The 71,700-nt window shown below is 47.4% G+C and overlaps 3 protein-coding genes across 3 annotated transcripts; 2 read left to right on the top strand and 1 right to left on the bottom strand.

Annotated features, from left to right (window-relative positions):
- Nucleotides 1–4,833: 4,833 nt before the first annotated feature.
- Nucleotides 4,834–8,261, top strand: LOC109744694 (F-box/FBD/LRR-repeat protein At1g13570). The gene is made up of 3 exons (XM_020303845.4): nucleotides 4,834–5,900; nucleotides 6,013–6,156; nucleotides 7,542–8,261. Exons 1-3 carry the CDS (start codon nucleotides 4,926–4,928, stop codon nucleotides 7,929–7,931), a joined length of 1,509 nt encoding a protein of 502 aa, XP_020159434.1. The 5' UTR covers nucleotides 4,834–4,925; the 3' UTR covers nucleotides 7,932–8,261.
- A 5,716-nt stretch (nucleotides 8,262–13,977) lies between these two features.
- On the top strand, nucleotides 13,978–15,892 carry LOC109744692 (uncharacterized). Its single transcript, XM_020303842.3, has one exon. It carries the CDS (start codon nucleotides 13,978–13,980, stop codon nucleotides 15,421–15,423), a length of 1,446 nt encoding a protein of 481 aa, XP_020159431.1. The 3' UTR covers nucleotides 15,424–15,892.
- A 10,743-nt stretch (nucleotides 15,893–26,635) lies between these two features.
- LOC141023117 (uncharacterized) lies at nucleotides 26,636–29,157 on the bottom strand. The gene is made up of 4 exons (XM_073499444.1): nucleotides 29,028–29,157; nucleotides 28,698–28,951; nucleotides 28,415–28,613; nucleotides 26,636–28,302 (listed from the first exon to the last, which is right to left on the bottom strand). Exons 1-4 carry the CDS (start codon nucleotides 29,155–29,157, stop codon nucleotides 26,636–26,638), a joined length of 2,250 nt encoding a protein of 749 aa, XP_073355545.1.
- Nucleotides 29,158–71,700: the final 42,543 nt, after the last annotated feature.

Here is a 71,700-nt window from a genome sequence, read left to right on the forward strand (position 1 = left end):
GTCCAATGCACGTGCATTATTATTATCCACACTATTCGGTTGTGCAAGTGAAAGGTAATAATGACGATAGTTGATGAAATGATTGAGATGAGGAAAAGCTGGTATGAAATCGACCTATTTTGTTTTTGTAAATATGATTAGTTCATCGTTCTTGATTCATCCCATTATGAATGAAATATGTTTGCAATGAAAATTAGAGATTATAGTTACTCATGTCATGCTTAATTAGCTAGGAGTTTATAATGGTTTACCTTGCATGCCAACATGCTTTTAAAATGGTTGTGATGTAGTATGATAAGATGGTATCCTCCTTTGAAGGATTCGAGTGGCTTGACTTGGCACATGTTCACACATGTAGTTGAAACAAAATCAACATAGCCTTCCGATATTTATGTTCATGATGATTTATATCCTACTCATGCTTGCACTCAATGTTGGTTAATCTCAATGCAGGTTTATGACTGTTGTTGCTCTCTAGTTGGTCGCTCCTCAATCTTTTGCTAGCCTTCTCTTGTTCTAAGCGGGAATACTTCTTGTGCATCCACTTCCATAAACCCAAAGTTGTTCCACATGAGTCCAGCATACCTACCTATATGCGGTATTTACCTGCCGTTGCATGTGCCAAACTCTAAACCTTCAAATAATAATCTATTTTGTATGCCCGAATCGCTCATGTAGCAACTGGGGGCTGTCGATATCTTCCATGCTAGGTGGGTTATTCTCGCGATGAGTGTTGATTCACTTGTCATTCACGAGAAAGTGGCTGGTGTTCGGGATGCCCGGTTCCATGCTCAAATCAAATCAAAATATAATTTCAAACAAAACTCCCCCAGGACTGTTGTTGGTATGGACGGTACCCGTTGTTTCGGACTAGCCGTGGAATGTGCTTGTTGGCGGAGGGGGGTAAAATTTTTACCATTCTGTTTGGGAACCGCCTATAATGTATGTACCATGGAAGATACCGAGATCTCTTGATTGTTATGTTGACAATGAAAGCATACCGCTCAAAATTATATTCATCTCTGTTTCAAAAAGCTCGAGCTCTGGCACCTCTACAAATCTCTGTTTCCCTCTGAGAAGGGCCTATCTATTTACTTTTATTGTTGAGTCATCATCCTCTTATAAAAAGCACTAGTTAGAGAGCACCGCTGTCACTTGCATGTGTTGCTATTAATTGATATTAAGTACGACTGTGACTGGATCTCTTTTACCATGAATTACAATGTCTAGTCAGTCATTGATCTTCAAGGGTGCTCTGCATTTATGTTTTGCGGTCTCGGAAAGGGCTAGCGAGATACCATTTTGTTATATCATATCATGATTGTTTTGAAAAGGTGTTGTCACCCGAGATTTATTATTATTGCTCGCTAGTTGATTATGCCATTGATATGAGTAAATGTGAGACCAAAATGTCATTGTGAATATGGTTAGTTTATAATCTTTGCTGAAAACCTGAATACTGGCTATACATATTTGCAACAATAAGATCAAACAGAGTTTGTAAAAGTTTTTCTTTATCACTTTCAGTTTGTCAACTGAATTGCTTGAGGACAAGCAATAGGTTAAGCTTGGGAAAGTTGGTACGTCTCCATCGTATCTACTTTTCCAAAATCTTTTGCCCTTGTTTTGGACTCTAATTTGCATGATTTGAACGGAACTAACCCGGACTGACGCTGTTTTCAGCAGAATTGCCATGGTGTTATTTTTGTGCAGAAATAAAAGTTCTCGGATTGACCTAAAAATTTACGGAGAATATTTTTGGAATAAATAAAAAATATTTGCGAAAGAATCAACCAGAGGGGACCCACCAGCTGACCACAAGGGTGGAGGGCGCGCCCCCTGCCTTGTGGGTCCCCTGGACCTCCTCCGACCCTAACTCCAACTCTATATATTCACGTTCGGGGAGAAAAAAATTCAGGAAAAAGGATTCATCACATTTTACGATAAGGAGCCGCCGCCACCTCCTCGTCTTCATCGGGGGGCAGATCTGGAGTCCGTTCGGGGCTCCGGAGAGGGGGATTCGTCGCCATCATCATCACCAACCTTCCCCCATCACCAATTTCATGATGCTCACCGCCGTGCGTGAGTAATTCCATCATAGCTTGCTGGACGGTGATGGGTTGGATGAGATTTATCATGTAACCGAGTTAGTTTTGTTAGGGTTTGATCCCTAGTATCCACTATGTTCTGAGATTGATGTTGCTATGACTTTGCCATGCTTAATGCTTGTCACTAGGGCCCGAGTGCCATGATTTCAGATCTGAACCTATTATGTTTTCATGAATATATTTGTGTTCTTGATCCTATCTTGCAAGCTGTAGACATCTGTTACGAGTTATGATCCGCATACCCCAAGGTGACAATAATTGGGATTCTTTCCGGTGATTACCGTAGTTTGAGGAGTTCATGTATTCACTAAGTGCTAATGCTTTGGTCCGGTTCTCTATTAAAAGGAGGCCTTAATATCCCTTAGTTTCCATTAGGACCCCGCTGCCACGGGAGGGTAGGACAAAAGATGTCATGCAAGTTCTTTTCCATAAGCACGTATGACTATATTTGGAATACATGCCTACATTATATTGATGAATTTGAGCTAGTTATGTGTCACCCTATGTTATAACTGTTGCATGATGAATGCCATCCGACATAATTATCCATCATTGATCCATTGCCTACGAGCTCGTTTCATATTGATCTTTGCTAAGTTACTTCTCCGTTGCCACTGTTACAATTGCTACAAAACTGCTACTGTTACTTTTGCCACCGTTATCGTTACTTTCATACTACTTTGCTACTAAATACTTTGTTGCAGATATTAAGTCTTTCAAGTGTGGTTGAATTGACAACTCAGCTGCTAATACTTGAGAATATTCTTTGGCTCCCCTTGTGTTAAATCAATAAATTTGGGTTGAATACTCTACCCTCGAAAACTGTTGCTATCCCGTATACTTGTTGGTTATCAGATAGCACCACCTATCGGAACCACGCCAAAAATCTCTGTGTCATCATTGCGTTTGCACTCTCCAAACCCTTCCTTTTACCTCTATATGCAATGGTTTACTTTCCGCCGCTACACTCTTAGAATTGCATGTGTACCGTGGGTATGTGCGGTAGTACCGCATATCACGGGCTGAGTAAGTGGATAACGGTTGGATCTTTTCTCCCACTATAAAAGGGGGGTCTTCTTTCCCAAGTTGACTACCTCTTCCTTCCCTAAGCTCCATTGTTGCTCAAAGCTCCATTTTTGCCCGATCTCTCTCCCTAGCCGATCAAACTTGTTGATTTTTTAGGGATTGGTTGAGAAGGCCCCGATCTACACTTCCACCAAGAGTTGATTCCCCCACTAATCCCTTGCGGATCTTGTTACTCTTGGGTATTTGAGCACCCTAGACGGTTGAGGTCACCGCGGAGCCATATTCCATTGTGGTGAAGTTTCGTGGTGTCGTTGGGAGCCTCCAATTAAGTTGTGGAGATTGCCCCAACCTTGTTTGTAAAGGTTCGGTCACCGCCTCCAAGGGCACCAATAGTGGAATCATGGCATCTCGCATTGTGTGAGGGCGTGAGAAGAATACGGTGGCCCTAGTGGCTTCTTGGGGAGCATTGTGCCTCCACACCGCTCCAACGGAGACGTACTTCCTCTCAAAGGGAAGGAACTTCGGTTACACATCCTCGTCTCCACTTTTGGTTATCTCTTTCCTTTACTTGTGCAAACTTATATTGTGTTGTATCCTTTGCTTGCTTGTGTGCTTGTTGTTGTTGCATCATATAGGTTGGTCACCTAGTTGCATATTTAGACAACCTACTTTGATGCAAAGTTTAATTTGATAAAGAAAAGCTAAAAATTGTTATTTGCCTATTCACCCCCCCCCCCTCTAGCAACTATATCGATCCTTTCAAGTGCTCTTTTATACTATTCATTTTTTATTTTTGATGAAAGCTATTGTCTCCACTCTTACGACGGAGGAGTGTGAAACAAGGCAACCTAGTAAATTTGGCATGTGCACTACTCCCCCTGTCCATGAAAGACTGTACATATAGAGATTTACATATTGACCAAAAGGAACCGGACCTCTATGACATAATTAACGAGCATTGAGAGAAGAAGATTAAAAAAGGTTGTTGCATGCTGTAATTAAGGATAAAGATGCAACATATACTACCTCTGACTTGGTTTATTGGTCCCCTTTGTATTTGATGCCAAATTTTAACCATAGATTTAACTAACAAAATGTTAATGCATGTCTAAAAAATTATATCGTTGGATTCTTATTTGAACATAGTTTTCAATGATATTATTTTTTGGGACATGCATTAACGTTTTATTAGTTAAATTTAAAGTCAAAGTTTGACACAAAATATAAAAAGGACCAATAAACCAGGACGAATGTAGTAGCTAGAGCACAAGTTGCTGCATCAGTCAATCAATACTGATTAGATTAAAGGCTAGGTGCATTTAAAGTATAGATGCACACTCTTTGTTAGAAAAATTTCTAATGCTAACCCTCCTGGAAGCGGAGCGCGCGGAGCGTGGTTCTACCCACTCCCTAAATCGTAACTGCACGCCGCTCCGCTCCGAAGGGGAGTTGCAAAGCGGAGGGATGCCGAACGCTCCCATAGTTTTTCACGCAGGGGTGTGCGTCTTGTACCGTTAACACTATTGAAGCCGCTGCAGAGCATCAACCTACTGTACTGCACAATTGGGCCGGTCCAATTAGGCTACAGGCGCCCATTATGAGCTCCCCTTGTTGTTAGCCCGTCAAGAATGACTCATGGGCCAGTGGGAAGGCAATCAGTGTCGAAACCCTAAGGGCCCCACGCACCATCATCCGCCGCTTCCACACAGTACACACCCCACCCCACTCTCACTGTCGCCATCCAAATCCCCAAAACACTCTCCGACGCATCTGCCGCCGCCGTCGTCGACCATGGCCGGGCGGACACCACTCACCAACGCGGGGGCCGCGACGGAGGCCGACGCGTACGAGCCGTACGTGGCCATGAAGCAGCTGCGCGCTTACATCTGCACCGAGCTCCTCCCCGCCTTCCCCGCCCTCGACACCAGGCGGCTCACCGCCCTCCCCTCCTCCTCCGGCATCGACCGCATCAGCCTCCTCCCCGACGCGCTCCTGCGCAACATCGTCTCCCGCCTCCCCGTCACGGACGCCGCGCGCACCTCCGTTCTCGCCTCGCGCTGGCGCCGGGTCTGGCTATCCGTCCCCCTCGCGCTAATCGACGAATACCTCCGCCCCAGCGGCAACCCGCCGACCGTCACCGCCGCCGTGTCGCAAATCCTTGATGCGCACCCGGGACCCTTCCGCTGCGTCCACCTCGTCCGCAGCCACATGGACGCGTGCCAGCCCCAGCTCGCGAGCTGGCTCGAGCTCTTCGCCACCAAGGGCGTCCAAGAGCTCGTCCTTGTGAATCGCCCGTGGCCACTCGAGGTACCCCTCCCCGCCACGCTCTTCAGCGTCACCACCCTCACCCGCCTCTACATCGGCATCTGGAAATTTCCGGACGTGGCCAGGTTACCGCGTGGCACCTCCTTCCCATGTCTTCGTGAGCTCGGGGTCTGCACCATCCTCACGAAGGACGGAGACATCGAGGCCCTCGTCGCTAGGAGCCCCGTCCTGGAGATTCTGAACATCCAAGGAAGCAACAAAGGGCTGCGCCTTCGCCTCGTCAGCCAGAGCCTCTGGTGCGTGCAAATCTGTGGCTCTGTTGTAGAGGACATTGCCGTGGTGAAGGCTCCATGCCTTGACCGGCTCATCGTGGAACATCCTAGGGACAGTGCCCGTGGTCTGTGTACCAGGGTCAGGATTGGTGACTGCCCCAAGTTGCACGCATTAGGAATTTTGAAGGCAGGAAATCATATCCTAGAGATCCAAGGCACCGTCATCGTGGTACATTTTCTATCTGAAGTCTGTCCATTTGTTCAGTTAGCAAAATGTTCAGTTGATAGAGGTTCATGAATCATGACTAAATGTGCGATCTTTCTTTGTGGGTGCATTCTAGGCTGGGATAAAGCCAAGACCAAGCACCATGGTGATGAACGTCAAGATCCTGAGTTTGAATGTGTGTTTCGGAGACCACGATGACATTAAGATGCTGACTGCCTTTCTCAGATGCTTTCCCAATCTGGAGACGCTGCATATCATGGTATCCCCCCTCCCTCTCTAATTAATGTTTTTGCTTACTTTGCACTCTATACATTACTAAATCATGAGTGGACACGGTGCCAGCTAGTGCAAGTAGTTTTTCTATGTGGTAAGGTGATGGTAGCATCAGCTAGTACATAGTTACGAATGTTTGACCTTGCCATGGGTGATCAATTGTAGCTTAAGTGTTAGCCCTTGTAATTTGTTCTCAGCCATCGTGTCTTGTCTTCGCACATAAACAAGAGTACACTATTAGGGTCTGTGTTGTGTGGCCATCTGTTTTTATGTTATGATGTTCCGTAAAAAAAAAAAACTTGTAGCAGCAGATTTCATCATATCAGGCAGTTATAATTGTGTGTTACATGAATGATAATACTATATTGATGTTACAGAACTAACTGCATATCAGACACTCCTCTGTGGTTAGTGATTACAAGGTAGTTTTCATGGTTTACAACTGGAACTTTGTCCTGAAGGACATACCTCGCAAATGTGCACATGGTTAAGACCTCCATTTTGGATTGTGTGTGTGATTTCGTAAAACCGTGGACCATCTTTTAGTCTCAATCAACGGCAGTAGTAGACTAAGATCTTCAGCCATACTGCGTAACTGGGTGTTTTTTTTCTGCACTGCTAGGTTACTTTGTACTCCCTCCGTCCCATAATATAAGAGCATTTTTTACACTAGTGTAGTGTGAAAAACGCTCTTATATTATGGGACGGAGTAGTGTAAAAAACGCTCTTATATTATGCATAGTTAAAAAAGGTGCGCCTAGGCTCTAGGCGTTAGCAAAACGCCTAGCGCATAACTGCGCTTAATCTGAGCATAAGCATGCGCTTTGATCAGAAAAGCGCAAGGCGGTGGCAAAACGCACAATTAACGCCTAGCACTTTTTTGAACTATGATATTATGGGACGGAGGGAGTAGTTTGTAAAACATACAATGTTTAATGTTGTTTTCTACACATGTAATGTTTAGTTTTTAGTGGTGCTCAAATAGCAATGCTTGTAGTTTCTGAATCTCAACTGTCAAAAAAATCACTCAAAATAATGTACTTACTAATATTGTTCCCATTTATAAACTTTAATTTTCAAGTAGCTAATGGCAAGTACTGATAATTTATCTGAGCCAATTTATGTTTTGCTTGCGTCCGTACCAAGTTCCTCTACACATAGCTGCATGCCTGCATGTATTGTTTAATCCATCTCGCAGCAGATTTATTGCTCGCAGATTGTTTCCCGTTGATTTGCATAGATCTATCAACTCAATTACCGTCATAGCTCTTTATGCTCTTTCTAATTTTTTGTATTGTCAGTTGTTAATCTTGTATGTAAGCTAGCATTACTGCCTACTTTTGTGCTCATTATTGAACTTGATCTTTGCAGTCCGCAAAAGGTGTCTATCAAGCTGGCAATGTCAGGCTCAATCTCAGGTTTTGGGAGTCGGCCAAGCCCACCAAAAGTGTCGAGTTCTCCATCAAGGTGATATCTTTCTGTGAATTTCGAGGGGAGCTAGGTGAGGCGGCTTTCCTGAAGTTCTTCTTTCGTAGTGCGAGGGCTCTTGAGAGTGCAATGATTACAATGCGCTCTGGATCATTTTCTACGGATGAGCTATCTTCTAGAGTGAAACAAGTGTATCAAAAGATGGTGAGTAAATCATGCAAAATGATTGTTCTTGGGAGTGATGGCCCTGAAGGAGGCAGGCCTTGGAGCTTCAAAAGAGGAACCGATTACTGCTTCAAGGACCCTTTCTCAGCTGTGGAATGGGTCGGTTAAGCTTAATATTCATATTTGCCACTGCTTGCAGGGAAAGAAGGAAGAGCAGCTCAAGTCTTGTTGCTTTCACCAGTGTAGCTCTTTGTACGATTGTTGTGTTTAATTACCTTCAGCCCTGGGGGATCTTTATCGATCTTGACTTAGCATTTATCTATGTTATAAGCAGTTAATTAGCTGATAATCTTCTGTGCTTTCTAGTATTAGAGTCGGAGTGTGGTGGTTTAAATATGGCAGAGTTGGAAGCTTGGTTGAACTTGTAATGGTCGTAAGCTGTGGTCTGTTGCTACCTTCACTATATATGTTGTAATGGCTTCGACGTTTTCTGGCTGAGATGAAGGACTGAATCCTCTTGTTTTGTTTACCATTTTTGCTGCTGAATGAAGCCTGAGATGTTTTACAGAGCTTGTGTGCTTGTATTTTTTAGAGAGCTCTGGAAACCATTGCTGCTTTTGTCATTTCCTTTTTCTTTTTGAAAGTTCAGATTAAATCTTGAAATCAAGATGTGCGTTTGGATCAAATGTTGCCGCTGAAGATTTTTGTTCTCTGGCTTTCAGTGCTCTTTTCTTCATCCTTTGATGATGCACACTTCGGAGGTCTCATGACTTATGTTTTGGTCAATTTACACAAATGTGGATCAAAGTTGTAGGGAAGCTGAAACAATAAGTTATAATACTTGCTCTGCGTTGTACTGAACGATGAGTTTTTTTTATGTAGTTTGATGTTTAAATGCAGTACAAAATCTGATTGGCAAGATGGTTATGCTTCACCTGGTACGGGAACTTAAGCACCTGGTACCCAATTCAGTATTTTTTAGATCATCCGGATAATTTAGTCAATAGCACTATGTAGACTGGTTTATTTTGTGTGTGTGGCCCCTTTCTCATCTCTGAAACATGCAATGTTTCTGGGATTTATTTGCCTTTCTGCATCGAGTTCAAAACTTGAACATTTAGCAGGCATTGAGCAAAGTAACACGAGTACCATTTCCTCGCGGTACTTCATAAACCCTCAGAAGGTACTCACCGTCTTTTTCTTTGAGGGGAGAAGGTACTCACTGTTAAAAGCACATACTCCTAATAACTAAATTAGGACCTAGATCGATGAGGTTCAAACGTGAATTCGAAAACATATCTTGGTACCATGCAGGTGCTCTATGATTAGAGATAAAAGTGACCAAATACTACTCCCTCCGTTCCCAAATATTTGTCTTTATAGGCATTTCAAATGGACACAACATACGGATGTATGTAGATTTATTTTAGAGTGTAGATTCACTCATTTTGCTCCGTATGTAATCACTTGTTGAAATTTTTAAAAAGACAAATATTTGGGAATGGAGGGAGTACATGCTTTTAAAATGGAACTGTTGACCGCACCTAATGAATACTGAGATTGATTTTTCCTTGCTGGTTATCAGTTATAAGATGCCCATTGACTGTATTTTCTCGAATAAAATAAAATGAAATAATAGTAAGGCATTTGCACCACAAGAATATGTAGACATGTTATTTTAGGACTAGCGAGACATTATGTGAAGATGCAAATTAAGTTGGTGTATGTGTATGAGAGTGGCTTGATCAGAATATGTAGACATCTTTTTGTTGCTCTATGTGTACAGTATTTTAAATAAAATTATACTAAGACTTTCGTATCACAAGAATTATGAGACCTGTTTTTTGAGGAATAGTGAGGCATTATGTGAAAATGCACACTGTTTTTATGGAGTGGTGAGATGGTGTGTACGTGAATTATGTGAAAATGCGCAACAGACGGCGTGTACTCCAGCATCCTTTATAGAAGTAACACCCTAGGTGGCCGCACACGGCACACCAATCTGAGAGTCTTTCAATACTTGGCATGGAAAATCTGCCTTTTGTTGTCATGTATTATAGCTTTGACATTCTTAAGAAGCTCTCTCACACTGATCTACCTTTGCCCTGAAAATTTCCCCTCGAAGTCATTAGACGCGGCTCTGCATACACGAACTCACCCCACCTTTCTTGTAAGGGACTTCAACAATGGGGCATATCCATCTGGCATGTCATGGATTTGGATTCAAATTTCTTAAGTGTCTAGATCAATCTTTGACAGTTTGGAGAAGCCATCATAAGGGATTAAGGGGCAATGATCACTGCGCCCCCTCTAAAATTCCATGGACCATACTCCATGACTCTTTTCCAATCCCCTAGGCATGAAAAGTGGAGAGTGTAAAGTTTATCCTCATGCAGACGGATTTTAACATCTTGCTCAAGATACCAAGCTGCTCGTATGTATTTGAAGAACCAAAATTGATTGAATGTCTTTCCAACATGAACTCTTGCTATTGCGGTCGAATGAAAAGAATCGACCAGCGGCATCTCCTCTTGCTCATAGACCACACCATCCAGGTCCTCGTCTCGTAGTCCTAGGTCCCGCATCATGGCATCAACACCATCTTGTTATTGATCCTGAACCCAACACACCATTATCCATTTTGCACTGGCCCAAATCAGATTTCCAGGCAAGAGAGACCCTAGGTTCTCGGACTCCACACGAGCTACGTCGAAGACTAGGCGGTGATCCAAGGATCACACCTTGTACAGTCCAAACTAGCAGCCTCAAGGAGGAATGGAGGGCAGGGAAGGCAAACCTCAACGTCGGGAACAAAACAGAGGGTCAAGAATAACGGGGTCTGCTCCTCCTAGGCGACCACCGCCGGTGGCCACTCCGGCCCCGGCGGCCACCTCACCTCCCGTCGGTTGCCACTCCAGCGCCGGCGGCCACAACCTCTCTGCCACTTGTCACCCTGCGGGTGGCTTCCACCACCTTTTTCGTTTCTTTGCTGGAGGAGAAGGGCCACGGGAGTTGGCTATGGAGCCCCCTACTCTCAACTTTGCTCGAGCTTGTTTACAGGACTTGTTCCCCCACCTCTTCTCCTTTGTAAAGAACAAGAATACTACAGTGCACACTATTATTCATACTGAATTCTTGGAGGATCTGTTCCACCTTCCACTGACCGTGCAAGCTTTCCAGGAATTTGAAAAGATGGAAGATATTTGTATAGCCTTAAGGGCTTCTGACTCCCTGGATTGCACTGACACCTGGAGTTACATTTGGGGAAATGATCAATTTTCAGTTGCTAAGGCATATAAAGTGATGATGGGAGTTAAAATAGTGCCCCAACAATTCAACTGGATTTGGAATAGCTCCTGTCAGCCAAAGCACAAGGTGTTCTTTTGGAGATTACTTCATGACAGGCTCAATACTAGGAATCTTCTTCGCAGGAAAACTTTTCATCTGGACAACTACAACTATGCTGTCAATAATTGTCCTCAGGAGGAAACCCTGCAGCATCTCTTTTGGACCTGCCCTTTTGCAACCCAGTGTTGGGATCTGATATGCCCCTCAAGACAAGCTAATGTCTCAGTGCTTGAAGCTTTTGCTGATCTCAGGCAGAAACTTCATGTACAATTCTTCATGGAAATCATCATACTAGCTTCTTGGGCTATCTGGATCTCAAGAAATAATCTGATCTTTCAAGCAATTCAACCTAGCATTCAGAGGTGGAAAGTCATTCTCCTTGAGGAGCTTAACTTGCTCAGATTTAGAATAAAAAAGAGCTATGCTAGGGCCTTCTGTACTTGGCTTGACAACCTTGTTCTGTAATTTTTGTTTTCTTGTAGATAGTTTTGTTTAGTTTTTTCTTCTGGCTTATCTCAAGCCTTTGTACTGTTGGACCTTTGCTTTTATAATAAAAAAAAATTGCAGTGGGGTTTTGCCCTACTGTGTACAGTAAAAAAATAATATCATCGTTGAGAGGAGAAGATAGGAACCCTAACGTGAGGGAAGAATATAACCCCAGTCTATATTCCGCGGCTAGCGTGGTTTGCTTCCCTCAGCCACCACATGATACCGAGAATGTATACATATTAACAACTACATCATGTGGTACAATAATCCAAAGATGATACAAGCCCATAAAGTAAAGGCATAGCGAGCAAATAGAATGTTCCCTCGTGTTTGCGAGTTCTCAGCCGAGCAAACCGACAAGAGCATGGCGTGTACTGAATTTCTAAAAAAATCATGAGTATTAAGAAATACTACTTGTGTATTTTTTCTTTAAAAGAATCACAAATGTCTTAAATGTTTATGTATTTTAAAAAACAGTCAGGAATAATAATGATCTGAAATTAAGAAAAAAATATGAATGTTAAAATTTTCCATGTATTTTAAAAATCTTCACGACTATGGAAAATATACATGCATTTTAGAAAATGCCATAGTAGAATTTTAAATGTTGTGGAATTTATAAGATGCTCACGAAAAATAAATTCATTTTTGTAAATTTTAAAAATCACACATTTAGATAATTCACTTATATTAATAATATTTATGAATTTCAAAAAGTATTAATGAACCCATCCATGAATTTAAAGGGTAAAAGAAATGAAAATAAAAAAGGAAATTGAATAGAAAAATGGAAACTAAAAAGAAAAAAGGAAACCAGGAAACAAAATGAAAACAAGAAGAAAGCCGCAGAAATATTTTTTTTAGAAAGATTGCCACTTTATTTAAACCCCCAACAACATCTGGTACATGAATAAAATCAGGAGTGGCAACTAGCCAAACATGTCTACCAAGACCTAACAAGACCGCGGCCTTTGCTAAATTATTCGCATCAATGTTTGATTTCCTGCCTTCGCGCACTATGTCTGCCAATTCAAAATTCCTTTGCCCCGCCTAGATATCTCGTATAATCATTGAAGAAGGTCCCATGTAACCCCCCCCCCCCCCCCCCCCCCCCCCCCTCAGGTAGCTAACTCTCGAGCTGCAGTCAGAAGCTATTCTGAGCCTTTAAATGTAAAGATCCGCCGCAAGGAAGAGAGCTTCACAGCAGCATGCATGAGCTTCTAAAATCTCTGGGTCTACCAACCCCTGAAAACAAGTGACTGAAGCACCCATGTATCTTCCATCAGAAAAGATCGCGTGGGGGGCGAAAGGAAAACAGGCCGACACCGTGTCGCGCCCTTTCCATTATTTAGTAGGCCAGCCCAATTCGTTCGTCGCTCTGTGCGTTAGGTTGACAGACAAGATTGGGTTGCCTGGAGATTCCTTCACACCCCTCACGCGCTTGGCGTTCGTATGGGCCAGCCCATTTTCCGTCTTTTTCGTTTTATTTTTCTTCTTTTAAAATTTTGTTTTTCTTTTTTCTTTTTTCTTCTTTACTTTGTCACTTTTTTTAGTTTTTTTCTTTTCAAATTAACAAACATTTTTTTCATTGAATTCAAAAAATGCTCATCGAATCCATTTTTTGGTTCATCGGATTTGAAAGATATTCATCAAAATTCAAAATTTCTTCATCGAATTAAAAAATTGTTCATCAAATTCTAAATTTGTTCATCTATTTCATAAAATGTTCATCAAAGTCTTGTTCATTAATTTCAGAATTTATTCATCATTTTTTTAATTTTTCCTGAATAATTCATCATGTTCAAAATATGTTCATTGAATTCAATTTTTTTTTCATCACATACAAAAAGATGTTCATCATTTTAAGAAAAATGGTCATAAAATATTTTATTAAAATATAAAAATTTCTTCAAAACCATTTTAATTTATGTTTCCAACAACACTTTACTCAGTATAAGCCAGAATACGAATTTGTTTATTCTTTCAAACTTATCATCAAAAAATACATCAGCAAAAAAAATTCTTGGGAAAATGAAACATCCATTTTTAACATACGTGATTGAGACGTACGGACACCCACTCAAAAAAAAAACTTACAAACCAGAGTCACGAGCGGACGAGTGGGAAAAAAACCCAGCGAATCAGCGGGAGTTGGGCCAGCCCAACTAACGGCGCCAGGCTCCCGAGTCCCGACCCAACTCGGTGTTTCCATGTTTCCAGGCGCGTAGGTCTTATAGGACTTCCCGGGTTGCCTCATCATCAAACAGCCTAAAATCTAGGGGTTTCGAATTGGAGATCGAGAATTCGAGACTCGGGAGGCCGCCGCAGCCTCTCGATCCACATCAATCCCGAGCCACATCTCCGGCGATCTTCCGCCATGAGCTTCCCAGGGAGGCTTTCCTGGGTCGTGCTAAGGAAGCAAGTCCCGATCTTCTACGCCGAGGAGAAAGATCAGGAAGACGAGATCATGGCCAAGGCGAGCAAAGATTGGGGTGACATCGAGGACGGGTCCTGGATGCTCGACCAGTTCTCCCTCGACTTCCACCTCGTTCAGCCCCCGGAGCTCTCCACCTTGTCCCTGCGCGCCAAGGCCGAGTCGCGCGAGTACGGCGGCATCACGTGCCTCCTCGAGTCCGTCATGGAGAACTTCCTCGTCATGGCTCTGCTGTTCGGCAACAGCTTGTACTGGCTCGTCTATGACGCCGCCAAGAACTCGCTCTCGCTGCTCCCCGCCACCATGGATTCCGTCCTCGCGTTGGAAGATGACAAGTCCTTGCTCCCCCTCAGGCAACCTGCTGTCCTGCCACGCGACGACGGCTCCTGCGATCTGCTTGATGTAGGACTCTGCTTTGATGGACCCGGCGAAGTGTTGCCGCGGTCGTGCATTCTCTTCCGGTGGTCGAACCGTGGCCCTGGCAAGACGTGGACGAAGCAGCAGGCGCGCGTTATCCCGCATGCCCCGCTGACACTGACGGCCCAATGCCCTGTTTCGCATATTTACCAAGCAGACGTGGTCTTCACTTTCAACGGGAAGGTTTTCTGGGTCGACCTCGAGATTGGCGCCATTGTCTCCACCGGTACCACCACCGAAGACGGCGAACTGGACTTCATCCAGCTTCCCCACGAGTGCCAAGGCAGTGACTTCTCCCGCAGTTACCCCAACGAGCGCCGGACCATGGGTCCAGTTGGGAACTCCATAAAGCTCATCTCCATTGTCACCACCAACGGCGACAACCCCGGCAACAACACAGACCCTGCCGACGTCATGCTGCGGAGCTGGACTTTGTCGCCAGACCTCCGCTCATGGACTAGAGACGACGACATGGAGCTTCCCTTGCCGCTACTATGGGCCTCGGAGGCCTACAAGCGCGAGAGGCTGCCACAGGCCATGCCGCGGAACCCAGTCCTCAAGGCCGATGAGGACGGCGTCCTCTACCTCTTGCTGGGAGATTACTACGTGGATTTGGATACAATGGTCCGGCTATGCAGGGAGATTGAGTGCGTGATCAGCATCAACATGCACACCAAGTCTCTCCTATCCCGCAGCCATCGTCCAATCAAAGATGGCTTGCCACCCATGTGGCGCCAAGACAGAGACCAGCCTTCCAAAGGTTTCCGTCCTAATATGCCTTCCCTGTTTGCCGCCAAGTTCTGCCCGAGCCACACTGGATGGTCTGAATCTGATGGTCTTCTGCCCAAGAAAAAAAGGAATCATCTAATAGATGGTAATTTGAATCTGAATCTACTATTGCCACTCCTCCTCCTACTCCTACTTGGTGTTATTTGTGCACATTATGCTAGATTGATGACTAGCGTTGGTTGATCAACCGTGATTTATGCTTGACTGCATTGTTAGGGGCTGTTCTTCTTTTTGAAGAATTTAGATGATGTCCTTGATACTTCTTGGTGACTAGTCTAACAATGCTATATTTGCTACTGCTTGCAGCCGTGTAGCTCTTGCTTCTACTGTTGTGGTTAAACTTGTAATTGCTGTAAACTTGTATATGTCGTAATGGTCTCGATGAGGGGTTGAATCCTCTTGTCTTGTTATCATGTTCTGCTGCTGAATCAAGCCCGAGACGTTTTGCAGAGCTCGTTGTGCCTACATGATGCTGCGAACAAAGAGCAGAGTGAAACAAAACAGCTTATAAATTTGTAGTAAAAAGAAAAAAAATATCATTTCCTACGTACAAGAAAAAAGTGGAAGTAAACATAAGCGGTGTAAACTCTTTATCCCAAGGTTGATATTTTTTAATTTGTCATCGTATCTTGAAGCGTCCAAGAATAAAGGATTCACGATATGGAATTCCATTACTAGAATACTCCTAGTTATTATATTACTACAACTTAATAATCCATAAGAAGAATCCACCAAAAGTTAGTGAAGGGTTAGGAACACTAAAGTACATAAAGGATTAGTAATGGAAAATCTAAAACATTAGAGATTTTTGCACTTGCAATTTGTAGAAATTATCAAGTAGTACTTTCTTCGGATTTCGATCCAGAGTATGTTCACATTCACTTGTTAAGGAAATGGCTATCAAGAATGAATTAACCCTTTATCCATTTTTTCTTTTTAAGTACCCCCTCCCTGGGGAAAGAAGAATAGTAAAAAAGATATGGAGTGCACTAGAAAAAGTGTGCTTGTATTATTTGAAAGCTCTAGAGACCATTGCTTCTTTTAACTTTGTCTTTTTCTTTTCTGTTCAGATTAAATCTCGAAATCAGTGCATTATTGTGTTTGTGTTCCTACTCTTGCATTCGTTGTTTTTCATTTATGCATTGCGGGTCTACACGTTCTTGTGTTTCGACTTTTTGGCTGTTGAGATGTGCGTTTGGATCAAACATTGCTGCTGAAGATTTTTGTTCCCTGGCTTAAAATGCTCTTTTCCTTGGCATAAATGTGGATCAAACGTCTCATGAACTTTCTTTGGTCAATTTGCACAATGTTGATCAAATTTTTACGGAAGCTGAAACCACAAGTAACGAAGTCTTAACTTGGCGTTCTACTCCTTCCGTTCAGAAATATAATAAGATGTTTAGTGGATATTCGATTTGGTGCCCGGGTTCATCTGCACCCTGTGAACAGTAAATTCAAAAAATACTAAATTGTTTAAAAAATTCTGAATTTTTTTAGGTGGAAGTTGTTATTTTTGAATAGTTTGGATTGCTTACCACACGTGTCACATGATAGGTGAAGTTGTTCTAGTGCATGATGCTCGTGCCGAATTTCAGCTTGTTCGGATATCTGAAGAGCTCATGGAAAAAAGACAAAAATCGGTCAAAATGGCACATGAGCATCTAGCATCACAAAAGATTTTTTTTGAATTTTTTTCGCATCACAAAAGATGTTCGTGCCAAAACGCCGAGTCCGATATTTAATAGATTTCTTTTGAGCAAACACAGTAGGGTAAAAACCCTACCGTAACTCTGTTATTCATTAATAAGGTGATGAGTATTTACAGTGAGATGTACAACATCATGTGGACAAAGCCTAGAATAGTTTACAATGTATCTAACCAGTGTTGCATGCCCTCCTTTAGGCTTGTCTTGCTCTTTTGTATGATCATACCAAAATGCTCTTTGAAGCATGTGATACAGTAAAGGATGCCCTTTTGTTTATGATAAAAAGTGATACCATTCCTGTGCTTCCAAAGAGTCTAGAACCCTGCCATCATTAGTTCCTTATAGAATGGTGTTCCATGTCTTTTTCTGCCGTCCAGTAGCATATCATTGATATTCATGTATGTATTCCATTCCATTACTAGTATTATCCAAAAAATTTGGCCGAAGTCACAAGAGAAGAATTGGTGGATGTATTCCTCCATTGGTTCTTTTTGAATTTACTGTTCATGCGGGAGCAAATGCACCTAGAGCCAAAACGCCCTTTCTGTGGTTATTAAACAAATGAAACAATGTTGCTGAAGCAAATACATCTATGCTATCCCATACATATCTGTTATCTCATACAGTAAAACCAGAGTGCTTATTACATCTCTACTATTAGAGCATATCCAACAAGTCCTATTTTAGGGCACACAAAGTCTTTTCTTTGCACGAAAAAGTGGCATCTTCAACGTCTGCCCTACAATAGGTCATCAAACTGAACCTATTGTCGAACTATCGAAATTGAATCACATGTTGGGCTGTTGTACAACCCTGCTCGTCGTCCCCAAATTCCACCGCCCCGAGCCACCATGGTCATTCCCGACCTTGCTTTCGCCCCCATGGTTCCCTCCTTTCCGGCCTCAATCACGGCATGCATCCAGCAAATCCCAAGCTCCGCTGCTCGCCGCAGCCGCCCTCGCTGACCTGCCACGGCCTAGACCAGTTACCCTTGGATGCGGCATGCCCCATGCACATGCACGACCACTCGGCCGGCCCAGAGACGCACGGCTCCAACGGTCGAGTTTGCCCGACGGCACGTTGTCGGCGCAGCAGGAGGCCCGAGGTCGCGAGGGAAGAAGGGAATCGGGTCACTGGAGGAGAGCCTATAAATTTCAGCTCAGAAGTTGGCCTCCGCGCGTCACGGTTTTGCGTTTTGGGCAGCAACCTTCATGCCTCGCTACCCCTACTTTGTCACTGGGTGAGGACACCGCAAGATTGAACCCAAAACTAAGCACCTATCCCACTGCAAGAAAACCAATCTAGTTGGCCAAACCAAACCGATAATTCGAAGAGAAATACAAAAATATCAAATCATACATATAAGAATTCAGAGAAGATTCAAATAATATTAATAGATAAACTGATCATAAATCCATAATTCGTCGGATCTCGAGAAACACACCGCAAAAGAATATTACATCGGATAGAACTCCAAGAACATCAAGGAGAACATGGTATTGAGGATCAAAGAGAGAGAAGAAGCCATCTAGCTACTAGCTATGGACCCGTAGGTCTGTGGTAAACTACTCATGCTTCATCGGAAGGGCAATAGAGTTGATTTAGAAGCCCTTCGTGATCGAATCCCTCTTCGGCAGAGTACGGGAAAAGGCCTCCAGATGGGATTTCATGAGGTCAGAGACCTGCGGCGGCGGAAAAATATTTTGGTGGACGCTTCTGGTCGTTTGGGAATATTTCTGAATTTATAGGCCAAGAATTAGGGTTGGAGGAGCTCTGATGTCACACCCTGGTTTTTGGCCCTTTCTTTTTCTTTTAATTTTCTGAGGTTTTTGCTTGAGTTTTTTTTCCGTAGCTATGTGGTCTGGAAATTAAAGAAGATGACCTCTTCTTCCTTTTCAGAGTGGCTTGTCATCCTCCAATCCTTTCCAAGACCTTGCCAGTTTCATCCTAGCCCAAATCCTAATATTATTTTTATTGGGAATATTCCTTTTTCTATTAAAGGAATAATCCTTTTTGCCCTAGGTTGTGAAGCAACCTATATTTCTATCACTCCAAAAATTCCCAAATAATTATCATATTTTTTTGGGTCATATCTTGCTCAAATATGGCAAAACTTTTCCTTGCCATGATAAAAAATATTCCACCAATAATCCTTTTCCTATTCTGCCCTAAATGGCACTTTGTGAAGGAAGTGTCATTTATATCCCTCTGATTGACCTCAAAATTTTTGGACATCTTTTCCTGTCCAAATAACTGCCTCATGCCAGAATTCAACTTTATTTGCCTAGCCAATACTCCTCACTGATTTTTCAAAGTTCCTGTCTGAGGGAAACCTTTGTGAAGGAAGTACTAGCTAGGGTTATCCAAATGAGTTGAAATTTTTCACATTCCTTAATGTGGTCATATCTTGACCCTCCTACAAGTTTCATCTCATTCCATTGATCTATGTGAGCCTAGGATCAATTCTTTGTTTCTGTCCAAATTTTCAGTTAGTGAAGCAAGTATATTTTATCTTGCTCCATTATGGCTGAAAATTTTCCTGAGACTTGTCCTACCCATATAACCTATATCCACAAGATTTGGGCTCATTTCATCTAGCCATTTTTCGTCAGGAATTTTTCCCAAGTTTTTGGACAGAGAGGATAACTGTGAAGGAAGTACCATTTTGGCAAGTCCATTTGGTATTAATTTTTTACAGCTTCATTATATGTCCAAATCATCTAGCCTTGACAAATTTCAGCTCAAGTGGATAAATTATGTGAGTGCCCCTTCTTGATCTTGATTCTGGACCAGATTTGGCAGTTGCAAAGCAACTATGTTAAATACTTGTCCAAATAATCTCAAACGTAACAGGACTGTAGTTCTTCTTACCCTAAACCTCCCAGACATCATCCTTGTCCCTTATCACTTCTATGTTGATCACAGTTTCCTGCAACAGTTTGCAACAACAAACTTCAGAGGACACTTCCCATTTAACCACAGCGTTTTTCATCGAGATTCCAACTCATTTGTGACCTAGCCTGGAGAGGAAACACTTGGGACATTTTTGACCGATCATAGCACGGGTAGTCGTCGCGTTCACGCGGTGACCACCGACTTGGCATGCAGTGAGGGCGCTCTGCTGCCGTTGGCCGCGTCCAGGGCGACTTCTAGCTCGGGCCCCTCCTCTGCTCGGCATCTCAGCGAGCACGAGCGTGTCCATCGGCTCTGCCTCGTCGTCCCCTTCTCCCTGGACCTCTCTCCCCCTCATTTATTTCGCTCGTCGGAGCTCGCCGCCGCGCGCCCATGGGCGCACAGTGGCCGGTTGGCTCTGTGCGTGCCCTGGCCGCTTCCTCCCCGTGCTCCTCGACCTCGTCCGCCCCGTGAGACCTCCCCTGTTGCTCCCCGTCGCCTTCCGGCGACCGAGCTCGACCGCACACGCGTCCACGGCTACGGCCACGCGTCCGCGGCGACGGCCAGCTCGACCCCGCGTCCCCAGCTATTTATAGCCAGCCCCGAGCCACTCCGAGCACTCCATGGCCTCCACCTCACTCCCAGGACCCCTCCCAGCCTCTTGCCCGAGCTCCAGAGCCCCTCTTCGCTGCCCTATGCCGCCATGGCCGCCGCCCCTGACCTCGCCAATTCGCTTCGGGTGTAGCTCCTTCTCTCCTCCTCGCATCTCCAGAGCTCCCCCTAGACCTCCACGAACCGCCCAAATCACCTCCTACCTCCATCTCCATGGCCGTAGCCCCGCTTCCAACTCCGGCCGACGCTGTCTTCCGCCGCGGCCATGGCCCTGCCCTCTCCAGCACCCTCCGGCGAAAGGGAATGGTCCAGGCGGGAGCGGCTCCTCGTCCCGGTCTCTCCGGTGGCCGGAGCGTCACCGGGGGTGGCCTGTGGCGCCGGAACGGCCGCCGGCGTCGAGCCCCTCCCTCTGCATCGCGGGCGAACGCGGGGAGGTAGACGACGACGACCACGCCCACTCTCCCCTGCCAGCAGGCCCCTACTGTAAGCCACTCAGGCCCGGCCCCGCCTCTGCCACGTCATTTAAGTGGACACGGCAAGTCACGGGGTACGTTTTCATTTCTCGGAAAACGTGTTCCCAGCATTTACATTTCTTCTTATCAAGGCGTATTCTAGCTCTCCTTCAGCCATTGTACGTTTTTGCTTATGGAAAGCGTATTGCCTTATAATGCGCTTTCAGTTTTTCTGTCCAGGCCCCGTTTGAACCTCTCCTAACTTTTTGCTCGTAACTCCGATCGAGGTGATTCTAATGCCTACTTCTTCGTATCGCCGAGCCCGTTCTCTTGGCGTCACTTTCATTATGTTTTGACATACTGGAAATGACCTTATTGCCCTTTCCCCTAATCAGCCCCCTTCGAGGGAGAAACTTTTCCGGCGATTCCTTCCGCGAGCTTTCCGCACTTCTCCCCGGTGTATTCTTCATCCCCAGGCAAGCCACGACAACCACTTGCATGATATACATGTAGTAGCCATGGTTTTCTACTTGAACAATTAAAAAGTGCTTGTTGTCTGCAACTGTTATCGTTGTTTCGATACTGCTTATCGTTTCATGTTCATCTTCATGCTATGTTAGTATGCACTTGGTTATCATGTATTCTTGCTAGTATTGCTTTCGTATGACATGTTGGGTAGTAGTTCATGTTGGTGTTAGTTATGTTCTTCGGTGCATGACTATCGTCTGCTACCAAGTGCCGTTGCTATGCATGTTTCCTTTGCATCTAGCTGGTTATATGCTTACTTGGTAGTATTTATTGGTATGTTCTTGCATGGTATTTATTGTTGATGCTAGTGGTCATGTTATGCTATGAATAGTGTTATACTCGGGATATTCATGCTCGTCTGTATGCCATGCTCATTCGGATATATGATTTATTCTTGTTGATATGGTTCATGATTATGTTGCACCCCTATGCTTATGTTGATATCGTGTATGATAGTTGCATCATGATTAATTGTATGACTCAGCATCATTTGCATTCAAGTTTAACCGGACTTAAATGAACTTGAACAACTGTTGGCTGAGTCATGGTGCCACCAAATCGAGCTGACCAGTGCGGCCACACTTGCCTTATGGGGGGGGGGGGGGTCCTAACTGGGTCTATTGTCATGCCTCTCGCCGGTGCCTCCAACAAGGGAAGGTTATGCGCGGGCGCTACCTTGGCCTGGTAGGACGACATAAGCCTTGTGTGCCCATTGTTGTTGTTGTAAGGATCCTTGTCCCTTTTTGTGACCGTTTATGTTTTGCCACGATGGTGGCCATTGGATGTCATGGGTTGACATCGGGGCCACCCATGACTTAGCCTAAAGGGGAGTTTGTCGGAGTGGCCGGGAGGGTGTGATGGCAATAGAGTGGGTTTGTCGGAACACTGTTAATCCACCCGAATGGGAGTGCGAGGCCATGGGTTCTGTGGTGTGGGTACAGTGTACTAACCTCTGCAGAGTGTGTGTTAAATCTATCGGTAGCCGCGCCCGCGGATAAGGGCCCAGTTCGTAGTCGGTCACACTATGGGTCAACAGTAATAATGATAACCTCATTAATAACAACCCTGGTTCGATGATGAGAAAGAGGTTGGTTGTGATCGAGAGAGGATCACGAAGGTATCATGGATACCGAAGTTGGTTGATCCTTATGTGATCGTGATCTGACCATAGTGGTATCGATGATACCGAGTTGGTGGATAATTGTGGTGTTATGTGAGAATCACGGGTAAAGGTCAAGCTCCTTGTGGTCATTTAATGATTACTACGGTATGATTAATACCAAGCTTGATTGGATCCTGAGGTGATCGTGTGATGACCGTGATGGTAAGCTTATGCATGTGATGGTTACGAGGTATCCCGAGCAGAGTAAGTTGGTGCATGATAGTGTCATCATGTTGCAGGCTAGTATCTGGGGTGCGTGCGGAGATCTCAACCTGCCCAGCCTGCCTACTCGCGATCCTCTAGGCCTAGCGCGTCGAGCTCAAAGGGACAGAGAGACACAACAGCTTATCCTGGTTCGGGCCACCTTGCGGTGTAATACCATACTCCAGCGTTTTGGTGGATTACCTCGAAGGGCTGAGGATGAACTGGTACAGTGGATGAACTGGCCTCAGGAGGTGAGGTGTTCTTGAGCTCAAGAGAGTTGGTGAGGTGGTCGGATGTGAATGGATCCGATCTGTTCGTCCCCCCTTCTATGGTGGTGGCTAAGTCCTATTTATAGTGGCCTTGGTCCTCTTCCCAAATGGTGGCGGGAAGGGATCCCACAACGACCAGATTTGAAGGGGGACAAGTAGTACGTCCTATCCTGACTAAAGTGGTCTTCGCCTACGAAAAGCTTCTGGTCGTGACGCTGCGTTGGGCTCGGCGATGACCTCCGTCCTGCCATCCTGGCGGTCTTGGTCTTGTTGCACCAGAACGAAAACCTTAGGCTGATTCCTCGGGACTCCGCGCCTGCTACTTGCCTCCTTTGCACGAAAGAGGAAACTGGTGCTCTGCGCCCGCTGGCACCCGCCTGGCGCCTGCCTGGCCTTGGTCGTCATGGCTCACGTCAGCTGAGCCTCGTGAGGTGCACCTTGCATAGAACTCTCCGCCCCTCGGGAGCCAACATGAGGAGGCCGATCCCCTTGGAGGTCTTGGCGTCGTCCGCCTCGTGAGGCTTGGCCCCTCGCGAGGGTCTTGAGTTGTCGATGCTGAAGCTGGGCCGTACCAGGCCGTCGATGGAGCCACGCCGTGGGCCGCAGGCAGACAAGTTTGGATACCCCCGTATCCAGAACGCCGACACCAAGGGATACTTTCCAAAGGCTGCCGACGAGCGTACTGGTGTACTCCACCGTCGCCGCCGCCACAACAATGGCGGCGATGACCTTGTCGTGATTGCGGGTGTTGACAGCGCAAAAAAACAAGACGTGGGGTCGTGGGCATTGTGCGCTAATATCTGGAGGGCTTGGCAACGATGGGGTCATACCGCCTGTCATGCGCTGGGCCAGGCCCCATATCTCAGCGAGGACAGTACATGGTATTGCCTACAAGCCCTGCAATCCCTAGAAAAAACAAGAGGAAGCATAACCCCTGGTTACGTGCATACCTGAGACTGAGAGGGGTCCCTTGGGATCTGGGGGGCCCGGGGCGGTCGCCCCCCGCCCCTTCCCAGGACCGGCCCTGATTTCAACCAGACCCCTTAAAATCGCAAACTGTAAAACTGGGATACGGGTCAGAAAAAATGCATTTTAAGGGTTCATTTTAACTACGGCCGAACAGATACTGTAAAACAAACTGTAAAACTGGGATAAAGAGCTCCTTCCTCAAGTCCGGCAGCTGCAGCCCCTTCCCCCAGCCGGCCACGCCGGCCGCGCCCAACCCCGTCGCCCGCCAGCCGTGCCCTGTCGCCCGTCGGCCGCACCCCGTCCCTGCCGGTCGCGCCCCGTCACCACGCCGACCGCGCCTAGCCTCACCGGCCACGCCCCCGCCGCCTCCACCATCCGCGCTGGCCGAGCCGTGCCCCTTTACCTGCCGCGCCGGGAGGATTTCGGCGGCCAGGCTGAGGCCATGGGAGGCCACGGCGATGTCGACCTCGTCCAATTCGAACCGGCGGCGATCGATTGCGGCATCTAGCGGCCTTTTCCGGTGTGCGTTGATGAATTCCGGCGAGTTTAGAGCGGATTCCGGCAAACTCCGCGGCGGCGTGTTTGCTCCGACGAGGTTTGACCGGTATACGGGGCCCCTTAGGTTCGGACTTCCAACCTCCAAATATAAGGGTTTCGGGTGTGCATTTTCAGTGGCCCTTAAAAATTTTACGGGTTGGACCACTTTTATGGTTTCTGTTCTAGATATTTTTTCCGACCAAAACTGTAAAACGCAAAAATTATGCGGGTTTGACCACTTATACAGGGTTTGCTAAAGATGCTCTTAGCCGCCTCGAGTCAGATTCGGGACTCGTCGTCGGACCGGCCTCTTCCATCATCATACTTGTTCATTGGGTTTGGGCCGTGCTGAGCTGGGACCCATCTCTTCTTTCTTTCTTGAAAGAATAGCTTGTTTTTTCTTGTTGGGCCAGCCTTCTCGGGGGAAAAAAGTCATATTTGGTTGGGATTTTCAGCGCCAAAATAGGGAAAACCATATGACACGCTCTTTGCGTCAAGTTGTTGTGCAAACGCAAAGACATGCCCAGGCGAGTGATTAAATGGGCCGACCCGTTTGCGTGTTTCACTAATCCCGGTTTTGGGATCCTTCTAGAAGGTTCCCAACCGGTCCAGGTCTGGTTTTTTCTTTTTATTTTTTCCTGCTGTTTCTTTTATGGTTTTGTTCGGGTTTTCATTATGTTTTTAATTTTTCGGTTTTTTTGTTTTTGTTTTTAGTTATCTGATTCCTTTTTTCGTTACCTTTTCTTCCTTTTTTATTTCTTTTCATTTTCAATTCCTTTTTCTTCTCGTTTTAGTATCTATTTTTGTTTTTCAGGATTTTAAAAAAGTTTGAAATGTCAAAAAATGTTCATGTTTATAATTTTTTTGTCACAGTTCAAAAAATGAAAGATATTTAAAAAACTTTTTGCTTTTCAAGATAGATTCATAAATTCAAAAGTAATCATGTTTCAAATTATGTTCACAAATTCATAAAATGTTCGCGATCTTTAAAAAATGTTCGCATATTTGAAAAAAATGTTCTCCTTATCAATAAATATACATAAGTTCAGAAAATGTTTCTGTATTCAAATTTATTTCAAATTCAAAAAATGTCTGCAAACTTCAAATAATATTTGCTTTTTTTTTCTGATTTTGTCAAAGTTTCAATTTCTTTGACAGATGCAAAAAATGCTCCCTTTTGTCCAAAATCTTCATGTTTTCAAAAAGTTCATTTTTTAGAATTTGTTGGGAAATTCAGAATCAGTTTCGATTTTAAATTTGTTTGCAAATTCAAATATTGGTCCCGTTTTCTTCAAAACTTGTTCGTGTTTGTGAAAAAAAGGAATTTAAAAAATGTTCCCATTTTAAATTTGTGCACGAATTCATATATTATTCACGTTTTGAAGTTTGGTTACAAATCCAAAATTTGGGCAATTTTGGCAAAACTTGCTTATGTTCTTTAGAAAATTCTTTTAAATCTTGCTTAAAATGTATTCCGGTTTTTCATGAAATGTTTTTTCGACAAATGGTGGATTTTATTAGCTCAAAATGGAGCATCAAGTGATACAAACACAGTGAGCACACACCCGACCTCTGCATAGCTATGCACACAGTCAACCCCAACTAACACAAAAAACACACCGACAACTAGCAAAGTCAAACATGACCGAAGCTATGCCTTACTGGAGCAAAAAGAAAAACAAAAACTCCGAAGTAATCAAGCTAGTGATCACAATTTACAACAACAACCATATCTGCACCAACCATCACATGACATCAGCTGATGTCGCCACCACTTTCCACAACCCCAGCAACTACATGCATAGCATGATCTTGACTTGAGGTGCACGGCCGGATCTATATTGGGCGGGGCCCTTGGCCAAGTAAATGGTATGGGCCCTAAGTCTAATGTATATGTACACATATCTAAAAAATAAACATATATGTATGTAGTTTTGCTTATAAAATAGTAAACGTAACATCAAACCACACATTGTAGTCTTAAAATATAACAAGTAGTATTTGCCGCGAATTTGATTACCTTAAATAAAAAATAATTCCAATGAGTCCAATGACAATAATGCGTCAATGCTTCATAAAAAAGCTTCTCCGGGCATTTCTAGATGCAAAATCATTGATTATAATCTCAAGATCAATTTTATCCAAGATATCCTTCTCAATGCAACATGTAGCCAAGCCATTCAATCTGTCTTGTAACATAGTTGACCTCAAACAATTCTTCAATAGTTTCAGTTTAGAGAAACTTCTTTCAGCTAAGGCTACAGTCACAGGTATAGTCAAGAGGATCCGATAGGCAACTGATACATTTGGATAGCAATTTGCAGCGGTAACAAACTGAAGAATCTCAAGTGCTGACATCAAAGCATCTGGCAAGGTTAGTTGCAATACTTTTAACTCGGAGAAAAAATCATCAAGATCAACATCTTGCGACTTCTTATGAGTAAAAGCTTTTGCAAAAGTGGTGCATGATTTGCGTAGACTACTTTCATCCAAAGACTTCAGATTATTTGAGTTGAATAAGAAACCAAACAAATCTTCAAATGCCTTCAGCTGATCAAATCGACTAGACAATGAAGCAATTGCGGTGTCAACAATGACAAGAAAGTATGTAACTCTGAAGGATTCAATAGCTGACAGTTGTAGATCTTCATCTTCATCATTGATTTCATCAAAATGCTTCTTCCTTTTACTTTTACGCTTTGTACGAAATTGGGGCTTTATGCCCATATCCAACGCAATGGCTTTGGCACTTTCAATACTAGAATTGAAGCCTTCATCTCTATACTTCTGAAAATATGACTTGACCCCATCAATGTGTTTTAGAGTAGCATCGATGCACACCATTTTTTCTTGTAACATTTTGCTCACCATATTAATAGAAAATAGTATGTCATGCCAAATAATCATACCAACTAAAGTCTCAAATTTCCCAAGTGCTTTGAACAAAGATTGAGCATCACTTACTGTAGCTGGATCATTATCCTCCCTAGCAGTCTTCTCCAACTCCTTCAAAGCTGATCTTACTTGGGAAGTTTGGTACCTTATAGGTTGCACACTCTTTATTTGGCTCTCCCAACGAGTATCAGACAAAGGTTTGAGAGTCAGACCTGGAACATTATCAAGCAAAATCTTCCACCTTTTAGTAGAACGTGCAAACAGTACATATATACGCTGGATAATACCGAAGAATGAAATGGCATGTTCGCAAGATTTTGCCATATCACAAAGAGTGAGATTCAAACTATGACATGCACATGGCATATATAATGCTTTGGGATTAACTTCAAGCAAGCGATTCTGAACACCTTGATTTTTTCCCTTCATGTTAGAACCATTGTCATAACCTTGCCCTCTTACATCAGCAACGTCCAGATCAAGAGAGTCCAATGTATCCATCAACACATTAAAAAGCCCTAATCCTGATGTATCATGAACCTTTAAAAACTCTAGGAAAAACTCCTCGACTCTTGGAATGTTACTTGACATATTCACACAATGCACAATTAGCGTCATTTGTTCTTCATGGCTCACATCTGGAGTACAGTCCAATATAACAAAGAAATACTTGGCATCCTTGATGGTCTTTAAGATAAACTTTTTGACGGAATCAGCAAGAAGTAAGATCAACTCATGCTGAATACCATGGCCAAGATAATGATGATGTATTTCCTTGTTTTGAATGCGCCTAATATGTTCTTGCATCACAGGATCAAATTCAGCAATCATTTCAACTGAGCCCAAAAAATTGCCATTATTATGTTCAAACAGCTTCTCATTTGTTCCTCGAAATCCCAAATTACGTTTTGCAAGAAACTTCACTAAAGAAACTATCCTGAGCAATACCTGTCTCCAACGCTCTTTTTTCCTTTGCAACCTTCTGCTGCATCTCATCATCAATTGTTTTGTTTCTGCTTAACCTCAACCTTAGTTCATTCCATGTATTCATGTTGGTAAAGTGTTCAACACTAACCTCATGTTCTTTGAGTCTTGCACTAATACGCCTCCAGTCCCTCAATCCATCAGATGCTAGCAATGACCTGTTCTGATTTGATTTGAATAACTTGCAACAAAAACAATAAATTTTGTCAACCTCTTTAGAGTAAACCAACCACTCTCTGTGAATAACCTCTTCATTAGCTAACTTTCTGGTGTAGTGAAAATATGAGAAATGTCTACCCTCATCATCCTGTGGGAACACCAGATCCATTTCTCTCACAGGCCCCTTTTCAATTAGAATACCCCGTTTGCTGTTGTCAAGATTATCCCATGTTCTAGGATCGTATAGAGATAACAGAGAATCAACCTGCTCATCAATATTCGGAGCATCGGGTGAAGGCTGCAAATTTTCCTCCTCCGTATTGTCCTTATTAACATCAAGACCTACATTTAAATTTAAGAAATTATAATTAGTTACTAACTTACTTCTGCAAAAAATTGAAGGTATTTAATTACTTACCCTGGCCCGAGGACTGTTCATTGACCTCATGATCAACATTTGAATTATGATCATCATCTTGATCATGTTCAGATTCTTCAATTTGATTATCATTATTGACATCAACACTACTTGTTGCCAGAAAATACATTTTTAGAGCCCCTTTTTGTGATTCAGCAAGTGCAAGATCCCTTTTTCTTTTTTTCCTTTTCGCACAACCGGATTTATGTTTCGGTGCCATATCACCTAAAATTATGAAGTAATCAACAACATTACATAAAGAATTAAACATTGAGCTCTCCTGTTACTATTATACGCGTCATCTAAAGAAAAAAGATAGGAAAAAAGCCCCATATTAACTATACCAGAGAAGGGCGATCAGAGATTCGGAGACACCGGAGCGATCGTCGGAGCCTCGGAGTGTAGGAGACAGGGGCGATAGGACTTAGGAGCCAGAGCCCAGAGGCAAGCGCAGGCCCTGGCGATCGAATCTTGGATCGGAGATTCGGAGGCTGGAGGCGATCGCCGATCGGCGACTCGGCGAAGATGATCGATGACGCTGGAGTCTGGACTCTGGATACGAGGACCAGTCCAGCCTTGAGGAGTCGACTCATCGCGACTCGCGATCCGTCGCGATCTCCACTCCTGTCGAGGCGTCTGTCGATCTCCGCTCCTGTCGATCCGTCGCGATCTCCGCTCCTGTCGATCCGTCGCGATCTCCGCTCCTGTTGAGCGCCTACGTGCTGGACTACTGGGCCGGCCGGCCGGGCCAAGGCTTCTATTTTTTAGATGTATAGTAATATATATATATATAAGGGTATACAAAATTATGGGCCCCCTTTAGATATGGGCCCCTGGCCGCCGCACCAGGCCGCATAGGCCCAGATCCGGCCCTGGTGAGGTGCAACGCAAGTGAAGGCCATGCTCGCACAAGAAGATAGTCAAGCCACGACAAGATCCACTTGTCGCCAGCAACTCGGAATAGCGATGGTTGCCGTCGCACTTTGCAATGGAGATCGAGGGAGGGTGATCACCGACACTGTCAAATCCCAAATTAGGACGCTCCAACAGTCTCGCACCGTCCTCATGCTTCACCATCCTCATCCATGGCTGCAGAATCATACAGCAAAAAAAATTCGTCGTTGCTATCGGATTTGAAGATCCAAGATTCCGGCCCTGTCTTGGCAATCACCTAGCAGCACATGACCATGCCTTTGCTTACGCGTCCGAGCGGAGAACCGCCATACCGTGACATAATAGGCTGACGCAGTTGCCTGCAGATGGGATCGTGGTCGCCAACGTCTCACAACCAGAGACTGCCGCCTAGCCAGAAATCCACCGCCATTGTTGCACATCCATGTCCTCTGCATCAAGTTGCCATCCATAGATCTCACTCCGGAGCAACATTGAACAAGCTACCTCGGGCCTTGGTGATAAAGTCAGCTCCAAAACAATGCCTTCAAGAAGGTCAACGACGAAGAAATCGCCGCCATTGTCTGTCCCATGAGGGAGCAAGGATTTCCTCGGAGCAAAGACCACAAGGGGAGGAAGGGAGCAAGGGACGCCTTCAACAAGGATTACGACACGCAGAAGCGTCGTCGTCACCACTCCTGGAACTAAACCAAGACAGGGTTTCCCCAACTCCCCTCACACCCTCCCCTTCGCATCAACCACCAGGAACGAAGCCATCTTGTCCAGCGCACCGGCGAGAGTAGGAGAGGCCACAAGAGCAAAGGCTCGAAGATCCATCTAACATCCGTGAGCGCTACCATTGGTGAGTATGCGATAGTCAGATCAGTGTCTGCCCCGTGCGCCGTCGCACTGGCTACCGCCCGTCCCGCCAGCCACGCCCGGCATGGCCGCACATGGTGCACAATCGTGCACCAGCAGCCGCGCCCCGCCACCCCTTGCCGAACTTCACATCAACCACCAGGAACGAAGCCATCTTGTCCAGCGCACTGACGAGAGTAGAAGAGGCCACAAGAGCAAAGGCTAGAAGATCCATCTGCCATCCGTGAGCGCTGCCATTGGTGAGTATGCGCTAGTCAGATCAGTGTCTACCCCGTGCGCCGTCGCACTGGCTAGCACCCGTCCCGCCAGCCACGCCCGACATGGCCGGACATGGCGCACAATCGTGCACCAGCAGCCGCGCCCCGCCACCCCTTGCCGAGCTTCGCTGCCGCACGGCTGACGCGAGGCAGGCACGCGCCCGGAGCACCGCCGGATCCCACTGAGAACCGCCGCCCACAGACCCAGGGGACCCGCAAGGAGAAGCCCTGCCGCCGCCGTCGGCCGTCGGGGAATATTCGGATATGCCGATGTAGTTGGTTCTAAATAGCACTGACCAGTGCGAGTGGTTGGGAACGTGCATCCCTCGAGGTTGATCATGAGTTCGAATCCAATCTAATGCGCCTCATTTTTGCGGTGCTTTTTACACCGCTTGTTGCTCCCGCATGGGCTAGCCCAGTCGATGACTACCCTGTGCGAAGCCCTGCCTGTCTACGGCAGAATGCGGTAGATAGGAGGGCCCCCAAAATAGAGTGCATTTGGTACAGGGCGCACACCCTCCCTCCCTTCTGGGCAGGCCCATTTACCCTTTCCCTGTTTTAAATTCCAAATATCATGCGCGCGACGTAATCCGAACTGCGGACCCCCCCGCTCAGTGCCAAAGGCAATAACCAAGTGGGACTCCCGACGTGTTGTGCCTACTTTGCTTTTTTTAACTTCTTGAAATGCAACGCCAGAAAAGCGCAGCGGTTTCCTGTTTTTGTTTGTTTGCAGGTTTTTCTTCTGTTCTCCTTTTCCTTTTCCTTTTATCATTCTCATTCTTTTTTATTTTATTTTGTTTTTTTTAAATTCCTAAACTTTTCTTAAATATGTAGACTTTTCAAATTCATGAATATTTTCAATTCTCATGAACTCTTTTTGAAACCGATGATTTTTTTTGCAAATCGATGAACTTTTTCATTTTTTAAAAAAATTCGATGAACTTTCCTAAAAATTCATGATTTTTTTAAGTTTGTGAAATTGTTTCAAAACCCGTGAACATTTTTTTAATTCACGAATTTTTTCATTGTTTTTGTGATTTTTTAACGGTTTGGAGAAGCCATTCTAAGTGGCAACTGCGTCCTCTTTATAATTCCATGGGCCGTTCTCCATAACAGATGTCTACATGTTTTAGGAGCATTTTCATGCCATCTTTACAGTGGTGCAATCCATGTATTTGGATATGCCCTGAAGTGAGTGCATCAAGCTTGTCAAGTGGGCTACTCGCTGTTAATGTTCTGTCAATGCGGAATCTGTTATATCATGTTGCCATGTTTACTTGGGGCTACCAATTAATCCATGCATAATCTGGAGATGCTTAGTTGACACGTTTCGATGCCCTTGTTATGCTCTATCATGCCATGCCTTTTGATGCCTTATAGCGCAAGGGCTCAAAGTTGCCATATTTCTATGGGCTCTCATTGTCTCACATCCTCAGTTGGTAATGAACTCTACGCCAACCTCTATAGGAACATGTGTATTTTATCTGGGATTGACATTTCCCACAATAACTTCCATGATGATGCATCCCTAGTGGTGCAGACGAATCTTAATCTCTTACATGAGATCCTAGGATGCACATATATGTTTTTGAAGAAAAAAAATGATTGTATGGCTTTCCAACATGAACTCTTGCTATTGCAATCCAACGAAGAAGATTCAGTTGGCGACATCTCCTCTTGCTCATAGACCACGCCTTCCAAGTCCTCTTCTCGTAGTCCTAGGTCCCCCAGCATGGCCTCAACATCATCCTGTTTTGATCCTAAGCCCGACGCACCCATACCCATCTTACCCTAGCAAATTACCCGGTCTTCACACTAGCTACAGCCAAGACCACGCAGTGATCCAGGGATCACCTCTTGTTCAGTCTAAATCGGCAACCTAAGGGAGGGATGGAGGGTAGGGAAGGCAAACCTCAATGTTGACAATATCGCCATCTGATAGTATAATAGTATCTGCCTTTTCTAAGGATTCCAATTTTGTCTCACTCTCTGGTTTCTTATTTGTCTAGATACGGATGTATTAACGTGTTTAGATACACCCGTATCTACACAAAGCTAAGACAAGTAATTCGGGACGGAGGAACTACAGTTTCATATTTATCAGTCACTTTCTAGATGCAGTATGCTGACACCTTAAGCTAGGTTCTCTAGACCCCATAAACTAGAAAATGACAACGACGTCTCACTCGATGTTTCTTTGTTCGTGTCACCTGATCAGCAAGAGAGTATTCGATGTGAGCAGGAGCGAGTTCGTAGATCCGTCGAAACTGGATGGATCCCGGAGAATGGCATGAAGATAGCCGAGCTCCTCGACGCAGACAACATGGTCAACATACCGTTTGAGCTATAGAAGACCCAGAAAACTGCTGCAGTTTCCAGGGAGGAGTTCCTTGATGCGTGTGTGATATGCACTCACCCTGTACAAGTATGTCGGGCCCAATCAGAGGGCCGACTTGCTTCTTGCCTGCAGGTAATTGTGTAGCACCATTTCGCTAACCTTATCTGTTTCCTGAGTTCATACCATGGCTATTGCAACTACACTCTATCACAGATGTTGAAGAATTAGAATGCTTTTAAAGTGGAAGTGCTATGGCCAACAAAACAAATGTTTTGCCTACCCACTACCAGAATAACTGCAGGTGCCGACGGCCAAACCTTTGCAGATGGCTCCCGTCGGCATAGATAGGTGTGTCCCGACGGCCCAGCTTAAGCCGTCGGCATAGATAGGCCGTCGGCATATATCCATCTATGCCGACGGGGGCCATCGGCATAGGTCGGCCGTCAGCATCGCAAAATATATGCCTACGGCGACCGTCGGTATAGGGGCGGTCGTCGGCATATCCTGTGGGCCCGGCTGCCCGGGTGGCGACGGTCGTTTAACGGTGTGACGCCTATGCCGACAGGCTAACGGCGGCCGTTGGCATATCTATGACCACATCATCGATCCGTGTCGTCCGCCACGTCACCGATCCGAGCCGCTCGCCGGTCCGTGGGGTGGCATATCTATGCCGACAGCCTTGCCTTCGGCATAGGCCTGGCCCATGGATCCTGTCACATCATCGATCCGCGCCATATGCCATGTCATCGATCTAGGGCTCTACCGTTCCGAGCCGTAGGCATAGATTTCTAATATTTTTCAATATTTTATTTATTTTTATTTTTTTCCAAAATAATTTGATTAACTTAAATGTGCCTTATGTACATAAAACATATCTTGATTATACACACACACACACACACAAACACTATTCTGATCACGGGATCAGAATATTATTCTGATCACAACATGAACTTCCTGAGTTACGCGCCTGAACTTACCTCTGTAGGAACCCGACCTTCGGGCTATCTTCGCAACCGTGTCTCCCCGCGTGAATTATTCTGGTTAGTCATGTTCTATATGATGTTAGTGTAATCTAGAAACGTTTTTTAGCAACTAAATAGCGGTTTTAAATAGGAACCTCGCTCGTTGGCGGATTTTGCTCTCGGGTCGTGATGAAATTGTGTTTTTTGCAATTTTACCGACTGAGTTGTTCGACCTGAACTTCTCCCTGTGCTAGGTTGAACTTCCGCCAACATTGCCCAAATGGGGCTTGCGATATACCGTTGGAAAGCTATGGACACCAGTATCATGACCCAAGTTAAATTTTTGGCAAAACGTAAGCGGTTTAAGAGCAGTTTTGAAAACCATTTTTCTTCATATAAAAAACGTGAATCGTATTTTCGATCGCATTTCTAAACCGTTTATCGGAATGAGGCAAATATAATGGCGGTGGAAAGCTGCTGCAAAACTGCTCCTTCCACATGTTGAAAGTTTTCTCTAATTCCCTATGGTTAAAGAGTAATTTGAAAAATCGTAAAATTTCGCAAACCGAACAGCCGAGTTTGTATTCTCGATGTCATTTCTAAACGGCTAATCCAATTGAGGTAACCGATAGCTTATGAAAATGCACTACTTTCTCATGTTGAATTTTTTTCTAATTTTGAACGGTTTAAAAATAATTTAGAAAACGGTACAAGTTCCACCGAGTTTGTATTTTCGAGCTAATTTTTTAACCGTACGACCGAATGCAGTAAATAATATGGCGTTGGAAAGCTTGAGGAAATGCGAAACTTTTTCGTATATATTGTTTCTCCCAATTCCTTACTATTTTAAGTCAATCTTGAAAATGGATAAAAACGTATTTTTGCCGTAATTTCTACAAAGTTTATTGGAATGGGACAAATAATATACCGTTGAAAAGCTACGAAAAATGCAAAACTTTTCCATGTTGATGTTTTTCTCTGATTCCTAGCCATTTTCAAGTAATTTCGAAAACGGCAGGATCATTCGTTCTGCCTTTATCGCGAAAGAGATTATTCGAAAATGCATCGCGTGAAGAACCTGAACTTCTCGGCATGTCTACTTGAACTTCACTCTGCTTTTCACGTGTTTTTTTGCCCGTAGCTCTCCATCCACTCACCAGAACACTCGCCGGAATTGAGCAAGTGATATACCGGTGGAAAGCTGCTGTAAACACACAACTTTCCCGTGTTTAACATTTTTTCATACTCGCGACGGTTTTAGAAGTTTTTCATTTGAAATTCATTCAGTGCAGTAGTTGAACTTCCTGCTATTTTCACGTTGAACTTCTGTGACGTATTATCATTTGTAATTTTCTCATCCATTCGTCAGTGTTACACAAATGATATTCCTTTTGTAGAAACCTCTCTCACAATAATATTTTTAACTTTCTCCCGCCGAGGACTTGAACTTACACAAATGATATTCCTGTTGTTTCGAAATAAATTAGATAAATGAGGACATCATGATTTCGGCCTTCATCGCGAATGGAAATGCACTACGTGAAGTAGTTGAACCTCTGAGGCATGTCTGTTTGACCTTCACTCTACTTTTGACGTGTTGTTTTTTGACGTGCTGTTTTCTGCACTGCGTGAAGTAGTTGAACTTCTGGGGCATGTCTGTTTGAACTTCACTCTATTTTTGACGTGCTGTTTTTTGCGTGTAACTCCCAAACCACTTACCGGAATTGAGCAAATGACATACCGATGGAAAGTTGTTGAAAACACGCAACTTTCCCGTGTTGATCAGTTTCTCATACTAGCGAAGGTTCAAAACAAATTTTGAAATGCATCAAGACGTGTTTTAAACAGTATACATGAAAATTTTAAACCGTTCGTCGAAATGTAGCACATAATATACCGTTGGAATGCTTATGAATAGCAACAAGTTTTTCATGTAGACAAGTGTTACAAATTCGTTGCCGTTTGAGAGCAGTTTTTAAAATGGCAAAAATATGTTGTTTCTTGCCTTTTTCTTTAACAGGTAAATGAACGATGGACGTTTCGCACATGAATTTTGAACCATGCTAGGACGAGTACGTGAACTTCTTGCAACAAATGTTTTAGGCTTTTAGTTTTATATTATTTTATTTTCACCTGAAACACATTCCGTGTAGTAGTTGAACTTCCCGCTGTTTTCCCCTTGAACTTCTGTCACGTATTTTTGTTCAACCTCTCTCACAACAATTTTTGAACTTTCTCGGGCCGAGCACTTGAACTTCTAGCAACAAAACTTTTAGCCTTTGCCTTTTCATTCTTTTTTATACAAAATGCACACAGTGTAGTAATTGAACTTCTGGCAGTTATCAATCCGAACTTCTCTCGATTACATGAAAATATCTGAATTATTTATAGACATCGAATCGCTCTACCTTTTTTATTTGAACTTTATTGTGTATTTTTAGAAATGTGAAAATTGGAGGTTTTTTAGAAACATCAAACTTCTTCGTTATTCGAAATTGAACTTATTGGTTTTATTCTTTAGTAACTAGAAAAATCTGATTTTTCAAATAAATATCAAACTTTTCCGCTTTTTCCAATTAAAATTCTTGGTTTTATTCTCTAGTAACTAGAAAACCTGAGTTTTTTTTGCATAAATTTAACTACTCCATTTTTTGGAATTGAACTTCTTGATTTTAATCTTTGGTATTGGGGAAATTGCCCAAAATGGCATTGTTTTTTTGTCTTTTGAGCTTATAAATCCTAGGGTTTAATATACTTTGAACTTCTCAGTTATTTTAATTTAAACTTCACACATTTTTATTTTTTGAGTAAAGAATTGTGTTTGATTTTAAAATAACCATTGAATTTGTTTTTTCTATTTTTTGAACTTCATGGTTTAATCTTTAGTATCGGGGAAAATTCTAGTTTTCGAAAAAAGGGGGAAATCTTTTTAAACTTTTTTAGTTGTTCCCTTATTTTAATTCAAACTTATTAGTTTTATTATTTAGTAACGAGAATGTGAGGTTTTTACAAACTCTGAAATTCTCTGTTATTTTAATTTGAACTTCTTAGTTTTATTGCTTAGTAACAAGGAAAATCGAGTTTTTTGAACTTCCTTGTTTTAAAATTTTGAACTTTTTGGTTTTATTTTTAATAATGTGAAAAATCTGAATCTTTTATAGACATCGAAGTTCACCATTTTTAAAACTTGAACTTCTCAGTTTATTGGTTAGTAACGGGGAAAATCTTTTTTTATATAAACATTGAAACCGTACCGTTATTTTAATTTGAACTTCTAGTTTTTATAGAATGGGGGAATCTATTTTTATAAAATCTTTTGAAATGCTCCTCTTTTTTTAATTTGGACTTCTATGATTTTTTTGTAAACGGGGAAATTAGTTATAAAGACTTTTGAAGTACCTTTTTCTATTTGAACTTCTTGCTCAAATTTTTGACCTTCCAAATTTGACTTTTAGATATTAAAAACTCCTTTTTAACATCGACCTACTTTGGTTTTTAAATTTGAACTTCTTATAGAATTTTGTCGTGACATTTTTATGCATGGATTTTTTGCTTTTCTCTGTTTTTTCATTGTTTTGTCAACTCCACCGAACCACACCCTTAACTAAATTTTGGATGGGATGTGTGCCCCATCCCCCTAACTACATGTATGAATGACTCAACAGTAGTTGTTGAACTTCTGGAATGTACGAAACAGTTATGGTGTTATGTTATCTTTTTATCTATGAAGTATTGCAGCTTAGTCGACCACATAATTAGTAAAGGACCTTTTTAAATATCTTTTCTCTATTTATACATTATATGCTTCTGTAGTTTTCCTAGTGAGATTTTTTATGAAGTTCTAGTGGAGTCAGAGTTTGAAAATATAGTCTTTTATAGTTCATCGTGACCGCTAGGTAAAAAGACATTACTTCTTTGAACCACACGTTGTTTTTATCACTGAATAGTAAGACATATTGTACCCTATCCTCTCACACACCACACGTTCCTTATCCACACTGTCTAGACACACTCATCTTTATCTTCTTCCCTGTACACCCAAATTAAAAACAACCAAGGCCAGCAGCAACTCGGTGACATGCACGGGAAGGTGACAGGGAAACAGAACACACACCGTGTGCAGCAGTAATGAGAGACGTCGGGAGAAGGTCAATGACAGGAGCCATGGAAGGTTTGCGAGAGATACCTGAGCATGTCACGCGCGAGGAATGACAAGCATACAACAGACTGAATGTCGGAGGAGCTGCATTGGATCCTAGTCATCAGCACATGGTGGGGCTGCAGCAAGTGGAATTGCAGCAGTGCTTGGCTGTGTTACGGGGAGGTCGGGGTGGGTGTTCTCCAGGTGACATGCAGAGCCGAGGCAACACAAGCAGAGGGGAGGAGCCCCAACACCAGATCTCACGGCAGTTCGAGGACTGCTGGAGCACCGGGTCGAGGTGGCGTTGACGAGCGGTGGCTGACATGCATCTGGAGAACGACGATGGCCAAGCCCAATGCGGCGGCGCTCTGGCGCTGCACCACTCGCCCGACGCGGCGAACAAGGAGCAGGTTGGTCTCCGGCGAGGGGAGGAAGGAGGTAAGGTGCGGGGGACACCGGGTAGCACGCTGTGGCCTCAGGAGGTGGCCGCGCGAGGGGGTCCTTGGCGCGGTGGCGGCGCGTGGGATCTACGGCCCAACGGGGGCGCACGAGATCGAGGGCCCTGCTGCGAGGTATAGGGATCCATGCGACGGCAGTAGCATGCGGGGATTCTGGGCCTGGCGGCGCGCGGGTGTCGGAGTAATGGGCCACTGGTAGGCTAACCCGAGACCCAGAACCTTTCAGGACATCGGGGCTGGCTGCGCCCCTCAAAGCGTCAAGATGAAGTGCCGCCTTCTGGTGGCCGGCTGGAAGAATAGCCGGCTGCCCATAAGCGGCAGAGTTCCCGAAGACGGCATCAAGACAAGCCGACTCCTAGTAGGCGGCCTCCAGAGAAGCCAGCTCCTGGCAGTCGGCTCGTGGTGCCCTCAAAGTCAGCGCCTTCATCATATGAAGTGCCGCCTCCTGGTGGCCGGCTGGAGGAATGGCCGGCTGCCCATAGGCGGCCGGGTTCCAGAAGACGGCATCAAGACATGCCGACTCCTAGTAGGCGGCTTCCAGGGAAGCCGGCTCCTAGGAGACGGCCCGCGGCGCCCTCAAAGTCTGCACCCTCATCAAGAAAGACGAGACAGGGAGTGGCTATAGTGTAGCCCATCCCTCCCAAATCCAAGGCCGGGCGTGGCCACAGTGCCCCGTACAGGCGGGGATCTCCGCACGGCTCGGCACTGTTGCCACTCCCCCCTTGACGTCACTCCTGACGGACGGAGCCTGTTCCCACGACGGCCCGTCGGTACGGTCCGCAAGCGGCGGGCCCTGCCAGGCAGTGAGAGCCGTGAAGGCGGAGGAAGCCGGACCAGTCGGACCGGAGGGAAGCCGGGTTCCAGCAGGCGGCCCATTCCTCCCTCGAGGCCCGCGCGCCATTAACCAGACGAGACACAGTGTGGCTACAGTGATCGTCCGCCAGGCGGCGGGACTGTAGCCACGCTCCCCGACCAAGCCTGCGTCATTAGCATCACGGCTACAGTGATCAGCAGCCGGCAAAACCCGCAAGAGGCGGGAGCGGCCTGTCGGCTCCGTACCTGACCAGTCGGCGCGGCCCACCAGGCGGCGGGCCCCAGCAGTCGGCGGAGAAGCCAGAGATTAGAGACACTGACAGCCGGGTCCTACACCCGGCAAGATTACCAATGTACCCCTGGGGGGTAGGCCTATATAAACCCCCCAGGGCACCCATGCAAAGGGTTCCCAACCTGTTAGAACTAGACTCACCCATAGAGAAAGGAGAGAGCTAGCATTGCTTTCTTCCACGTCTAGCAAACAGCTCGAGGAGCACCATTGTACTCGCTAGTGCCTTAGTGATCATGCGGAGACCCTGCAGAGCAGGACTAGGGGTGTTATCTCCTAGGAGAGCCCCGAACCTGGGTAAAGTGCACCGGCGTTCGTGTCTATGCCTCATCCCGCTTCCAGGCACCGGCGACGTTCTACTCGCTCCCACCATGATAAGCCATCCATTGGCATATGTCGCACCCAACCCCCGAAATTTGGCGCCAACCGTGGGGCGAGGTGCACCGTCGTCCAGAGACCTGTTCTGGACGGGAACGTTGTTCCTCCCTGGCGAGCGCAGCCAGCCCGGCACGCCAGATGGAGTCTGCGCCGATGCGCTGCACGGAGTGGAGGTCGCCTGCGCGGTGAGCTGCCTCGCCGATCTTGTTGGCGAGGTTCGCCTCTCCGACGAGCCCGTGTCCGATGCGTGCACCAATGGCCCTGAGAGCGGCCTCGCGAGCCTCCTAGATCAGCTCCACATTACCAGAGAGCCTGCTGTGGACTTGGAATCTGTTGGCTCCACCGATCCGACGCTTGTCGACTCTGACACTTCATCGCTTGATGCGTTCCCCACCAATGTGGTGGTCTACGACGAGCCGCTTCCTCGCGCGGAGAGCGGCGGAAGCACCGTCACGGAGGTGCTTGTCATCGGCCACAGCGAGCACTCCGGCGGAGGTGCTCACGACCCGCTCGATGCGGCACTACAAGACTTGATGGCGCCCATTCCAGAGGACGCCCACGCCGAGATGCTGGAAGCGCGCCGCGCCCAGCTCCTCGAGAGTGCCAAGAAGCTGGCCAACATGAGACGCCTATCGGAGGCCTACCAGCGCGAGATGGACCGCGCTGTGGGTGGCACGCTGGCTCCTGGTGGGCCTAGCCTCATCGACACGGTCCAGCAACGCGGCGTGGCCATCGCCAGCCTGTTCGGGGCAGATCGCCCCGTCTACGCCACGCCCGCGGAAAATATACGAGCTGCCCAGGCGGTAGCAGAAGAGCTGGAAAAGTTCGAGGGCGAAGAGCGTCGCCAGATGGCGGAGCGCGTCCAGTGACTCCTCGACGCGGCTGCTGAGCAGCACGAGGCCGGCTGCCGCACTGAGGCGCCCAACCGGCAAAATGACGATCCGCCTCCCCGCCGAGATCAGGGTGCGACATCCCGGACGCCGACCGGTGGCGTCCGCGAAAGAAGAGACAAGGAGCCGGCTGCCAGCCGCAGCCGGACTCGCCTCACCATCGAGCGCGACCAAGACGGCCACCCAAGAGCAGTGGAACGACGGGATGACTGTCCGCCTCCTCCCCCTCGCAGGGAAAGGCGCGTCTCCCGGCCGCCTGTTGAGCACCCGACACTCGGCGACCGCCTTGGCTGCCGACAAGGAGTCGGTGAGAATGATGCCCGCCACCGGATCGACCGCCTTAACTGATCCCTAGCGCTAGAAGAAGAAGACGAGCTGGGTCCGCCCTGTTTTGGCCCCCGCATTCGAGATGAGCCCTTCCCCAAAGGGTTCACGCTCCCGAGAGACACGCTCAAATACACCGGCTCCGTGAAGCCGGAGGACTGGCTGGTCGACTACTCCACAGCCGTCAGCATCGCGAACGTCAACAAGCGCGTTGCCGTGAAGTACGTTCCGCTCATGCTCCAGGGCACGGCCCGGACATGGCTGAATAGCCTGAAGCCCCGCAGCATCAACAGCTGGGTCGATTTCACCGAAGCCTTCATCCGCAACTTCACCAGCACGTACAAGCGGCCGCCCAAGCCCCGCCAGCTCTCCTTGTGTGTCCAAGGCCCCAACGAGTCGACTCGTGACTACCTCACATGCTGGGCCGAGCTCCGCAACTCTTGCGAAGGCGTGCACGAGGTGCAGGCCATCGAGTACTTCACCGCCGGGTGCCGAGAGGGCACCCTCCTCAAGAACAAGCTTCTCTGCGACGAGCCGGCGACCCTCGACGAGCTGCTGAGCATAGCAGATAAATACGCCACGGCCGACTCCTCCATGAAGGCGGAGATCCAAGTTGATGCATCTGGCAAAGTAGCTCCTCCGGCTCCTCGGGCCCCGGCTGGTGACACCAGTCGGCGTCATCAACCCAACGACAACAAACGCAAGACCACGCAGCTGGCTTCCACAAGCCGGCAGGTGGCAACAGTCGAAGACCAGCAGCCGGAAGGGCAGCCTCCATCCAAGCGCCAGAAGGGCGGCAAGCCCAATTGGCTGCCCGCTTTCTCGTATGAGCAGACTCTTGATGCACCCTGCAAATTTCACAGTGGCGCGAAGCCGTCCAACCACACCACTCGGAAGTGCCATTGCTCACCAAGATCGCCAAGGGTGACGGCCTTCTGCCTCCTTCGCCTGCTGGGCAGCCGCCTCCTCCTCCACCCCAGCAGCTGGCAGTTCGACCAGTCGGAGCCATACAAGACGAGTATCCCGAAGAGCACGGAGCTTATGTCGTGTTCACCAGCGTGGCCGACGACAAGCACAGCAGACGGCAACGACAACAAGAAGTAAATGCAGTGGCATCAGAGACCCCCGAGTTCATGCATTGGTCCGAGAAGCCCATTAGCTGGAGCAGAGCCGACTACCCGGAAGTAATGCCCAATCCCGGCTCCTATACCCTGGTTCTGGATGCCACTTTTGCCACAGAGAGGTGAGCTGCTCGTTTTTCCCGAGTTCTGATAGATGGTGGCAGCAGCATTAACATCCTGTACAAGGATACCATGGAGAAGTTAGGAATCAAACAAAGGCAGCTTCAGCCCAGCCGGACTGTATTCCATGGCATAGTTCCTGGCCTTTCCTGCTCACCAATCAGCAAGATCTAGATAGACGTCCTCTTTGGAGACAAAGATCACTTCCGCCGAGAGCCAGTCTGGTTTGATGTGGTGGACCTTGAGAGCCCATACCATGCACTACTTGGCCGGCTTGCTCTGGCCAAGTTCAAGGCGGTCCCCCACTATGCTTACCTCAAGATGAAGATGCCGAGTTCCAAGGGAATTCTGACCATAGCAGGGTACAAGAAGTTGTCCGCCTGTGCAACAGATAGCAGCCGGCTGACCGAGTCCCTTGTGACCGCGGCTGAGAAGCGGCTTCTTGACCGGGTTGTGGCGATGGCAGGCAAGCAGCCGGAAATGTCACCCAACCCCAAGGAGTCGGAAGCCGAGGGCTCGTTCAAGCCTGCGAAAGAGACAAAGAAGATACCCTTGGACCCGAAGCACCCAGAGAGGCACGCTGTCATAGGAGCAAACCTTGACAGCAAATAGGAAGGCGAGCTCGTCGATTTCCTCCGTGAGAATCGGGATATCTTTGCATGGTCTCCCAAAGACATGCCGGGTGTCCCAACGGATTTCGCCAAGCACAAATTGCATGTCCGGTCTGATGCTAAGCCAGTCAGGCAGCCCTTGCGCCGCCTGTCGGAAGAGAAGAGAAGAGTCATTGGAGAAGAGATAGCCCGGCTGCTGGCAGCCGGCTTCATCATGGAAGTATTCTTTCCTGAGTGGCTGGCCAACCCAGTCCTTGTATTGAAGAAAAACAAGCAGTGGCGCATGTGATTGATTATACCAGCCTCAACAAAGCCTGCCCCAAAGACCCATTTGCTTTGCCGAGAATTGACCAAGTGATAGACTCCACTGCCGGATGCGAGCTGTTGAGTTTCTTGGACGCGTACTCAGGGTATCACCAGATCAAGCTGAACCCGGCCGACAGGCTGAAGACTGCCTTCATCACACCGTTTGGAGCCTTCTGCTACTTAACCATGACATTCGGGTTGAGGAATGCTGGCGCCACATTTCAACGTTGCATGCAGAAGTGCCTCCTCAAGCAACTCGGCAGGAATGCCCACGTTTATGTGGACGATGTTGTGGTGAAGACGGAGAAGCGTGGAACGCTGCTAGAAGACCTCAAGGAGACATTTGAGAACTTGCGCCGATTTCAAATCAAGCTCAACCCGGAGAAATGCGTCTTTGGAGTACCAGCCGGCCAACTTCTTGGCTTCCTGGTCTCAGAGTGCGGCATAGAATGCAACCCCGTGAAAATCAAGGCCATCGAGAGGATGGAAGTGCCCACCTGACTGCTGGACGTGCAGAAATTCACCGGCTGCTTGGCATCCATCAGCCGCTTCATCAGTCGGCTGGGCGAGAAGGCTCTTTCCCTGTACCAGCTCATGAAGAAGACCACTTTTTTTTGAGTGGAACGACAAGGCAGATGAAGCTTTTCTCCAGCTCAAGAAGATGTTGACCACTCCGCCTGTCCTGGCGGCTCCGACTCCTAAGGAGCCCATGCTCCTCTACATCGGCGCCACCAGCCGGGTGGTCAGCACAGTCATAGTGGTAGAACGCAAGGAAGAAGGCAAAGCACTACCAGTCCAGAGGCCAGTGTATTACCTGAGTGAAGTGTTGTCCGCCTCCAAGCAAAACTACCCCCACTATCAGAAGATGTGCTACGGCGTGCACTTTGCCGCCAAGAAATTGAAGCCGTATTTTCAAGAGCACCCAATCACTGTTGTCTGCACTGCTCCGCTTGCCGAGATCATCGGAAGCTGAGATGCTTCAGGCCGAGTAGCCAAATGGGCCATAGATTTGGTCCCCTACACCATCTACTACCAGCCTCGCACCGCCATCAAGTCACAAGCACTGGCCGACTTCCTCGTCGACTGGGCCGAGACCCAGTACCTGCCGCCAGCGCCGGACTCCACCCATTGGTGGATGCATTTTGATGGTTCCAAGATGCGCACCGGTTTGGGAGCCGGCATCGTCCTCACCTCTCCCAAAGGCGACAAGCTCAGATATGTGCTGCAGATCCATTTCGCCGCCTCGAACAACGCTGCTGAATACAAAGCACTCATACACGGCTCCGACTTGCCAAGGAACTCGGCATTCGCCGGATCCTGTGTTATGGAGACTCTGACTTGGCGGTCCAGCAGTCGTCGGGCGACTGGGACACCAAAGATGCAAACATGGCCAGCTACCGTTTCCTCGTCCAGCAGCTCAGTGGATACTTTGAAGGGTGCGAGTTCCTCCATGTGCCAAGAAATGACAATGAGCAAGCGGATGCCTTGGCATGAATCGGCTCCACCAGGCAAGCAATACCAACCGGCGTCACCCTGCAATGTCTCCTCAAGCCGTCTGTCAAGCCATCGCCAGAGTCGGATTCCATCTTCGTGCCAGCCCCTCCTGAAGCACCCGGATCCGACTTGAGAGCCCCAGTAGCCGTCACGGGAATTCCGGCAGGCGGCCCGGGGGTCGCGGCAGACGGCCCGGGGACTTCAGAACCCGGCCTGGGGACTGCAGCGGTCAGCCCGGGGACTTCAGAGCCCGACCCGGGGACTGCAGCAGTCGGCCCGGGGACTTCGTCGACTCAGCAAGCGGCAGCTGACTCCAGCCCGCCGCCTCCTGGCCCAGCCGCCCTCGTGCAAGTAGCAGTCCTAGCAATCGAAGAAATTGCAGCACCTTCATGGGCCAAGGCCATCCTCAACTTCCTGGTGAACAAAGAGCTGCCGACTGATGAGATCTCGGCCCGACATGTGCAACGCCGGGCAGCAGCATACACCATAGTCAACAGAGAGCTTGTAAGGCGCAGTGTCACTGGCGTCTACTAGCGCTGCGTGGAGCCGGAGCAAGGCCAAGCAATCCTCAAAGATATCCATCAAGGCGAGTGTGGTCACCATGCGGCTTCAAGAGCACTTGTTGCCAAAGCTTTCCGCCATGGTTTTTTCTGGCCAATTGCTCTAGAAGACACCAAAGACTTGGTCCAGAAATGCAAAGGGTGCCAGAAGTTCCGCTCCAAGCCGCATCAGTCGGCTTTCGCACTCAAGACCATCCCCATTGCCTGGCCCTTTGCCGTCTGGGGCCTGGACATGGTGGGACCATTCAAGACTGCACGAGGAGGCATGACTCATCTGCTTGTCGCAGTGGACAAGTTCACCAAGTGGATAGAAGCAAAACCAACCAAGAAGCTGAATGGTCCGACTGTTGTGACTTTCATCTCCGACATCACCATCCGGTATGGCATACCGCACAACATCATCACCGACAATGGCACGAACTTTGCCAAAGGCGCCTTGGCCCGTTTCTGCGCGACGCAGGGCATCCGACTGGACTTAGCGTCCGTTGCCGATCCGCAGTGAAATGTCCAGGTGGAGCGAGCAAACGGCCTCATTTTCTCCGGCATCAAGCCCCGACTGGTCGAGCCTCTGGAGCGTTCGGCCGGCTGCTGGCTCGATGAGCTGCCGGCCGTCCTCTGGAGCCTACGCACAACCCCGAACAAGTCAACCGGCTTCACTCCTTTCTTCCTCATCTACGGTGCCGAAGCCGTCATCCCGACGGACATAGAATTCGACTCCCCTCGAGTCACCATGTACACCGAAGAGGAGGCAGAAGAAGCACGACAAGACGACGTCGATCTGCTGGAAGAGGGCCGGCTGTTGGCACTCAGCCGGTCCACCATCTACCAGCAGAGTCTGCGCCGATACTACAAGCGGAAGGTCAAGCCGAGATCCTTCCAAGAGGGAGACCTTGTGCTCTGACTGATCCAGCGAATAGCCGGCCAGCACAAGCTCTCAGCGCCTTGGGAAGGCCCCTTCATCATCAGCAAGGTGTTGGGCAACGACTCCTATTACCTGATCGATGCTCAGAAGCCTCGAGCGCGCAAGAGGGACGACTCCGGCAAGGAGATGGAGCGGCCATGGAATGCAAATCTCCTCCGAAGATTTTACAGTTGATGCAGTATGTACCACGCTACCTTTTGTATTAAAGTACGAAGACTCTGGGTCCCCCGAGAAGAGCTCGGGGACTGCCCTCTTTTATCTATATGATAAGAATTATGCCTATGAATGTGTTATTTCCTTTATGCCGCTTGGCACTGGGTCCGACTAGTCGGCCCAGGGACTCACCGCCTTGCACTATGAAATGCCTCCTGCAGCCGGACAAGTAATGTGTTGGCACTTAAGCCATCTCCTGTCAAAAGCCGCAGCTCGCAGAGCGACTGTCTGGTGGGCAGGAGAAAGGCAGAAAGGGTGCCCACATGAAAAATGGCTAAGGACCCAAAGCATGTGCATAGTTCAAGCCGGCTTCCCACCTCTACGACCGACTGTTGAGCAGCCGGCCGGCTGGCTTCTACTTAACTTGCTAAAACGTTCTAATCGGCTAAGTACTTGCCTTCCTGAAAGTAGCTAAGTACTTGACCCAGCCACAGTCTGCAGAGCGGCTGTCAGGCTGGCAAGACGGCAACTAAGGGAGGGCGGCAAAGGAAAAAGGCCAAGGAACAGAAAGCAAGAAAAGATAGAACTCGGCAAAAATATTTACATATCAAAAGGCCCTTGGCCGACATTCAACAGAAGTTTGAAATACAGCCCGCGGGTGGAATTGTGCAAAGTTAACAAGTTCGTCCAGACTGATAAGCAGGTAAAGCAAAAGATAAACTGGCAGCCTAGGGAGCAGCAGACGGGTTTGGTGGATCGGAGGAGTCGGTGGCGCCGGTTGGTGGAGCGGCCGGCAGGTCAGTCCCCACTTGGTCGCCTCCAGTGGTAGCCGGCTCGCCCGCGCGTGGCTCGTTGCTGGAGGCGCGGTCGAGCTGAGGTTAGCCGTCCGCTCTGACCTCTGGCGCCTCCTCTTCGCCTTCCTCCTCCTCGCCGCTGGAGTCGATCACCTCGGCCGAGTCCTCGCCATCCTCCGGGTTCAGCCCGAACCATTCCGGTGGCGCCTCGGCACCGTTCTCGGCCCGCTCCAGGACGAAGACACTGGTGTCGGTGTACTCGGCGATTGCCGCCGTGCGCTTGACAAGGTCATCCTCTACTGCCACCAGCTCTTCCTGGGCTTCCAGTCGAAACATGGTCAACTGGGCTAGATTTAGCCCAGGGTACCACGCCTTGACAAACTCCAAGGCCCGGCGCGCTCCAGCTCGGGCCGAGGAGCCCTTCCAGGCCTCAAGACGGCCGGCCGCCACCTCCAGCCAGTCGGCAGCCCGACTGGGAGTGCGCGGTGCCGGCATGTCCGGCCACAGGGCGGCGATCGCCTAGGCGCCGACACACTGAAGATGGCGCAGCATCCGGTGAGCCGGCCGAAGTCGGGCCTCGATGCTCAGGAGCTGCTCGCTAAGGGTCTGGGGGGCGTTGGCAGCAATCTGCGCACCTTCCGCCCTCCGTCCTTCGTGATCAGCTTCAATGGCCTGATTGGCGGCGTCAGAGTGACCAGGGAAGAAGTCTGCCCAAACAGAAAGCAAAGAGCCAAAGTTAGAGACGAGAGGCCGGCTCGACCAGCAGCCGGCAGCTCAAAGAAGGAAAAAGAGGGAAGCTCGCCATCAACTATGTCTTCGATCTCGTGAAAGCCAGAAGTCAGCATCGCCTCCTTGTTGGTGCAGGTGGAGCGTTCGTCGCGAACTCAGCAAGGAGGCTGGTCTCCTTGTCCTCCGCCTCCTTCTGGGCCTTCTTGAGAAGCTCCGCCTGCTCCGCTAGTTGCGCGACCAGCCGGTCACGCTCTTCAGCCAGCTTGCCGCACTCCACCTCCTTGGCACGCATCACGGTGTTGGCTTCGCCCAGCTGTTGCTGCAAGGCGGCGTTGGCCTCTGCAGAGAAAAGAATAAGAAAAAAAGCGTCAGTAGCCAGCAGAGAAGAAGCATAGTTGCCGGGGAGATCTGGCCCGACTGCTCAGCAGTCGGCCCGAATCTCGGGGACTACAACCCGCGGGTGCGCCAACGCGCCCCCGCGGAGAAAGAAGTCATCAAAATCAACCCAAAGAAGATCAGTCGCCAGGAAGATCCGGCCCGATTGCTCAACAGTTGGCCCGAATCTCGAGGACTACAGCCCGCGGGTGCGCCAGCGCCCCCCCGCAGAGAGATAAAAAGACTTACTCCGGCTCTCCGACAAGTCGACGGCACGTTGATCCAACTCCTGGACTTTGGAGTTGAAGGCGGCCGCACGGAGGTTATGATAATCCTGTAGAGAAGACATTAGCATTCGGAGCTTGCCAATTAAAGTTCCGAGCCGCCTGCTCAGCAGTCGGCCCGAAACTCGGGGACTAAACCCAGTGGGTGCACTGACGCGCCCCCACGAAGCAATACAAGGATTAGAAACGAAGAAGCAAGAAGCACACCCGGATGGCCTCTCGCGATTCCAAGAACGCCTTGTTGCAGTTCTTGAGAGCATCGGCCTCGGCGCGGAGTTTGGCTTGAACGTCCAGGATCGCCTTGTTCGGAGGGCCCGTCCCGCCTCCCCGCACCCACCCAGTGGGCGCGGCACTGGTCGCCTCGGTGTCCGGGATTGAGGAGCTCGCGGCGCCGGTCTCCAGCGGGCGTGGCGCCGAGGCTGCCTTGGCAAGCCGGCGACGCGTCGGGGTAGGGACCCCGGGAGTTAGGCCCGTCGCCATTTCATCTCCGGCGGGTAGCGCCGGTGGATCAGCCGGCTGCTTGTCCCGCGCTTCCTCAGAAGGTGGCGGCCGGGGCACGATTACGTCAGGCATGGTGACGTCGCCGCTGTCCCTCTCCATGACAGGGTGTTCACCGCCGGCTTCCCCAGTCTGCGCCACGAACTCCGGTGGTGGCGGCGCGGAGTTCAGGGGAGTGATGAATATCGCCGACTGGCGGCGCGCGGCTTCTTTAGCCTGGTTCTTTGCTGCGGTGGCTACCTCAGCGTCCGCCAGCTTCTTCAGGGCGGCAGCCTCCGCCCTTTCCGCTTCCGCCTTCTCCAGGCGGGCGGCCTCCTGCTCCTCGCGCGCGTTTCCCTCCATTGCCTCCCGGAGGTCGGCGGCCAGGTCGATTCGCCGGGCGGTGGCAGAAGTCTCCGCCGACCCAACGATGGAGGCGGCGGCCGACTTCTCAAGATTGAGCGGGGCCCTAGATCAAGGGAGACAAAGCGAAGAAACTCAGACAAGATAGCAAGGAAGGAGAAAGTACGAGAGGAAGGCAGTACTTACGCGGAAACCAGCTGCGGCTCCTTCACCGCCTTGTGGAAGCAGATGGCCTTCGCGGCCGCTTCGTCCCGCTTAGTCGCCGCGGCTGAGCCCCTGGGTTTCTTCGGCCGGCTGCCGAACAGGCTCGGCGCGGCCCTGCGCTTGTGCGCACCACCTCGGGCTGCCGGCGCGGCAGACGAGCTCGCGCCCTACTGGTCGGGCCCTGGCTGGCGGTGCGGGACGACTTCCCCGCGTCGTCGTCTGGCCAGTCCTCGAGGCTGGCACCGAGCCCTGAGCCGCCTGCTTCGCCACCTCCTCCCTCAGCGTCGTCCTCCAAAGCCGCCGCCCCCAAGTCGGGGTCGTCCATGTCGCTCTCCGCTCGGTCGGGGAGAAATTGACACTCCGGCCCCGCGGCGCCGGCGGCCGGCTGGAGGAGGGGGCTCTGTTCAAAGACCGATTGGTCAGGTTGAGCAGGCAGAACTCGGCAACAAAAAAGATAGAGAAAAATAAAGATAACTTACCATAGGCGGGGGGTCGGCGCGTGAATACGGCTCCTTGCCGAATCGCCACTCCTCCGTGAGCTCGCAGTTCGCAAGGTAGTTCACCATGTGAGCTACCTCTGCGTGAGGCATCTCCTTGGTGCACAGCCGGCTTGGGTCCTGATGCCCACTCATCTGACAGATCATGTGAGGGTGGCCCTGGAGCGGGAGCACCCGGCGCGCCACGAAGGCGGACAGCAAGTCGGGCCCGGTCAGGCCCTCCGACTGTGTCAACACTCGGAGCCGCGCGATTGCGGTGGCTCCAGAAGGCGACAGTGTCTTGGCCCGGTACGACCAGTCGGGTCGCCTCCCAGCCGGCGGGCCGGCTGCGTAAGCCGGCAAGTTGACCCAGTTGCCCTCCGGGAAGACGCTCTTCACGTAGAAGTACGACCGCTGCCACATCTTCACCGACTTGATCAGCGTGATGGGAGGAAACGGATTTTCGGCCGCCGGCCTCCGCACCGCAATGAAAGCGCCGCATTGAGCCGGCACGCCCGCGATGAGGGTTCCGAGCTTGGTGTAGAAGAACTCCCCCCAAAGCTCGATGGTGGGGAGGACGCCGAGGAAGCCTTCGCACAGAGTGACGAAGGTGGACAGCAGCACCACCATGCTCGGGGTGAGGTGGTGCGGTTGAAGATTGTAGAACTCGAGGAAGGCCCGGAAGAAGCCGCTCGCCAGTAGGCCAAGGCCGCGCAGGCAGTGCGAGCGGAAGACGACCCGCTCGCCCTCTAGTCTTTGCCGGGCAGCCGCCGCGTCTGGCGGAGGAATTCGATGTGGTCTTCATGGACTTCAGAGCCATCCCACGCACCGGAGCGCGCCATGGGGGGTGTGAGGTTGGCAGACGAGCTCATCGAAGACGAGCAGCGGCAGCACCCTGGCGTGGCTTGAAGGTGCTGCAGCGGAAGGAAGAAGAAGGAGGGAAGAATGGGGAGGAGGGGCACGCGTGCTCTGCCGCTCCCCCTCCTCCCCCTACTTATAGGCCTACGGGCTATGAAGCCGAGGGGGCAGGCGTGGGATCGTGGGATTAACTGTACTTAAGAAAGCCTTGATTTCTGCACCTATTGTTCAGCCACCTGATTGGAATTTACCCTTTCAAATTATGTGTGATGCTAGTGATTATGCTGTAGGTGCTGTTTTGGGACAAAGAGTTGATAAGAAATCAAATGTTATCCAATATGCTAGTAAAAATCTAGACAGTGCCCAAAGAAATTATGCTACTACTGGAAAAGAATTTTTAGCAGTTGTGTTCGCTTGTGATAAGTTCAGACCTTATATTGTTGATTCCAAAGTAACTGTTCACACCGATCATGCTGCTATTAAATACCTTATGGAAAAGAAAGATGCTAAACCTAGACTTATTAGATGGGTTCTCTTGCTACAAGAATTTGATTTGCATATTATCGATAGAAAGGGAGCTGAGAACCCTGTTGCAGACAACTTGTCTAGGTTAGAAAATGTTCTTGATGACCCACTACCTGTTGATGATAGCTTTCCAGATGAACAATTAGCTGTCATAAATGCTTCTCGTACTGCTCCATGGTATGCTGATTATGCTAATTACATTGTTGCTAAATTTACACCACCTAGTTTCACATACCAGCAAAAGAAAAAGTTTCTCTATGATTTAAGACATTACTTTTGGGATGATCCACACATTTATAAAGAAGGAGTAGATGGTGTTATTAGACGTTGTGTACCTGAGCATGAATAGGAACAGATCCTACGCAAGTGTCACTCCGAGGCTTATGGAGGACATCACGCTGGAGACAGAACTGCACATAAGGTATTGCAATCCGGTTTTATTGGCCTACTCTTTTCAAAGATGCCCATAAGTTTGTCTTGTCTTGTGATGAATGTCAAAGAATTGGTAATATTAGTAGACGTCAAGAAATGCCTATGAATTATTCACTTGTTATTGAACCGTTTGATGTTTGGGGCTTTGATTATATGGGGCCTTTTCCTTCCTCTAATGGGTATACACATATTTTAGTTGCTGTTGATTACATTACTAAGTGGGTAGAAGCTATTCCAACTAGTAGTGCTGATCATAACACCTCTATAAGGATGCTTGAAGAAGTTTTTTTTCGAGGTTTGGAGTCCCTAGATATTTAATGACTGATGGTGGTTCACATTTTATTCGTGGTGCTTTTCGTAAAATGCTTGTTAAGTATGATGTTAATCATATAGTTGCATCTCCATACCATCCTCAGTCTAGTGGTCAAGTAGAATTGAGTAATAGAGAGATTAAATTCATTTTGCAAAAGACTGTTAATAGATCTAGAAAGAATTGGTCCAAGAAACTTGATGATGCACTATGGGCCTATAGAACTGCATATAAAAATCCTATGGGTGTGCCTCCATATAAAATGGTTTATGGAAAAACATGTCACTTACCTCTCAAACTAGAACATAAGGCATATTGGGCTATTAAAGAGCTCAATTATGATTTCAAGCTTTCCGGTGAGAAGAGGCTATTTGACATTAGCTCACTTGATGAATGGAGAACCCAGGCCTGTGAGAATGCCAAATTGTTTAAAGAAAAAGTTAAAAGATGGCATGACAAAAGGATACAAAAGCGTGAGTTTAATGTAGGTGATTATGTTTTGCTATACAACTCTCGTTTAAGATTTTTTGCAGGAAAACTTCTCTCTAAATGGGAAGGTCCTTACGTTATCGAGGAGGTCTATCGTTCCGGTGCCATCAAAATCAACAACGCCGAAGGCACAAATCCGAAGGTGGTGAACGGTCAAAGAATCAAACATTATATCTCAGGTAATCCCATAAATGTTGATGCCAATGTTATTGACACCGTAACCCGGAGGAGTACATAAGGGATACTTTCCAGAACATTTCAGACTCCAAAAAGGAATAGGTATGAGGTACGGTAAGTAAACCGACTCCAAAACTGTTCAAATATCAATTTTTCTCCGTTCTGGAATATTTAAAAAATTAGGAAAATCAGAAGTAGTCCGAAAGAGACACGAGGCGTCCACGAGGGTGGAGGGCGCGCCCCCTGCCTCATGGTCACATCGTGTGCCCTCCAGACTCCGTTTTCTTGCACGATACTTCTTTTAGTCGGTAAAAAATAATTATATAATCCCCCAAAGGTTTTCACAACGTACCATGACAAAATCCTTTGCTTTTGTTTCGAGCTGTTTTTCTGACAGATCTAGATCAGCATTCAGCATGACGTCTCCAAGCGCCCCCAAGGACAAGTTTTTTGAGAAGGTCATCAACCCTTACCTCGCGGAGGTGCTGCAACACCGTCAAACCATTGAGATGCGTGAGGGGGTGCTGCACATCCGCGACGTGGAGGCACCAAGGAGGACCGGAAGCGTGGAGGCAAGACTCGAAGCAATGGAGCAACACTTTTTCAAGTGCCAAGGGATGGTGGAATGCAGACTCAACGCCAACCATACGATGATCACGGAGTTCTCCAACAACCACAAGCTGGATGCCAAGAATATTGGGGAGACCATCTTCAAGCTTCATGAAAAAAATCGAGCACCTCCAAGGGCAGATCTATGACCTGCAAAACCAAAACTGTGAGTATGAATATAGATTCAAGAGGATGAGTTTGGCTGCAGATTTGAGGATCCTGGAGATTCGATCATCCTTCTATGATGGTGATCCTATGCCTTGGAAGATGGACTACAAGCCTACATCATCAACAACTCCATCATCACCACCTCCAAAGAAAGAGACATAAATCCATGGGTATGGGCACTCCCCTTGGCAACTGCCAAGCTTGGGGGAGGTGCTCCGGTATCGTATCACCATCACACTTCTATCTTTACCATTTTTCTTAGTTCGATCCTTTTGATTATATCTTGATCTAGTAGAATAAAGTTTTAGTATGATTTAGCTTTGATTTTTGTTTTGATCCCTATCTATGTAATCGAGTTCGTGAGCTATATATAATAAAGATGAGTTTTGAGTTGAGGGCTTTGCTATCTTGCTATGATCTTGAGGGAATAAAAAGAAAAGAATAAAATGAAATAAAAAGATCATATTGATCTTATGGAGAGTAATGACTTCACATATAAAGAGTATGATGAATAAAAGTTGTTCAGAGTTGACAAACATAGTTTTGGTCATCGTTGCAATTAATAGGAAGTGATAAAGAAAGAGAGGTTTTCACATATAAATACACTATCTTGAATATCTTTTATGATTGTGAGCACTCATTAAAATATGACATGCTAAAAAGTTGATGTTGGACAAGGAAGACAACGTAATGGGTTATGTTTTCTTATATTCGAATAAATTATATTGTCATGGATCATCCAACATGTTGAGCTTGCCTTGCCCCCTCATGCTAGCCAAATTCTTTGCACCATGTAGAGATACTACTTGTGCTTCCAAACATCCCTAAACCCAGTTTTGCCATGAGAGTCCACCATACCTACCTATGGATTGAGTAAGATCCTTCAAGTAAGTTGTCATTGGTGCAAGCAATAAAAATTGCTCCCTAAATATGTATGATCTATTAGTGTGAAGAAAATAAGCTTTATACGAGCTTGTGATATGGAAGAAATAAAAGCGACGGACTGCATAATAAAGGTCCTTATCACAAGTGGCAATATAAAGTGATGTTCTTTTGCATTAAGATTTTGTGCATGCAACCATAAAAGCGCATGACAACCTCTGCTTCCCTCTATGAAGGGCCTATCTTTTATTTTTACCTTCTACCCTTATACAAGAGTCATGGTGATCTTCACCTTTCCTTTTTACACTTTATCCTTTGGCAAGCCTATGTGTTGGAAAGATCCTGATATATATATATATCCACTTGGATGTAGGTTTTCATAAATTATTATTGTTGACATTACCCTTGAGGTAAAAGGTTGGGAGGCGAAATTGTAAGCCCCTATCTTTCTCTATGTCCGATTGAAACTTCATACCCATAAGTATCGCATGAGTGTTAGCAATTGTGGAAGACTAAATGATAGTTGAGTATGTGGACTTGCTGAAAAGCTCTTATATTGGCTCTTTCTGATGTTATGATAAATTGCAATTGCTTCAACGACTGAGACTATAGTTTGCTAGTTTTCAATGAAGTTTCTGATTCATACTTTACATTGTGAATAGATTGTTACTTTAGCATAAGAAATCATATGAAAATATATATGTTGTTGTTCTAAAGATGATCATGATGCCCTCATGTCCGTATTTTATTTTATCGACACCTCTATCTCTAAACATGTGGACATATTTTTCGATATCTGCTTTCGCTTGAGGACAAGCGAGGTCTAAGCTTGGGGGAGTTGATACGTCCATTTTGCATCATGCTTTTATATCAATATTTATTGCATTATGGGCTATTACTACACATTATGTCACAATATTTCTGACTTTTCTCTTTTATTTTATAAGGTTTACACGAAGAGGGAGAATGCCGGCAGCTGGAATTCTGGGCTGGAAAAGGAGCAAGTATTAGAGACCTATTCTCCACAACTCCAGAAGTCCTGAAACTCCACGAAAGTCAGTTTTAGAATATATTAAAAATATTGGGCGAAGAAAGGACCAGAGGGGGGCCACCCACCAGCCATGAGGTGGAGGGCGCGCCCTACCCCCTGGGCACGCCCCCTGCATCGTGGGCCACCTGGCAGGCCCCCGATGCCCATCTTCTGCTATATGGTGTCTTTTGCCCTGAAAAAATCATAAGGAAGCTTTTGGGACGAAGCACCTCCGTCTCGAGGCGGAACCTGGGCGGAACCAATCTAGGGCTCCGGCGGAGCTGTTCTGTCAGGGAAACATCCCTCCGGGAGGGGGAAATCATCGCCATCGTCATCACCATTGATCCTCTCATCGAGAGGGGGTCAATCTCCATCAACATCTTCACCAAGACCATCTCCTCTAAAACCCTATTTCATCTCTTGTATCCGATCTTTTTCTCAAAACCTCAGATTGGTACATGTGGGTTGCTAGTAGTGTTGATTACTCCTTGTAGTTGATGCTAGTTGGTTTATCCGGTGGAAGATCATATGTTCAGATCCTTCTTGCTATTCAATACCCCTCTGATTATGAACATGAATATGATTTGTGAGTAGTTTCATTTGTTCCCGAGGACATGTGAGAAGTCTTGTTATAAGTAATCATGTGAATTTGGTATTCATTCGATATTTCGATGAGATGTATGTTGTCTTTCCTCTAGTGTTGTTATGTGAACGTCGACTACTGATACATCTCCAATATATCTATAATTTATGAAGTATTCATGCTAATATATTATCATTCTTGGATGTTTTACAATCATTTTATAGCAACTTTATATCATTTTTTGGGACTAACCTATTGACCAAGTGCCCAGTGCCAGTTGCTGTTTTTTGCTTGTTTTTTACATCGCAGGAAATCAATATCAAATAGAGTCCAAACACCGTGTAACTTTTTGGAGATTTTTTATGGACCAGAAGGAACCCAATGGGCCTGAGCTGCACCGAGGGGAGGGGGGGTGCCCCGAGGGGGGCACAACCCACCATGGCGCGCCAGGTGGGTTGTGCCCACCCCAGTGGCCTCCTGCACCCCCTCTTTGAACTATAAATTCCCAAATATTCTGAAACCCTTCGGGGTAGCCCTAGATCAGAAGTTCCGCCGCCGCAAGGCCTCTGTATCCATGAAAACCAATCTAGACCCCGTTCGGGCACCCTGCCAGAGGGGGGAATCATCTCCAGTGGCCATCTTCATCATCTCGCCGGCCACCACGATGAGGAGGGAGTAGTCCACCCTCGGGGTTGAGGGTTTGTACTAGTAGCTATGTGTTTGATCTCTCTCTCTCTCTCTCGTGATCTATATCACGGGCTTTGTTAATATAGTCGGATCATATGATGTTTCTCCCCTCTATACTCTTGTTATGATGAAATCTTTACCCTTCAAAGTTTTGTCTTGTCGGATTGAATATTCAGAGATGAGAACACATGATATATGTCTTGCAATATGCATACTTGAGGTGAAAATGAGGTATCTTATTGATTCACTTGATATGTGTTATGGCATTCAACTCGCGGATTCCCGCGGTGATATTGGGGTAATCTATGCATAGGGGTTGATGCACGTTTTTCTCCGACGGAAACTTTGGGGGTCTCTTTATAGTTCTTTGTGTGGATTGAGTATTATGAATATGAATTTGCTTTGGTGTTATTCCAGTATGAACTCTAGGTTAGATCCAACGGAAAAAATAGCTTTGTGTTATTTTAGTACGAACTCTTGAATAGATCGAACGGAAAGAATAGCTTTGAGGTGGTTTCGTGACCTACGAACAATTCCTATCTTTTGTTATCTGTTAATAGGAACTCGGGAGTGTCAGGACCCTGATCCTAAGTCACACCAATCTAGCATGTAACACATCATATCGCTTTGCGGCCTCACGCACGGTATTCCCATGGGTGCCACCTTACCTGGCCCGGGACCGTTTGCGCCTTTTGGCTCACGTATATGATAGTGTCTCTAGCATCCATATGACAAAGAACTCGGGCCAACATGACTAGTCGTAAACCCAAGGTGGTGCTAACTTACAGGGACATGCATACATGACCCAACAACGAATGTGTCGATCAACAACGTATGAACCCAAGTCGTACCAAGCTACAGGGACTTAAAGGAACAACACGTGACATTTCCCCGAAGGGACAGACACAGGAATGAAGGACACATGCCGGCTAGCCTAAGTGTTCCGGAGCATTAGCAAGCTACCACGGCTCAGTGGAAGCACTAGGAGAGATTTCCCGGTAGGAGAGGCTACCAAGAATAAACAACTAGGTTGTCGGATCCCACACATACCAAGCATTTCAATAATCATACATACAATATGCTCGATATGTGCAAATACAACATGACTCTACAACTCAAAGTATTTATTCATTAGGCTCTGAGGAGCCAAGTATTACAAACATGGGTCTGATGACCCAACATTCAGAGCATACAAACAAAAAGCACATGCGGAAGCTTAACTTGTCTGAGTACAGACAACTACAAATGAAAAGGGCTGAGAAGCCTGACTATCTACAAGATCCTGCCGAGGGCACAAGATCGTAGCCGAGGTAACAAGCTAAACATCAAAGTCCACGCGGAACTACTAGTGAGACTGGAGTCTCTCTGCAAAACATAAATTAAGCAAACGTGAGTACAAATGTACCCAACAAGACTTAAATCAGAACTAACTACATATGCATCAATATCAACAAAGGGATGGTGGGGTTTAACTGCAGCAAGCCAGCTTTGACTCGGTGGCTATCCTGAACTACGACTGCAAGTAATTCTTTTGAGGTGGCACACACGAGTCCACATATTCACCATATCAGTACACCACTATGGATCTGCTCCCGTCTCCCTATGAGAACGCCATCCATAGAACTCACGCTTATCTTGCGCATTTTAGGGCATCCACTTTCACTTGTCTATGAACTGTATAGGCAAACCAGAGGTCCTTTACCGCGGACGCGGCTAATCGAATAGGTCGTTTATAACCCTGCAGGGGTGTACTTCTTCACACACGCTCTCACCACTTATTGCCGTTTACACGACATGTACTCGGCAACCTTCAAGCGGAAGCCCATGTCGGCCACGACCTGACTAACCACACAAGTCCCTAGTCCAGGTTTATCTCCTATTCAGGTTCCATCCGCAGGGAGTTCGGCCGAGGTTTCCACATACGGCCCCGAACGATGTGTATAGGGTTCCGAGACACCAAACGGGCACCCGGCATACCCAGCCACGTGCCTACCGCATCACAGCCCAACCCTCGGGTCAGCGCTGCGCACGGCCTCCAGCATACTACAAACACCAGAAACTACTTGCAACTCTCGGATAAAGGACAGGGGCGGTTAATAAGTCGAGAGGGCCCATTGGTTTCGGGCCCAACGCGTGGTAGTAGCTGTTCATGGATCGCAAACACAGAACTCAGTTCCTGAGGACGGTTTCAATGAGACAACCCACCATGTACTCCTACATGGCCTCTCACCGCTACCTTTACCAAATCGTGTTCACACACTTAGCTCACACACAGGAGGACATGTTCACCACCATTCCAATTCATCCCCGATAATCAGACCTGACTCAACTCTAAGCAGTAGCAGGCATGACAAACAAGCATGAATGAGTAGGCACATGAGGGCTCAAACAACTCCTACTCATGCTAGTGGGTTTCATCTATTTACTGTGGCAATGACAGGTCATGCAGAGGAAAAGGGGTTCAACTACCGCAGCATGTAACAGATGAATTGTTGTTGTCCTAATGCAGTAAAATAGAGCAGGAGCGAGAGAGTAGGATTGTATCGGAATGAACAAGGGATTTTTGCTTGCTTGGCACTTCTGAAGATAGCATAGTTCTTCATCGGTGTCATCGATCTCATCGTCGGAACACGTCTACTGAAGGGGGACAATTACCGGCAACAAGGAAGAACACAATCAATGCAATGCACAAAGTGATGCATGATCATGACATGTCAATATGCTATGATTTGAGCTAATGCAACTGGCAACAGGTTAAATGGAGTTGGTTCGAACCCTAGGTTCAAATTCAAACCCCATATGATAATATTCAAATGCCCTTTATTTGTTTTGTTCAATTCAGCAGCTATAAGTTTTTCTAACATGCATGAAAATGGTACAGATGGATATATTGGATTTTTCTGATCATTTTTCATATATAGCTTATTTCATTTGGAGTTACAGATTAATTTCTATGATTTTTCTAAGTTTATAACATTTTCTGGAATTTCTTGGATTATTTTAAATCCAGAAAACAATTACTGCGTTAGCATTGCATCAGGGTGATGTCAGCAGGTCAACTAGTTCGCCTATGGTCAAACCTGACCAGTGGGGTCCACTGGTTAGAGACTCAGGGCTGGTTAGTGTCGCTGACATGTGGGCCCAGTCAATGGCCACGTCAGCTTGGTCAAAGCTGGTGCGTGGGCCCACTAGGGTTAGTTAAAACTAAACAGAAACTAAGCTATGTTTAATTAGACAATGGGGCCCAGCTATCAGTGTCACTAAGGTTAATTAGTGGGGCTGTTAGGGACTAATGACGTCGCCACGACAACACGCCGGAGTTCAGCCGACAGCGACCAAAAACGCGGCGGCAACTCGCCGGACTTGCGCTCCGGGCGGCGGCTGGACGTGCAGGGACCACCGGGGCGTAGCCCATGCTCTCAGCATCCAGAGGGTCAGGTGGGTGGCCGCGGGGGCGTCGAAGCTCGTCGGAACGGAGCTCGCGGCGGCGGCCGGAGCTCGGGCATGAGTGGGTTAGGCTCTACGGCGCGTCTCAGGTCGAGCTAGTGTGGTCTACGGCTTCCTGGGGAGGCGCTGAGCATGCAGACGTGCTTGGCTTCGGGTGAATTGAGCTCTGGGCTCGGCGGCGACATGGACGGCAGCGGGGAGCTCACGGCTCCGGTGGCTCGAGCGGTTAGAGGGTGCGTACGAGCACGGAGAGCAGGGGAGAAGATGGCGGAGCTCACAGCGGGGTCGGGGACGGGCTCAACGAGCTCAGGGAGAGGCTGATGGCAGCGGGAGGTCGCCGACGATCTCGACGGCCGAGGGTTTGAAGACAACCAGATGGCGGCGATGCAGGGCCTTCAGCGAAGCGTGGCCCAGCGAGGAGGTCGAGGGCGTCACGATGGAGGTCTTGGACAACATGTGGGGGCGAGGGGAGCATGGTGGCTGCGTCTACGGCGAGCGGCAGCGACGGCCTCCTCTCAGTGAGTGTAGAAGTAAGAGGGAGAGGGGACGAGGCGAGTGAGAGTGAGAGAGAGGTAGGGGGTGTCAATGCCAGGGACGTCCAGGGAGTCGGGGGGTGCACGCAGGCAGGCAGGAGGTGGCCGCACGGCGGTGCGCGTGCGTCAGGCACGCGCCCGTCCTCCTGGCAGGGAGGAAGACGACATGAGGGGGGATGGCCAGGTGGGCTGGGCCGGCCACTTGGGCCGCCAGGTGGCTGCACAGGTGAGCCCAAGTGAGTCCTTCTCTCTCTTTCTTTCTAATACTTTCATTTTTCTATTTTCTGTAATTGTTATTGGCTTTAATTAAAATGCCAAAACTATCTCAAAAATCATGATACTGCTTAAGGCCAATGTTTGAATTATTTTCCAACAGTAAACATTTTAGTTCATGAATATTTGGACATTTAAAATATTATATAGCATTTAAATTCCCAAATGCAAATAGAATATGATTTAATTTAGTGACCCTATGCTGTCTTAGAAAAATGTGCACCATTTTTGTCAGAGGTTCACGACCAAGGCAAAGATGATGAACATTTTTGAAGGGCATTTCAGGTTCATTGAAAAAGTATTTTAGTAACCCTAGTTGGATTAATTAAGTGGTGCTGGGGGTTTCTGCCATCCCCATTTCAATGTTTCTAAGGAATTTAAACATGATGCAGCCACTCTAATGCATGCACTAACTAGGGTTGTGGCAGAGAGTGATTTTTTATTGCACTTTGAGGGATAATCATATGATCCAACTATGTTAGCATTGTTGAGAGGTTGCACTAGCGAAAGTACGGATCCCAGGCCTCATTTTTAAGCATTGCAACACCGTTTTTGTGCCCGTTTACTATTTGCTACCTTGCTGCTTTTATTTATTTAGATTAAAAAAATATATTTCTACCATCCATATTACACTTTTATCACCATCTCTTCGCCGAACTAGTGCACCTATACAATTTGCCATTGTATTGGGTGTGTTGGGGACACAAGAGATTTCATGTATTTGGTTGCAGGGTTGTTTGAGAGAAACTATCTTCATCCTACGCCTCCCACGAATTGATAAACCTTAGGTCATCCACTTGAGGGAAATTGCTACTGTCCTACAAAACTCTGTCCTTGGAGGCCCAACACGTGTCTACAAGAATAAAGTTGCGTAGTAGACATCAACACTACAAAAAAAGACACATCCATGACATTTTGGGCCGAACGGATTTTTTTTCTGTCATACTTATGACACTTTTATGACGATAATTGTGACAAAACCCGGTATCATCATAGATGTGGTGGGCTCCTACTTCTATGACAAAAAATCATGACATAAAATGGGCTTTTCGTCCTGGGCGGGCCGAAGACGTAGTTGCATGACATTCTTTGGGCCGTCCATGACGGAAAAAACCATGGTAGAAGCGAGGGCGAGGAAAATATTGGGGAGTTCCCAGTTACGGTGGGTGGTCGGGGGCCGAGCGATGCGCGTTTCTCTCGTACCATACGCGCGTGGGTGCGAGGCGTTGGGCTCTAACTGAACCCGAGCGAGGCGTCGCCTAACTGAACCCGAGCGATTGCACTGTAGGCTACGCGTTACTGAACCCGAGCGATTGAGCGATTCCTTCGCTACTGCTGCTAACTGAAGCCGATCGATGCTGCCTCTAGATGAACAGTGAGCGTTGTTGGGGGGTTTGGATGAATAGTGGGCATTGCTGGGGGGTTTGGATGAACAGTTCCCGGTGGGGGTGGATAAACAGGACCCCGTGGTGTTGCCTCTAGATGAACATGACCCCGATCGATCGAGCTGGTTGGGGCTAGATGAACAGGACCCCGTGGAGGGCTGGATGAACAGGGCGACCCCTTGGAGGGCTGGTTGAACAGTAGCCGGTGGAGGGCTGGATGAACAGTAGCCCGTGGAGGGGTGGTTGAATAGGAGCTCGTGGAGGGGCCTGGTTGAACAGTAGCCGGTGGAGTAGCGCGCGGTGGAGGCTGGATGAACAGGAGCCCGTGGATGAACAGTCGCAGGTGGAGGCTGGAGGAGGTCCACGATGGATGAACAGTAGCCCGTGGAGGCTGGAGGAGGTCGACAGTGGAGATGAACAATATCCCGTGGAGTCCCGTTTTGTAGTACGCCACACCCTTCCCGATGAACAGGACCCCCGTTTTGACCGTAGCGCTCCAACACAAGTCGGTTTCCTCCGTTTTGCGGTACGCCACACCCCTCCCGATCAACAGGACCCCGTTTCGACCATAGGAGGTCCAACAGAAGTCCGTTTCCTCCATTTTGCGGTACGCTAGACCCCTCCCGATGAACAGGATCCCGTTTCGAACGTGACCGGTCGAACACAAGGCCGTTTCCTCCGTTGTGCGGTACGCCAGGCCTCATTTCCATTGACTATTCCGTCCAAGCCGGTTGGTTCCCACGCGTTCCGTTGCCTCCCGATGAACACGACGCATTCCGTTGCCTCCCCATGAACACGACGGCGACGCAATTTCTCCGTTCCGACCCAGCCATGTACACGAGCCCTGGCCATACGTATGCGTGAGTAGGCGTTCGAGACCCCGCCCGTATGTACGTACGTGGCCGTATTTACTTTCTTGCACCCTGGCCGCTGTACGTACGTGTACATGCTACGTGCGCGACTCTACTACGACACGTGCGCGCCTCTACATCGACCAGTATGTACGTACACGTTCGCGACCAGAATGACAATGCTACATACACTTCGACCAGGTGGGTCCCGACTGTCAGGCACTTCCTTGAGTGCGAAGATGTAGCTGGTGGGTCCCAGCAGTCAGTGGTGCGGATCGTTTTTTTTGCCCGGACGCACTTCCTTGCATGTGAAGATGTAGCTGGTGGGTCCCAGCAGTCAGGGGGAAACATTTTTTTCGCGAAATATGGTTGCCTGTCCGGTGGGTCCCTACTATCAGGTGGAGGAATCATTATTTTCCGCGTAATAAGGAGGCACTTCCTTGCTGCGGCCGTGGACCCAGCTGTCAGCCTCTCTAGTACAGTACTCTTTCGATGGAAGTCGGTCGTTGACCAAATTGACCACACCACGCCGAGAGCACCAAGGCGGTGGACGACGATGAGGCCTAGGAAGGGGACGACGCGGAGCCGGGGAAGACTCGGCAGTGGATGCCCATGCGGAGAGGAGTACGAGGGTTCACTGGTTCGGCTACGGTGTGAGGCTGCTGTCGCCGCAGAATAACAGGGTGTGTGGGTGAGTAGAGGGATGGCCTGGCCAGCGGTGGGAGGAGTAGGGGGGCGGGGAGGCCTCCGCGGCATCACAGCCGGCCATGGGAGGTAGGAGCACGCGACACGACTGGCGCTGGTTTGGGTGGCTGGAGCAAGAAGACCAGAGGTTGAAGATGCACTACGACCGTTGGATGAACATCGTACGGTAACTGGAGCTAGAATCGTTCATATTGACTAAGTTGACAAAGCCCGCCATCCCTGTCAACTTGGTTTGCCCACAAGTCAGCCTCCCACTATGCTGGGTTCCAGCTGGCAAGGGGAGTATTCATTTTTTTGTGCGTAATAAGGAGGCACTTCCTTGCGTGCGAAGATAGCTAGTGGGTCTGACCTGTCAGCGGGGGGCATGTTTTTTTCCGCGAAATACAGAGGCCCTTCCGGTGGGTCCCAGATGTCAGGTGGAGGAATCATTATTTTGCGCGTAATAAGGAGGCATTTCCTTGTGTGGGGCCGTGGACCCAGCTGTCAACCTCTCCACGTACAGTCCACGTCCGATGGATGTCGTTCGTTGACCATGTTGACCAGGCCGTGCTGAGAGCACCATGGCGGTGGACGACGGCGAGGCCTAGGAATGGAACGACATGGAGCCGGGGAAGACTCGGCATTGGTTGCCCACGCGGTGGGGAGTACGAGGGTTTACTGGTCTGGCTGCCGTCCCTGGAAAATAACAGGAGGTGTGGGTGAGTAGAGGAATGGCCTGGCAAGCAATGGAGTAGGGTGGGGCGGTGCGGCCTGTGCGGTAGCACAGCCGGCCACAAGAGGCGGGAGCAGGCAGTCCCACCGGCGCTGGTTTGGGCGGCTGGAGCAAGAAGATCAGATATTGAAGAAGCAGCACGGCCGTTGGATTAACATCCAACGGTCGCTGCTGCTAGAATCGTTTGTGGACTAAGTTGACAAAGCCTTTCGTACATGTCAACCTAGTAGACCCACAAGTCAGTCTCCAAATCTGTCCCAAATAGCATACAACCCGAAATTTCTAGCCAGATTCAAATTAATTTTGAAACTAAATATACCTTAATTTAAATTCAATGAAATTTTTCCCGCACAAAAACAATGAAATTTAAAATATCAAAATCCGAAAGAAAAAAGTATTTTGGAACTAATTGCATGTTTGCTGTATTTTTTCATTTTACAGCCCATTTATTATTACTTATAGCCCATTTCTTATTACTTATAGCCCATTTTCTGGGCAAAATGCATCCCTCCTCGTCTTGAAAGATTTCCGGCCCAGCAGGGCGTAGAAAAGCAAGTAGGCCTACGTTGGTTATTCTTCAAAAAACAAAATAGCTGGCTAGCCATTTTCAGAAAGGAGAAAAACAAACTGGGCTGGTCATGTGCTAAACATATGAAATAAAAGCCTGGGCTAGACAGGCCACAGCTCCGCACAACCCAGTTGATACCCTTCTCCGTCCCGAAAAAACAAAATTACTGCGCGCGCTGCTGGGTCCCTACTGTCATGCTCACCATGTACAGTCATCTCCTTATTCCTCTCGGTTGTTGACCATGTTGACAACACCGGAGGGCGGCGCCGCGGCGAGCGAACCAAGGTGGAGGACGATGGTGAGGCCTCGGACGGGAACAAACAGGAGCTGGGGTAGATGCACAGAGTTTTAGGGTGCGATGTGGCCACGATGCGTGCGCGGCAGCACAACCAGCTGTGGGAGGCGGGAGCAGGCCGTCCCACCGGCACTGGTTTGGCTTTGGCGGCTCGAGGAAGAAGAGACTGAAGAAACACGACAGACGTTGAATGTCAATCCAATAGTCAAGGTTGGCACAATCGTTTGTTGACTAAGCCGACACCAAGTAGCATACTTTTTTATATATAGGAGGAAAAGAAAAACTGGGCTCATTCGCCTGATAACATTCCCGAAACTGCGACCGTTCGATCTTGTGTCGCAACTAAAACTGCGAGGAAAATGCGTTCGTCTGCCGTCCTCCAGGGAACGTTCGCCACATAAGTGACTAGCACCCTTGGTTTTCAACCGAGAGGTCTTGGGTTCGAGTCCTAGGAACTGTCAATTTTGTCCTCCTTCCTTCCTCGCAAAAAAGGGAAAGAAAATCAAAGACTTGAGAAGGCGTACAGAACAAGCTAGTGTACCAGTAAAGAGATGTTGCTGAGTTCTAGAAAAAAGAGAGACATGCTCCTGTAGCTGGTTCGAATCCAAACTGAGACTATGACTATATATGGTGCTATGCTACTCTGCAAGTAATGAAACTGACATATCCAACATTCGCTTCTCCTCTTCTCTACTTACTCTGCCTAGCATCACAAGCTCTGGCCGCAACAACCATGTCCGCTGGCTGCTCGTCCACCTGCTCTTCAGCAGGCAACAACCAGATATGCGCCAAGTCGCCACTCGTACCATCGCCTGTGGGTCTCATCACACCCCCGCCGGCATGCGCACCGCTGTCGGTTGCTCATTGCAACCCGCTGCCATTGGTGTGGTGCCACTGCTGCAAATCACGCAGAGTCATCCGTCGCGTCTCAATCACAATCCTCAACCCTGGCCGAGTCTTCTACAAATGCCCGAATCATGGGGTAATAATATGTTTAAGTGTTGTTCTGCTGCTTTTAGTTGCTGAATTTTTTAATAGTTTGGTTTATGATCTTCCAATTTGATTCGTGCAGAAAAGGGAAGATTCGTGTGATTTGTATTTCTAGGAAGTTGCTGATGTGGGGGAATGGAACTACGCTGATAATTTGGTTAGCCGAGGAATCCCAATACCCGCAGGTTGGGGTGTTGGACAAGTAACTGAAGGAACAACAAAAGAGGAAGATGCAGAGCAGAAGGTTAAAGATGCAGATCCTGTGATGATGGCCAAGCAACAGCTGCTGAACGGCCTTGACAGCAATGAGGAGATGAAAGAGCTTGTGAAGATAATGGGAAAAATCGATGTGCTCTATAGGATGATTGTCTCTTTATTTGCAGTGTATGTAGCACTCGTGATGTATTCAGTGGCTATGACATGAGTACTTTGCTGAAACTAGTAATGAATGAAACCTGTGTAGCAGGCTGGGCATAGTGTTGTGAACATCTAATGATTTCTATTAACGGAAATCAGGGGGTATCCCCTTTTTCTCATAAATAAATAAATAGCAAAGGCCCTTTTGGTAATAAATAAATTAGCAGAGGCCCTGTCGGGCCTGCTTTGTTCTCATTCGAAGACGTCAAGCAAATTGTAGTCCAACAACAAACTATGTCATCAAATTCAAGTTTCACAGCCAAATATGAGTACAACTAAACATCAATGTCATCATGTTTTAGTCGTCATACAATCACCAAACACAAATCAGCATACATAACAAGTGATGTTCTCACAACAAAATACTAAACAACACGTTCATCAGGTTTCAGTTGTCATAGCAAACACAATTTCACATAGTAGATTAAAAAACGTCTTCTGACAGGCAAATACGACAAAAGCAATGTAATCTTCATCCGCAGCAGCAGCGTCAACATCTTTGCCATGTGTATCAGTATGAATCATAATTCCCCACGGTGTCATCTTCTTCTTCGTCCTCAACGTCCCCGAACGTTGGCTTCTTCTTGATCAACTCTTGTATGTCCACAACACGATAGACAATCTTTTCGCCGGCATCATTGGCATGATGGTTCTCAAAGATATTATGAACATCTGTGTTATCTTGTACATCAAGAGCAGTGTAAGCATCATCTTGTTGTGCAACTTCATTAAACAAATTCCTCTGCTCAAACCTTTGCAATACTCTCCACTCATCGCTACGTGCAAATGTGTCTTCCAAGAAAAATATCTGTGTTGCTTGATTTGCCAAAATAAAAGGCTCGTTGGTCTGGTACGCCACCTTGACATTGATGGATTCGAAATAATCATCAGCTTTGGGTTTTGCGATCCTGGAAAACAGGTTATACCAACGACAGCACAACAGAACCACACACCGATGGTCCTCGAAACTGGAGATATACTGCAACTGAACAATGTATGTTATGTTAGCATACATTTCAGTTGTCTCTTTCTCATACGTATCCGTGCTCATGATGGCACTGTTTTGTGTCTTCCTGCTTTCATCTCATGCAAGGGTGTTGTAGCGCATATCTCCAACAACACAAGATTCATAATGTGTTACCCGAGTATAAGGACCCATTGCTAGTGAGTAAAGGGCATCATCAACTGCCTGCCCATCCTCCCGCATCTTCTTAACCTATGGTTTGAAAATAGACAAGCTGATCATCTTATGTACTCAATATATTAAAAAAACTGACAGTGCAATTCAAAAGCTTACATGGCTCTTGAACCTTTCGCAAATCCTGCCATAACCAGTTTGTCAATGTTTCTTAGATTTTGCGGCAGTAACTCCTTTTTGTAGATGCTGCACAACATAGTGATCACGTCAAACATCTAAATATATAAGAATGTGCTGCATGTTTAGTAGATTACGATGTATAAGCTGTAGTACTTAGCACTTACTTGATATAAGGTAGTATCTCAGGACAGTTATTCAGCACATACCAAACCATTTTGTCCAAATATTTAGGTTTGTCCTCTTGTTGACTCTTCCCTGTAACTCGAACAGAATAATCGAAAACATTGAGCCCGGGATTGTCTTCACCCACCTCTTTGCTAAGCTAATAAGCTGTTTCAATGTATTTTGAGCAGAATGTCAACGCTTCTGTAGCAATGTAGGCCTCGGCAATGGAACCCTCAGGTCTAGCTCTATTCCTAACATAGCCCTTGAAAGTGCCTAGCCGCCTTTCAATAGGGTACATCCAGCCATACTGTACTGGACCTCTAAGTAGTGCCTCATCAGGTAGATGAACAGCCAAATGCACCATCACATCAAAGAAGGCTGGAGGATATATCTTCTCAAGGTTGCATAGGATAGTTGGTATCTTGTCTCTAAGACGCTCCAAAGCATCTATCCTGATATTTATACTTCAAAGTTCCCTGAAGAATTGTCCCAACTCTGCAACTGCTCTGTATAAGTCAGGGCGGCCCAATCCTCTAAGGATAACAGGTAAAACCCTTTGAAGTAGGACGTGGCAGTCATGAGTTTTCAACCCTTGTACCTTGTTTCCATCTGCACTGACTCTCCTTTCAGGGTTGGAAGCAAATCCATGTGGAAATCTCACATGTGACAGGACCTCGCAGAATTATTTTCTTTTTTCAACATCCTCTCTTGTTCCTAGAATGCCACAGTACATCCTCTCTTGTTTCAGCATCATGAAACAACCTCTGCAATATTGGTATAATTGGAAAATGTCTCATAACATTACAAGGAATCCTCTTCACAAGATCGCCGTCTTTCCATCTTGATGATTTGCATTTCGGGCATTCACTTAAGTTGGCATAATCCTTCCAGAACAGAACACACTTATTCTTACAAACATGGATCATATCGTATCCAATTCCAACTGCACGAAGGAAATTCTTCATTTTACTGTAGGTGTGTGGCAGCTCCGACGCATCTGGGAAAGATTTGCGGAAAGCAGCCAACATCGCATCGAATGATTTGTTGGTCATCCGCTCAGATGTCTTCACCTGAGGAAAGGTGACCATAGCTGAGAATACTGACAGCTTATTTCCTGGGGTGACAGCCACGTTGCATTGTTCCAACATGCGGGCCCACCATTTTTCTTCTGCAGGTGAAAGTTCACGGAATGCACGAGCATTTCGTAGCATTGTTTCAATGTTGGTCAAACTCACTGGCTCTGCCACCACCACCTCCTCCTCCTCTTCCACCTGAGCATCAGGCAGATCAAGATGGTGGTCTGCTGCTTCCACGTAGTCAATAACATTGACGTTCACAGCTTCACCCTGATGAACCCACCTAGTATATGTGACCGGCATCCCATACAAGTGTAGATGATTTTGCACAGTTGACTGGGGTCTTATAACTGAATTCATACAACTGCTACACGGGCAGAGCACATCTGATTTCGGACCACCGTACTCAGCTCTGATAAAGTTCATGAAGTTTTCAACCCCCTCGACATATGCAGCGGAGAATCTTCGAGGAGAAGTTATCCAAGTCATGTCCATATGTTAGACATAAAAATTAGTTCTTCTACTAGATATTACAGGAAAAACATATATGCTTTTTTATGAAGTCCAGAAAAAATACCTAGATCGATGTCTAAAGCTATGGCAAGATATTTGGACGAGCAGATCTAAGTAACGAAATATATGTAAAGCTAATTCAGCAAACAGATTTGAGTGCTAAATTATGGCAGGCTATTTCAGCAGTCAATGAGGCCGAGCACATAGCCATCGAACTATCGAAGGCCAGCGCAGCAACAAAGATCGAGTATAAAATGGTGTAGAGCTATTTCACCTATCAGATTGGCTACTAGACCATGGCAATCTATGTCACAATAAATATATGGCAGGATATTTTAGCAACTAATCGGCCTTGACATGCCATCTCAGCTAACTAGATTGAGTGCAGAACAGGGCAAGGAAGCTTCTTAAGCAGAGCATATTGACTATAAAATACTTCGGCAAACAGTGAGATTAAGAGCATCTATCAGCTAACATTCAGCGCTACACCGACATGCACGAGGCCTCAGTCTAGAATGCACGTACCGTGGGAGAAGCTGACCGCTGTGCGTCTCCACACGAACATCGCCAGCGGTCGCAGCGCTGACCGCCGTGCGCCTCCACAAGAACGTCGCCGCTCGGTGGCGGCGCGGCTAGAGGACGACAGTCTACGAGAGCGTACTGTGGGAGCGAGAGGATCGCCGTGCGTCCCCTTGACGAACCGCGACGCCGACGTATCTGCCAACGGCGAGGGTGGCTTTGGCGGAGCGAATGGAGTGGAGGGGGATGGCGGGGAGGGGGGTTTGGGGAATATTATTGGCTAGTTGGCCGAAGGGCGGTGAATTTAGGATTTGGGGGGAATTTTTTAGGGGGGGGGGGGAGGATTTTCGCGCAGTGGGCGGGGGGAGTTTGGCGCATGGTCGGTTTCTCCAAGTGCAGTCCCACGTGTCAGTGAAGAGGCAAGCCGAAGCGCGTTCCGTTTGTAGGACCGAGCGTGTGTGGGGTGCAATGCGACCGCGACAGGGGTGCTGTGAGTGTACCGCCTTTTTTCATTTTAAACTAGGTGCTTCACCCCCTCAAAAAA

The sequence above is a fragment of the Aegilops tauschii genome, chromosome 5, assembly GCF_002575655.3.
Source record: "Aegilops tauschii subsp. strangulata cultivar AL8/78 chromosome 5, Aet v6.0, whole genome shotgun sequence".
Lineage (NCBI taxonomy): Eukaryota > Viridiplantae > Streptophyta > Magnoliopsida > Poales > Poaceae > Aegilops > Aegilops tauschii.

Bases quoted from the DNA above. Each gene is read 5' to 3' on its own strand.
- LOC109744694 (XM_020303845.4), top strand. From the start codon at position 4,926: ATGGCCGGGCGGACACCACTCACCAACGCGGGGGCCGCGACGGAGGCC. The intron at 5,901-6,012 runs GTACATTTTCTA...GGTGCATTCTAG, and splicing joins TCCAAGGCACCGTCATCGTG to GCTGGGATAAAGCCAAGACC. The intron at 6,157-7,541 runs GTATCCCCCCTC...TGATCTTTGCAG, and splicing joins TGGAGACGCTGCATATCATG to TCCGCAAAAGGTGTCTATCA.
- LOC109744692 (XM_020303842.3), top strand. From the start codon at position 13,978: ATGAGCTTCCCAGGGAGGCTTTCCTGGGTCGTGCTAAGGAAGCAAGTC.
- LOC141023117 (XM_073499444.1), bottom strand. From the start codon at position 29,157: ATGTATTTTCTGGCAACAAGTAGTGTTGATGTCAATAATGATAATCAA. The intron at 28,614-28,697 runs GTTATTCACAGA...AAATCAAATCAG, and splicing joins GAAAGTTAGCTAATGAAGAG to AACAGGTCATTGCTAGCATC. The intron at 28,303-28,414 runs GTATTGCTCAGG...TTTTGGGCTCAG, and splicing joins AAAAAGAGCGTTGGAGACAG to TTGAAATGATTGCTGAATTT.